At 59.9% G+C, this 59,655-nt stretch overlaps 2 protein-coding genes across 2 annotated transcripts; one reads left to right on the forward strand and one right to left on the reverse strand.

Moving 5' to 3' along the window:
* The first annotated feature begins 21,081 nt into the window (after nt 1-21,081).
* On the forward strand, nt 21,082-30,349 carry LOC147094622 (uncharacterized). Its single transcript, XM_085973942.1, has 3 exons — nt 21,082-21,163; nt 24,084-24,238; nt 29,212-30,349. The coding sequence occupies exons 1-3, from the start codon at nt 21,091-21,093 to the stop codon at nt 30,256-30,258; spliced, it is 1,275 nt and encodes a 424-aa protein (XP_085830068.1). The 5' UTR covers nt 21,082-21,090; the 3' UTR covers nt 30,259-30,349.
* A 9,082-nt stretch (nt 30,350-39,431) lies between these two features.
* Nucleotides 39,432-57,561, reverse strand: LOC147094623 (calcium-binding protein 5-like). Its single transcript, XM_085974453.1, has 6 exons — nt 56,066-57,561; nt 55,585-55,615; nt 53,315-53,458; nt 48,456-48,565; nt 43,116-43,263; nt 39,432-41,287 (listed from the first exon to the last, which is right to left on the reverse strand). The coding sequence occupies exons 1-6, from the start codon at nt 56,216-56,218 to the stop codon at nt 41,262-41,264; spliced, it is 612 nt and encodes a 203-aa protein (XP_085830579.1). The 5' UTR covers nt 56,219-57,561; the 3' UTR covers nt 39,432-41,261.
* Between the last annotated feature and the right edge of the window lie 2,094 nt (nt 57,562-59,655).

Below are 59,655 nucleotides of genomic sequence, written 5' to 3' on the forward strand. Positions count from 1 at the left end.
CCCAGTCACCCCGACTCCAGTCACCCCGACCCCAGTCACCCCGACTCCAGTCACCCCGACCCCAGTCACCCCGACCCCAGTCACCCCGACTCCAGTCACCCCGACTCCAGTCACCCCGACTCACCCTGACTCCAGTCACCCCGACCCCAGTCACCCCGACCCCAGTCACCCCGACCCCAGTCACCCCGACCCCAGTCACCCCGACCCCAGTCACCCCGACTCCAGTCACCCCGACTCCAGTCACCCCGACCCAGTCACCCCGACCCCAGTCACCCCGACCCCAGTCACCCCGACTCCAGTCACCCCGACCCCAGTCACCCCGACCCCAGTCACCCCGACCCAGTCACCCCGACCCCAGTCACCCCGACCCCGGTCACCCCGACCCGGTCACCCCGACCCCCGGTCACCCCGACCCCGGTCACCCCGACCCCGGTCACCCCGACCCCGGTCACCCCGACCCCGGTCACCCCGACCCCGGTCACCCCGACCCCGGTCACCCCGACCCCCGGTCACCCCGACTCCGGTCACCCCGACCCCAGTCACCCCGACCCCAGTCACCCGACCCAGTCACCCCGACTCCAGTCACCCCGACCCAGTCACCCCGACCCCAGTCACCCCGACCCCAGTCACCCCGACTCCCAGTCACCCCGACCCCAGTCACCCCGACCCCAGTCACCCCGACCCAGTCACCCCGACTCCAGTCACCCCGACCCCAGTCACCCCGACCCCAGTCACCCCGACTCCAGTCACCCCGACTCCAGTCACCCCGACTCCAGTCACCCCGACCCCAGTCACCCCGACTCCAGTCACCCCGACCCCAGTCACCCCGACTCCAGTCACCCCGACCCCAGTCACCCCGACACCAGTCACCCCGACCCCAGTCACCCCGACCCCAGTCACCCCGACCCCTGTCACCCCGACCCCAGTCACCCCGACCCGTCACCCCGACCCCAGTCACCCCGACCCCAGTCACCCCGACCCCAGTCACCCCGACCCCAGTCACCCCGACCCCAGTCACCCCGACCCCAGTCACCCCGACTCCAGTCACCCCGACTCCAGTCACCCCGACTCACCCCGACTCCAGTCACCCCGACCCCAGTCACCCCGACCCCAGTCACCCCGACTCCAGTCACCCCGACCCCAGTCACCCCGACCCCAGTCACCCCGACCCCAGTCACCCCGACCCCAGTCACCCCGACCCCAGTCACCCCGACTCCAGTCACCCCGACCCCAGTCACCCCGACTCCAGTCACCCCGACCCCAGTCACCCCGACCCCAGTCACCCCGACCCCAGTCACCCCGACCCCAGTCACCCACCCGACCCCAGTCACCCCGACCCCAGTCACCCCGACTCCAGTCACCCCGACTCCAGTCACCCCGACCCCAGTCACCCCGACCCCAGTCACCCCGACCCCAGTCACCCCCGACCCCCAGTCACCCCGACTCCAGTCACCCCGACTCCAGTCACCCCGGACCCCAGTCACCCCGACCCCAGTCACCCCGACCACAGTCACCCCGACCCCAGTCACCCCGACCCCAGTCACCCCGAACCCAGTCACCCCGACTCCAGTCTCCCCGACCCCAGTCACCCCGACCCCAGTCACCCCGACTCCAGTCACCCCGACCCCAGTCACCCCGACCCCAGTCACCCCGACCCCAGTCACCCCGACCCCAGTCACCCCGACCCCAGTCACCCCGACTCCAGTCACCCCGACCCCAGTCACCCCGACCCCAGTCACCCCGACCCCAGTCACCCCGACACCAGTCACCCCGACACCAGTCACCCCGACCCCCAGTCACCCCGACCCCAGTCACCCCGACCCCAGTCACCCCGACTCCAGTCACCCCGACCCCAGTCACCCCGACACCAGTCACCCCGACCCCACTCACCCCGACCCCAGTCACCCCGACTCCAGTCACCCCGACCCCAGTCACCCCGACTCCAGTCACCCCGACCCCAGTCACCCCGACCCCAGTCACCCCGACTCCAGTCACCCCGACTCCAGTCACCCCGACTCACCCTGACTCCAGTCACCCCGACCCCAGTCACCCCGACCCCAGTCACCCCGACCCCAGTCACCCCGACCCCAGTCACCCCGACCCCAGTCACCCCGACTCCAGTCACCCCGACTCCAGTCACCCCGACCCCAGTCACCCCGACCCCAGTCACCCCGACCCCAGTCACCCCGACTCCAGTCACCCCGACCCCAGTCACCCCGACCCCAGTCACCCCGACCCAGTCACCCCGACCCCAGTCACCCCGACCCCAGTCACCCCGACTCCAGTCACCCCGACCCCAGTCACCCCGACCCCAGTCACCCCGACCCCAGTCACCCCGACCCCAGTCACCCCGACCCCAGTCACCCCGACCCAGTCACACCGACTCCAGTCACCCCGACTCCAGTCACCCCGACCCCAGTCACCCCGACCCCAGTCACCCCGACCCCAGTCACCCCGACTCCAGTCACCCCGACCCCAGTCACCCCGACCCCAGTCACCCCGACTCCAGTCACCCCGACCCCAGTCACCCCGACCCCAGTCACCCCGACTCACCCCGACCCCAGTCACCCCGACCCCAGTCACCCCGACCCCAGTCACCCCGACCCCGTCACCCCGACTCCAGTCACCCCGACCCCAGGTCACCCCGACCCCGGTCACCCCGACCCCGGTCACCCCGACCCCAGTCACCCCGACCCCAGTCACCCCGACCCCAGTCACCCCGACCCCAGTCACCCCGACCCCAGTCACCCCGACCCAGTCACCCCGACCCCAGTCACCCCGACCCCAGTCACCCCGACTCCAGTCACCCCGACTCCAGTCACCCCCGACCCCAGTCACCCCGACTCCAGTCACCCCGACCCCAGTCACCCCGACCCCAGTCACCCCGACCCCAGTCACCCCGACCCCAGTCACCCCGACCCCAGTCACCCCGACTCCAGTCACCCCGACTCCAGTCACCCCGACCCCAGTCACCCCGACCCCAGTCACCCCGACCCCAGTCACCCCGACCCCAGTCACCCCGACCCCAGTCACCCCGACTCCAGTCACCCCGACCCCAGTCACCCCGACCCCAGTCACCCCGACCCCAGTCACCCCGACCCCAGTCACCCCGACTCCAGTCACCCCGACCCCAGTCACCCCGACCCCAGTCACCCCGACCCCAGTCACCCCGACTCCAGTCACCCCGACCCCAGTCACCCCGACTCCAGTCACCCCGACCCCAGTCACCCCGACCCCAGTCACCCCGACCCCAGTCACCCCGACTCCAGTCACCCCGACCCCAGTCACCCCGACCCCAGTCACCCCGACCCCAGTCACCCCGACCCCAGTCACCCCGACTCCAGTCACCCCGACCCCAGTCACCCCGACCCCAGTCACCCCGACTCACCCCGACCCCAGTCACCCCGACCCCAGTCACCCCGACCCCAGTCACCCCGACTCCAGTCACCCCGACCCCAGTCACCCCGACCCCAGTCACCCCGACCCCAGTCACCCCGACCCCAGTCACCCCCGACCCCAGTCACCCCGACCCCAGTCACCCCGACTCCAGTCACCCCGACCCCAGTCACCCCGACCCCAGTCACCCCGACCCCAGTCACCCCGACCCCAGTCACCCCGACTCCAGTCACCCCGACCCCAGTCACCCCGACCCCAGTCACCCCGACTCCAGTCACCCCGACCCCAGTCACCCCGACTCCAGTCACCCGACCCCAGTCACCCCGACCCCAGTCACCCGACCCCAGTCACCCCGACCCCAGTCACCCCGACCCCAGTCACCCCGACTCCAGTCACCCCGACCGCAGTCACCCCGACCGCAGTCACCCCGACACCAGTCACCCCGACCCCAGTCACCCCGACCCCAGTCACCCCGACTCACCCCCGACCCCGGTCACCCCGACCCCAGTCACCCCGACCCCAGTCACCCCGACCTCACCCCGACCCCAGTCACCCCGACCCCAGTCACCCCGACTCCAGTCACCCCGACTCACCCCGACCCCAGTCACCCCGACCCCGGTCACCCCGACCCCGGTCACCCCGACCCCGTCACCCCGACCCCGGTCACCCCGACCCCGGTCACCCCGACCCCAGTCACCCCGACTCCAGTCACCCCGACTCACCCCGAACCCGGTCACCCCGACCCCAGTCACCCCGACCCCAGTCACCCCGACCCCAGTCACCCCGACCCCGGTCACCCCGACCCCAGTCACCCCGACCCCAGTCACCCCGACCCCGGTCACCCCGACCCCCAGTCACCCCGACCCCAGTCACCCCGACCCCAGTCACCCCGACCCCGGTCACCCCGACCCCAGTCACCCCGACTCCAGTCACCCCGACTCACCCCGAACCCGGTCACCCCGACCCCAGTCACCCCGACCCCAGTCACCCCGACCCCTGTCACCCCGACCCCGGTCACCCCGACTCCAGTCACCCCGACCCCAGTCACCCCGACCCCAGTCACCCCGACCCCAGTCACCCCGACTCCAGTCACCCCGACCCCAGTCACCCCGACTCCAGTCACCCCGACCCCAGTCACCCCGACCCCAGTCACCCCGACCCCAGTCACCCCGACTCACCCCGACCCCAGTCACCCCGACCCCAGTCACCCCGACCCCAGTCACCCCGACTCCAGTCACCCCGACCCCAGTCACCCCGACCCCAGTCACCCCGACCCCAGTCACCCCGACCCCAGTCACCCCGACCCCAGTCACCCCGACCCCAGTCACCCCCGACTCCAGTCACCCCGACCCCAGTCACCCCGACCCCAGTCACCCCGACCCCAGTCACCCCCGACCCCAGTCACCCCGACTCCAGTCACCCCGACCCCAGTCACCCCGACCCAGTCACCCCGACCCCAGTCACCCCGACTCCAGTCACCCCGACCCCAGTCACCCCGACTCCAGTCACCCCGACCCCAGTCACCCCGACCCCAGTCACCCCGACCCCAGTCACCCCGACCCCAGTCACCCCGACCCCAGTCACCCCGACTCCAGTCACCCCGACCGCAGTCACCCCGACCGCAGTCACCCCGACACCAGTCACCCCGACCCCAGTCACCCCGACCCCAGTCACCCCCGACTCACCCCGACCCCCCGGTCACCCCCGACCCCAGTCACCCCGACCCCAGTCACCCCGACTCACCCCGACCCCAGTCACCCCGACCCCAGTCACCCCGACTCCAGTCACCCCGACTCACCCCGACCCCAGTCACCCCGACCCCAGTCACCCCGACCCCAGTCACCCCGACCCCGGTCACCCCGACCCCGGTCACCCCCGACCCCAGTCACCCCGACCCCAGTCACCCCGACTCCAGTCACCCCGACTCACCCCGACCCCAGTCACCCCCGACCCCAGTCACCCCGACCCCAGTCACCCACCGACCCCGGTCACCCCGACCCCGGTCACCCCGACCCCGGTCACCCCCGACCCCGGTCCCACCCCGACCCCGGTCACCCCGACCCCGGTCACCCCGACCCCAGTCACCCCGACTCCAGTCACCCCGACTCCGGTCACCCCGACCCCGGTCACCCCGACCCCAGTCACCCCGACCCCAGTCACCCCGACCCCGGTCACCCCGACCCCAGTCACCCCGACTCCAGTCACCCCGACTCACCCCGAACCCGGTCACCCCGACCCCAGTCACCCGACCCCAGTCACCCCGACCCCTGTCACCCCGACCCCCGGTCACCCCGACCCCGGTCACCCCGACTCCAGTCACCCCGACCCCAGTCACCCCGACCCCAGTCACCCCGACCCCAGTCACCCCGACTCCAGTCACCCCGACTCCAGTCAACCCGACCCCGGTCACCCCGACCCCGGTCACCCCCGACCCCGGTCACCCCGACCCCGGTCACCCCGACCCCAGTCACCCCGACTCCAGTAACCCCGACCCCAGTCACCCCCGACCCCAGTCACCCCCGACTCCAGTCACCCCGACCCCAGTCACCCCGACCCCAGTCACCCCGACCCCAGTCACCCCGACCCCAGTCACCCCGACCCCAGTCACCCCGACCCCAGTCAACCCGACTCCAGTCACCCCGACCCCAGTCAACCCGACCCCAGTCACCCCGACCCCAGTAACCCCGACCCCAGTCACTCCGACCCCAGTCACCCCCGACCCCAGTCACCCCGACCCCAGTCACCCCGACACCAGTCACCCCGACCCCAGTCACCCCCCGACCCCAGTCACCCCGACCCCAGTCACCCCGACCCCAGTCACCCCGACTCCAGTCACCCCGACTCCAGTCACCCCGACCCCAGTCACCCCGACCCCCAGTCACCCCGACTCCAGTCACCCCCGACCCCAGTCACCCCGACCCCAGTCACCCCGACTCCAGTCACCCCGACTCCAGTCACCCCGACTCCAGTCACCCCGACCCCAGTCACCCCGACCCCAGTCACCCCGACCCCAGTCACCCCGACCCCAGTCACCCCGACCCCCAGTCACCCCGACCCCAGTCACCCCGACTCCAGTCACCCCGACTCCAGTCACCCCGACCCCAGTCACCCCGACTCACCCCGACCCCAGTCACCCCGACCCCAGTCACCCCGACCCCAGTCACCCCGACTCCAGTCACCCCGACTCCAGTCACCCCGACCCCAGTCACCCCGACCGCAGTCACCCCGACCCCAGTCACCCCGACCCCAGTCACCCCCGACTCCAGTCACCCCGACCCCAGTCACCCCGACCCCAGTCACCCCGACCTCACCCCGACTCCAGTCACCCCAGTCACCCCGACTCCAGTCACCCCCGACCCCAGTCACCCCGACTCACCCCGACCCCAGTCACCCCGACCCCAGTCACCCCGACCCCACAGTCACCCCGACTCCAGTCACCCCGACCCCAGTCACCCCGACTCCAGTCACCCCGACCCCAGTCACCCCGACCCCAGTCACCCCGACCCCAGTCACCCCGACTCCAGTCACCCCGACCCCAGTCACCCCGACCCCAGTCACCCCGACTCCAGTCACCCCGACCCCAGTCACCCCGACTCCAGTCACCCCGACCCCAGTCACCCTGACCCCAGTCACCCCGACTCCAGTCACCCCGACCCCCAGTCACCCCGACTCCAGTCACCCCGACCCCAGTCACCCCCCCCGCACCCCGACCCAGTCACCCCGACTCCAGTCACCCCGACCCAGTCACCCCGACTCCAGTCACCCCGACCCCAGTCACCCCGACCCCAGTCACCCCGACTCCAGTCACCCGACCCCAGTCACCCCGACTCCAGTCACCCCGACCCCAGTCACCCCGACTCCAGTCACCCCGACCCCAGTCACCCCGACCCCAGTCACCCCGACTCACCCCGACCCCAGTCACCCCGACCCCAGTCACCCCGACCCCAGTCACCCCGACCCCAGTCACCCCGACTCCAGTCACCCCGACCCCAGTCACCCCGACCCCAGTCACCCCGACCCCAGTCACCCCGACCCCGGTCACCCCGACCCCGGTCACCCCGACTCCGGTCACCCCGACCCCAGTCACCCCGACCCCAGTCACCCCGACCCCAGTCACCCCGACCCCAGGTCACCCCGACTCCGGTCACCCCGACCCCGGTCACCCCGACCCCGTCACCCCGACTCCAGTCACCCCGACCCCAGTCACCCCCGACTCCAGTCACCCCGACCCCAGTCACCCCGACCCCAGTCACCCCGACCCCAGTCACCCCGACTCCAGTCACCCCGACTCCAGTCACCCCGACCCTCAGTCACCCCGACCCCAGTCACCCCGACCCCAGTCACCCCGACTCCAGTCACCCCGACCCCAGTCACCCCGACCCCAGTCACCCCGACCCCAGTCACCCCCGACCCCAGTCACCCCGACTCACCCGAACCGTCACCCCCGACCCAGTCACCCCGACCCCAGTCACCCCGACCCCAGTCACCCCGACCCAGTCACCCCGACCCCAGTCACCCCGACCCCAGTCACCCCGACCCCGGTCACCCCGACCCAGTCACCCCGACTCCAGTCACCCCGACCCCAGTCACCCCGACTCAGTCACCCCGACCCCAGTCACCCCGACCCCAGTCACCCCGACCCAGTCACCCCGACCCCAGTCACCCACGACCCCAGTCACCCCGACCCCAGTCAACCCCGACTCCCAGTCACCCCGACTCCAGTCACCCCGACCCCAGTCACCCCGACCCGTCACCCCGACCCCAGTCACCCCGACCCCAGTCACCCCGACTCCAGTCACCCCGACTCCAGTCACCCCCGACCCCAGTCACCCCTGACCCCAGTCACCCCCGACTCACCCCGACTCACCCCGACCCCAGTCACCCCGACCCCAGTCACCCCGACCCCAGTCACCCCGACCCCAGTCACCCCGACTCCAGTCACCCCGACCCCAGTCACCCCGACCCCAGTCACCCCGAACCCAGTCACCCCGACCCCAACCCCGACTCCAGTCACCCCGACTCCAGTCACCCCGACCCCGGTCACCCCGACCCCGGTCACCCCGACACCGGTCACCCCGACCCCGGTCACCCCGACACCGGTCACCCAGACCCCGGTCACCCCGACCCCGGTCACCCCGACCCCGGTCACCCCGACCCCGGTCACCCCGACCCCAGTCACCCCGACTCCAGTCGCCCCGACTCACCCTGACTCCGGTCACCCGGACCCCAGTCACCCCGACCCCAGTCACCCCGACTCCAGTCACCCCGACCCCAGTCACCCCGACCCCAGTCACCCCGACCCCAGTCACCCCGACCCCAGTCACCCCGACCCCAGTCACCCCGACTCCAGTCACCCCGACCCCAGTCACCCCGACTCCAGTCACCCCGACCCCAGTCACCCCGACTCCAGTCACCCCGACTCACCCCGACCCCAGTCACCCCGACCCCAGTCACCCCGACTCCAGTCACCCCGACTCACCCCGACCCCAGTCACCCCGACCCCAGTCACCCCGACTCCAGTCACCCCGACCCCAGTCACCCCGACCCCGGTCACCCCGACCCCGGTCACCCCGACCCCGGTCACCCCGACTCCGGTCACCCCGACTCCGGTCACCCCGACCCCGGTCACCCCGACCCCGGTCACCCCGACTCCAGTCACCCCGACTCCAGTCACCCCGACTCCAGTCACCCCGACCCCAGTCACCCCGACCCCAGTCACCCCGACCCCAGTCACCCCGACTCCAGTCACCCCGACCCCAGTCACCCCGACCCCAGTCACCCCGACCCCGGTCACCCCGACCCCGGTCACCCCGACCCCGGTCACCCCGACCCCGGTCACCCCGACCCCGGTCACCCCGACTCCGGTCACCCCGACTCCAGTCACCCCGACCCCAGTCACCCCGACCCCAGTCACCCCGACCCCAGTCACCCCGACCCCAGTCACCCCGACTCCAGTCAACCCCACTCCGGTCACCCCGACCCCGGTCACCCCGACCCCGGTCACCCCGACCCCGGTCACCCCGACCCCGGTCACCCCGACTCCGGTCACCCCGACTCCAGTCACCCCGACCCCAGTCACCCCGACCCCAGTCACCCCGACCCCAGTCACCCCGACCCCAGTCACCCCGACTCCAGTCACCCCGACCCCAGTCACCCCGACCCCAGTCACCCCGACCCCAGTCACCCCGACTCCAGTCACCCCGACTCCAGTCACCCCGACCCCAGTCACCCCGACTCACCCCGACCCCAGTCACCCCGACCCCAGTCACCCCGACTCACCCCGACCCCAGTCACCCCGACTCCAGTCACCCCGACCGCAGTCACCCCGACACCAGTCACCCCGACACCAGTCACCCCGACCCCAGTCACCCCGACCCCAGTCACCCCGACTCCAGTCACCCCGACCCAAGACACCCCGACCCCAGTCACCCCGACCCCAGTCACCCCGACCCCAGTCACCCCGACCCCAGTCACCCCGACTCACCCCGACCCCAGTCACCCCGACCCCAGTCACCCCGACCCCAGTCACCCCGACCCCAGTCACCCCGACTCCAGTCACCCCGACCCCAGTCACCCCGACCCCAGTCACCCCGACCCCAGTCACCCCGACCCCAGTCACCCCGACCCCAGTCACCCCGACTCACCCCGACCCCAGTCACCCCGACCCCAGTCACCCCGACCCCAGTCACCCCGACTCACCCCGACCCCGGTCACCCCGACCCCAGTCACCCCGACTCCAGTCACCCCGACTCCAGTCACCCCGACTCACCCCGACCCCAGTCACCCCAACCCCAGTCACCCCGACTCCAGTCACCCCGACCCCGGTCACCCCGACCCCAGTCACCCCGACCCCAGTCACCCCGACCCCAGTCACCCCGACCCCAGTCACCCCGACTCCAGTCACCCCGACCCCAGTCACCCCGACCCCAGTCACCCCGACCCCAGTCACCCCGACTCCAGTCACCCCGACCCCAGTCACCCCGACCCCAGTCACCCCGACCCCAATCACCCCGACCCCGGTCACCCCGACCCCGGTCACCCCGACCCCGGTCACCCCGACCCCGGTCACCCCGACCCCGGTCACCCCGACCCCGGTCACCCCGACTCCAGTCACCCCGACCCCGGTCACCCCGACCCCAGTCACCCCGACCCCGGTCACCCCGACCCCAGTCACCCCGACCCCAGTCACCCTGACTCCAGTCACCCCGACCCCAGTCACCCCGACTCCAGTCACCCCGACCGCAGTCACCCCGACACCAGTCACCCCGACTCCAGTCACCCCGACCCCAGTCACCCCGACCCCAGTCACCCCGACTCCAGTCACCCCGACCCCAGTCACCCCGACCCCAGTCACCCCGACTCACCCCGACTCCACTCACCCCGACTCCAGTCACCCCGACCCCAGTCACCCCGACTCCAGTCACCCCGACTCACCCCGAACCCGGTCACCCCGACCCCAGTCACCCCGACCCCAGTCACCCCGACTCCAGTCACCCCGACCCCAGTCACCCCGACCCCGGTCACCCCGACCCCGGTCACCCCGACTCCAGTCACCCCGACTCACCCCGAACCCGGTCACCCCGACCCCAGTCACCCCGACCCCGGTCACCCCGACCCCAGTCACCCCGACTCCAGTCACCCCGACTCACCCCGAAACCGGTCACCCCGACCCCAGTCACCCCGACCCCAGTCACCCCGACCCCTGTCACCCCGACCCCGGTCACCCCGACCCCAGTCACCCCGACTCCAGTCACCCCGACCCCAGTCACCCCGACTCCAGTCACCCCGACCCCAGTCACCCCGACCCCAGTCACCCCGACCCCAGTCACCCCGACCCCAGTCACCCCGACCCCAGTCACCCCGACTCCAGTCACCCCGACTCCAGTCACCCCGACCCCAGTCACCCCGACACCAGTCACCCCGACTCCAGTCACCCCGACCCCAGTCACCCCGACCCCAGTCACCCCGACCCCAGTCACCCCGACTCCAGTCACCCCGACTCCAGTCACCCCGACCCCAGTCACCCCGACCCCAGTCACCCCGACCCCAGTCACCCCGACCCCAGTCACCCCGACTCCAGTCACCCCGACTCCAGTCACCCCGACCCCAGTCACCCCGACCCCAGTCACCCCGACTCCGGTCACCCCGACCCCGGTCACCCCGACCCCGGTCACCCCGACCCCGGTCACCCCGACCCCGGTCACCCCGACCCCGGTCACCCCGACCCCGGTCACCCCGACCCCGGTCACCCCGACCCCGGTCACCCCGACCCCAGTCACCCCGACTCCAGTAACCCCGACCCCAGTCACCCCGACCCCAGTCACCCCGACTCACCCCGACCCCAGTCACCCCGACCCCAGTCACCCCGACTCCAGTAACCCCGACCCCAGTCACCCCGACCCCAGTCACCCCGACCCCAGTCACCCCGACCCCAGTCACCCCGACTCCAGTCACCCCGACTCCAGTCACCCCGACCCCAGTCACCCCGACTCCAGTCACCCCGACCCCAGTCACCCCGACCCCAGTCACCCCGACCCCAGTCACCCCGACCCCAGTCACCCCGACTCCAGTCACCCCGACCCCAGTCACCCCGACTCACCCCGACCCCAGTCACCCCGACCCCAGTCACCCCGACCCCAGTCACCCCGACTCCAGTCACCCCGACCGCAGTCACCCCGACTCCAGTCACCCCGACCCCAGTCACCCCGACCCCAGTCACCCCGACTCCAGTCACCCCGACCCCAGTCACCCCGACCCCAGTCACCCCGACTCCAGTCACCCCGACTCCAGTCACCCCGACCCCAGTCACCCCGACCCCAGTCACCCCGACTCCAGTCACCCCGACCCCAGTCACCCCGACTCCAGTCACCCCGACCCCAGTCACCCCGACTCCAGTCACCCCGACCCCAGTCACCCCGAACCCAGTCACCCCGACCCCAGTCACCCCGACTCCAGTCACCCCGACCCCAGTCACCCCGACCCCAGTCACCCCGACCCCAGTCACCCCGACCCCAGTCACCCCGACCCCAGTCACCCCAGTCACCCCGACCCCAGTCACCCCGACCCCAGTCACCCCGACTCCAGTCACCCCGACTCCAGTCACCCCGACCCCAGTCACCCCGACCCCAGTCACCCTGACCCCAGTCACCCCGACCCCAGTCACCCCGACCCCAGTCACCCCGACTCACCCCGACCCCAGTCACCCCGACCCCAGTCACCCCGACCCCAGTCACCCCGACCCCAGTCACCCCGACCCCAGTCACCCCGACTCCGGTCACCCCGACCCCGGTCACCCCGACTCCAGTCACCCCGACTCCAGTCACCCCGACCCCAGTCACCCCGACCCCAGTCACCCCGACCCCAGTCACCCCGACTCCGGTCACCCCGACCCCGGTCACCCCGACTCCAGTCACCCCGACCCCAGTCACCCCGACCCCAGTCACCCCGACTCCGGTCACCCCGACCCCGGTCACCCCGACCCCGGTCACCCCGACCCCGGTCACCCCGACCCCGGTCACCCCGACCCCGGTCATCCCGACCCCAGTCACCCCGACCCCAGTCACCCCGACTCACCCCGACCCCAGTCAACCCGACTCACCCCGACCCCAGTCACCCCGACCCCGGTCACCCCGACCCCAGTCACCCCGACTCCAGTCACCCCGACCCCAGTCACCCCGACCCCGGTCACCCCGACCCCAGTCACCCCGACTCCAGTCACCCCGACCCCAGTCACCCCGACTCCAGTCACCCCGACCCCAGTCACCCCGACTCCAGTCACCCCGACCCCAGTCACCCCGACCCCAGTCACCCCGACCCCAGTCACCCCGACCCCAGTCACCCCGACTCCAGTCACCCCGACCCCAGTCACCCCGACCCCAGTCACCCCGACCCCAGTCACCCCGACTCCAGTCACCCCGACCCCAGTCACCCCGACTCCAGTCACCCCGACCCCAGTCACCCCGACTCCAGTCACCCCGACTCACCCCGACTCCAGTCACCCCGACCCCAGTCACCCCGACCCCAGTCACCCCGACCCCAGTCACCCCGACTCCAGTCACCCCGACCCCAGTCACCCCGACCCCAGTCACCCCGACTCCAGTCACCCCGACCCCAGTCACCCCGACCCCAGTCACCCCGACTCCAGTCACCCCGACCCCAGTCACCCCGACCCCAGTCACCCCGACCCCAGTCACCCCGACCCCAGTCACCCCGACCCCAGTCACCCCGACCCCAGTCACCCCGACCCCAGTCACCCCGACTCCAGTCACCCCGACCCCAGTCACCCCGACCCCAGTCACCCCGACCCCAGTCACCCCGACTCCAGTCACCCCGACCCCAGTCACCCCGACCCCAGTCACCCCGACTCACCCCGACCCCAGTCACCCCGACCCCAGTCACCCCGACCCCAGTCACCCCGACCCCAGTCACCCCGACTCCAGTCACCCCGACTCCAGTCACCCCGACCCCAGTCACCCCGACCCCAGTCACCCCGACCCCAGTCACCCCGACTCCAGTCACCCCGACTCCAGTCACCCCGACCCCAGTCACCCCGACCCCAGTCACCCCGACACCAGTCACCCCGACCCCAGTCACCCCGACTCCAGTCACCCCGACCCCAGTCACCCCGACCCCAGTCACCCCGACCCCAGTCACCCCGACCCCAGTCACCCCGACTCCAGTCACCCCGACCCCAGTCACCCCGACTCCAGTCACCCCGACCCCAGTCACCCCGACTCCAGTCACCCCGACTCACCCCGACCCCAGTCACCCCGACTCCAGTCACCCCGACTCACCCCGACCCCAGTCACCCCGACCCCAGTCACCCCGACTCCGGTCACCCCGACCCCGGTCACCCCGACCCCGGTCACCCCGACCCCGGTCACCCCGACCCCGGTCACCCGGACCCCGGTCACCCCGACTCCAGTCACCCCGACCCCAGTCACCCCGACCCCAGTCACCCCGACTCCAGTCACCCCGACCCCAGTCACCCCGACTCCAGTCACCCCGACCCCAGTCACCCCGACCCCAGTCACCCCGACCCCAGTCACCCCGACTCCAGTCACCCCGACTCCAGTCACCCCGACTCCAGTCACCCCGACTCCAGTCACCCCGACCCCAGTCACCCCGACCCCAGTCACCCCGACCCCAGTCACCCCGACCCCAGTCACCCCGACCCCAGTCACCCCGACTCCAGTCACCCCGACCCCAGTCACCCCGACCCCAGTCACCCCGACTCCAGTCACCCCGACTCCAGTCACCCCGACTCCAGTCACCCCGACCCCAGTCACCCCGACCCCAGTCACCCCGACTCCAGTCACCCCGACCCCAGTCACCCCGACTCCAGTCACCCCGACCCCAGTCACCCCGACTCCAGTCACCCCGACCCCAGTCACCCCGACCCCAGTCACCCCGACTCCAGTCACCCCGACCCCAGTCACCCCGACTCCAGTCACCCCGACCCCAGTCACCCCGACGCCAGTCACCCCGACTCCAGTCACCCCGACCCCAGTCACCCCGACCCCAGTCACCCCGACTCCAGTCACCCCGACCCCAGTCACCCCGACTCCAGTCACCCCGACCCCAGTCACCCCGACTCCAGTCACCCCGACTCCAGTCACCCCGACCCCAGTCACCCCGACCCCAGTCACCCCGACTCCAGTCACCCCGACCCCGGTCACCCCGACCCCGGTCACCCCGACCCCGGTCACCCCGACCCCGGTCACCCGGACCCCGGTCACCCGGACCCCGGTCACCCCGACTCCGGTCACCCCGACCCCAGTCACCCCGACTCCAGTCACCCCGACCCCAGTCACCCCGACCCCACTCACCCCGACTCCAGTCACCCCGACCCCGGTCACCCCGACTCCGGTCACCCCGACTCCGGTCACCCCGACCCCAGTCACCCCGACCCCAGTCACCCCGACCCCAGTCACCCCGACCCCAGTCACCCCGACCCCAGTCACCCCGACCCCAGTCACCCCGACCCCAGTCACCCCGACTCCAGTCACCCCGACCCCAGTCACCCCGACTCCAGTCACCCCGACTCCAGTCACCCCGACCCCAGTCACCCCGACCCCAGTCACCCCGACCCCAGTCACCCCGACCCCAGTCACCCCGACTCACCCCGACCCCGGTCACCCCGACCCCAGTCACCCCGACTCCAGTCACCCCGACTCCAGTCACCCCGACCCCGGTCACCCCGACTCCAGTCACCCCGACCCCAGTCACCCCGACCCCAGTCACCCCGACTCACCCCGACCCCGGTCACCCCGACTCCAGTCACCCCGACCCCAGTCACCCCGACCCCGGTCACCCCGACCCCAGTCACCCCGACTCCAGTCAGCCCGACTCACCCCGAACCCGGTCACCCCGACCCCAGTCACCCCGACCCCAGTCACCCCGACCCCAGTCACCCCGACCCCAGTCACCCCGACTCCAGTCACCCCGACTCCAGTCACCCCGACCCCAGTCACCCCGACCCCAGTCACCCCGACGCCAGTCACCCCGACTCCAGTCACCCCGACCCCAGTCACCCCGACCCCAGTCACCCCGACCCCAGTCACCCCGACCCCAGTCACCCCGACTCCAGTCACCCCGACCCCAGTCACCCCGACCCCAGTCGCCCCGACTCCAGTCACCCCGACTCCAGTCACCCCGACTCCAGTCACCCCGACTCCAGTCACCCCGACTCCAGTCACCCCGACCCCAGTCACCCCGACCCCAGTCACCCCGACTCACCCCGACCCCAGTCACCCCGACCCCAGTCACCCCGACTCCAGTCACCCCGACCCCAGTCACCCCGACCCCAGTCACCCCGACCCCAGTCACCCCGACCCCAGTCACCCCGACTCCAGTCACCCCGACTCCAGTCACCCCGACCCCAGTCACCCCGACTCCAGTCACCCCGACCCCAGTCTCCCCGACTCCAGTCACCCCGACCCCAGTCACCCCGACCCCAGTCACCCCGACCCCAGTCACCCCGACTCCAGTCACCCCGACCCCAGTCACCCCGACCCCAGTCACCCCGACTCACCCCGACTCCAGTCACCCCGACTCCAGTCACCCCGACTCCAGTCACCACGACCCCAGTCACCCCGACCCCAGTCACCCCGACCCCAGTCACCCCGACCCCAGTCACCCCGACTCCAGTCACCCCGACTCCAGTCACCCCGACCCCAGTCACCCCGACCCCAGTCACCCCGACTCACCCCGACCCCAGTCACCCCGACCCCAGTCACCCCGACCCCAGTCACCCCGACCCCAGTCACCCCGACTCCAGTCACCCCGACCCCAGTCACCCCGACCCCAGTCACCCCGACTCCAGTCACCCCGACCCCAGTCACCCCGACCCCAGTCACCCCGACCCCAGTCACCCCGACCCCATTCACCCCGACTCCAGTCACCCCGACCCCAGTCACCCCGACCCCAGTCACCCCGACCCCAGTCACCCCGACCCCAGTCACCCCGACCCCAGTCACCCCGACTCACCCCGACCCCAGTCACCCCGACCCCAGTCACCCCGACCCCAGTCACCCGGACCCCAGTCACCCCGACTCCAGTCACCCCGACCCCAGTCACCCCGACCCCAGTCACCCCGACCCCGGTCACCCCGACCCCGGTCACCCCGACCCCAGTCACCCCGACTCCAGTCACCCCGACTCCAGTCACCCCGACCCCAGTCACCCCGACACGTCACCCCGACCCCAGTCACCCCGACTCCAGTCACCCCGACCCCAGTCACCCCGACCCCAGTCACCCCGACCCCAGTCACCCCGACCCCAGTCACCCCGACTCCAGTCACCCCGACTCCAGTCACCCCGACCCCAGTCACCCCGACCCCAGTCACCCCGACTCCAGTCACCCCGACCCCAGTCACCCCGACTCCAGTCACCCCGACCCCAGTCACCCCGACCCCAGTCACCCCGACCCCAGTCACCCCGACTCCATTCACCCCGACTCCAGTCACCCCGACCCCGGTCACCCCGACCCCGGTCACCCCGACCCCGGTCACCCCGACCCCGGTCACCCCGACCCCGGTCACCCCGACTCCGGTCACCCCGACCCCGGTCACCCCGACCCCAGTCACCCCGACTCCAGTCACCCCGACCCCAGTCACCCCGACCCCGGTCACCCCGACCCCGGTCACCCCGACCCCGGTCACCCCGACCCCAGTCACCCCGACCCCAGTCACCCCGACCCCAGTCACCCCGACCCCAGTCACCCCGACTCCAGTCACCCCGACCCCAGTCACCCCGACTCCAGTCACCCCGACCCCAGTCACCCCGACTCCAGTCACCCCGACTCCAGTCACCCCGACCCCAGTCACCCCGACCCCAATCACCCCGACTCACCCCGACCCCAGTCACCCCGACCCCAGTCACCCCGACCCCAGTCACCCCGACCCCAGTCACCCCGACTCCAGTCACCCCGACCCCAGTCACCCCGACCCCAGTCACCCCGACCCCAGTCACCCCGACCCCAGTCACCCCGACCCCAGTCACCCCGACTCCAGTCACCCCGACCCCAGTCACCCCGACCCCAGTCACCCCGACCCCGGTCACCCCGACCCCGGTGACCCCGACCCCGGTCACCCCGACCCCAGTCACCCCGACTCCAGTCACCCCGACTCCAGTCACCCCGACTCCAGTCACCCCGACTCACCCCGACCCCAGTCACCCCGACCCCAGTCACCCCGACTCCAGTCACCCCGACTCCAGTCACCCCGACTCCAGTCACCCCGACTCCAGTCACCCCGACTCACCCCGACCCCAGTCACCCCGACTCCAGTCACCCCGACCCCAGTCACCCCGACCCCAGTCACCCCGACTCCAGTCACCCCGACCCCAGTCACCCCGACCCCAGTCACCCCGACCCCAGTCACCCCGACCCCAGTCACCCCGACTCACCCCGACCCCAGTCACCCCGACTCCAGTCACCCCGACTCCAGTCACCCCGACCCCAGTCACCCCGACTCCAGTCACTCCGACCCCTGTCACCCCGACCCCAGTCACCCCGACCCCAGTCACCCCGACCCCAGTCACCCCGACCCCAGTCACCCCGACTCCAGTCACCCCGACTCCAGTCACCCCGACCCCAGTCACCCCGACCCCAGTCACCCCGACCCCAGTCACCCCGACCCCAGTCACCCCGACCCCAGTCACCCCGACTCCAGTCACCCCGACTCCAGTCACCCCGACCCCAGTCACCCCGACCCCAGTCACCCCGACCCCAGTCACCCCGACCCCAGTCACCCCGACTCACCCCGACCCCAGTCACCCCGACTCCAGTCACCCCGACTCCAGTCACCCCGACTCCAGTCACCCCGACCCCAGTCACCCCGACTCCAGTCACTCCGACCCCTGTCACCCCGACCCCAGTCACCCCGACCCCAGTCACCCCGACCCCAGTCACCCCGACCCCAGTCACCCCGACTCCAGTCACCCCGACTCCAGTCACCCCGACTCCAGTCACCCCGACCCCAGTCACCCCGACCCCAGTCACCCCGACCCCAGTCACCCCGACCCCAGTCACCCCGACTCCAGTCACCCCGACCCCAGTCACCCCGACCTCAGTCACCCCGACTCACGTTACCCCGACTCACGTTACCCCGAACCCAGTCACCCCGACCCCAGTCACCCCGACTCCAGTCACCCCGACTCCAGTCACCCCGACCCCAGTCACCCCGACCCCAGTCACCCCGACCCCAGTCACCCCGACCCCAGTCACCCCGACCCCAGTCACCCCGACTCCAGTCACCCCGACTCCAGTCACCCCGACCCCAGTCACCCCGACCCCAGTCACCCCGACCCCAGTCACCCCGACCCCAGTCACCCCGACCCCAGTCACCCCGACTCCAGTCACCCCGACTCCAGTCACCCCGACTCCAGTCACCCCGACTCACCCCGACTCCAGTCACCCCGACCCCAGTCACCCCGACTCCAGTCACCCCGACCCCAGTCACCCCGACCCCAGTCACCCCGACCCCAGTCACCCCGACCCCAGTCACCCCGACTCCAGTCACCCCGACCCCAGTCACCCCGACTCCACTCACCCCGACTCCAGTCACCCCGACTCCAGTCACCCCGACTCACCCCGACTCCAGTCACCCCGACCCCAGTCACCCCGACTCCAGTCACCCCGACTCCAGTCACCCCGACCCCAGTCACCCCGACTCCAGTCACCCCGACCCCAGTCACCCCGACCCCAGTCACCCCGACCCCAGTCACCCCGACTCACGTTACCCCGATTCCAGTCACCCCGACTCCAGTCACCCCCCGCACACTCTCCCCCCGCACACTCTCCCCCCGCACACACTCTCCCCACACACACTCTCCCCACACACACTTTCCCCACACACTCTCCTCCCCACACACACTCTGCCCACACACACTCTCCCCACACACACTCTCCTCCCCACACACTCTCCTCCCCACACACTCTCCTCCCCACACACTCTCCTCCCCACACACTCTCCTCCCCACACACTCTCCTCCCCACACACACTCTCCCCACACACACTCTCCCCACACACACTCTCCTCCCCACACACTCTCCTCCCCACACACTCTCCTCCTCACACACTCTCCTCCCCACACACACTCTCCTCCCCACACACACTCTCCTGCCCACACACAGTCTCCTCCCCAAACACTCTCCCCACGCACACTCTCCTCCCCACACACTCTCTCCTCCCCACACACTCTCTCCTCCCCACACACACTCTCCTCCCCACACACAGTCTCCTCCCCACACACTCTCCCCCCACACACTCTCCCCCCACACACTCTCCCCCCACACACTCTCCCCCCACACACTCTCCCCCCACACACTCTCCCCACACACACTCTCCCCACACACACTCTCCCCACACACACTCTCCCCACACACTCTCCCCCCCACACTCTCCCCACACACACTCTCCCCACACACACTCTCCCCCCACACACTCTCCCCCCACACACTCTCCCCCCACACACTCTCCCCACACACACTCTCCCCACACACACTCTCCCCACACACACTCTCCCCCCCACACTCTCCCCACACACACTCTCCCCACACACACTCTCCCCCCACACACTCTCCCCCCCACACACTCTCCCCCACACACTCTCCCCCCGCACTCTCCCCACGCACTCTCCCCCCGCACACTCTTCCCCCGCACACACTCCCCCCACACACACTCTCCCCACACACACTCCCCCCACACACTCTCCCCCCGCACACTCTCCCCCCGCACACTCTCCCCCCGCACACTCCCCCCCCGCACACTCTCCCCCGCACACACTCCCCCCGCACACTCTCCCCCCGCACACTCTCCCCCCGCACACTCTCCCCCCGCACACTCTCCCCCCGCACACTCTCCCCCCGCACACTCTCCCCCCGCACACTCTCCCCCCCGCACACTCTCCCCCCCGCACACTCTCCCCCCGCACACTCTCCCCCCGCACACTCTCCCCCCGCACACTCTACCCCCGCACACTTTCCCCCACACACTCTCCCCACACACACTCTCCCCACACACTCTCTCCCCACACACTCTCTCCCCCACACACTCTCTCCACTCCCCAGTTCCCTCTGACCCTCGCACTCTGCCCTCTAGCCGAGCTCGGGTTCTGGGACAGTCTTTCTTTTCTCTCTCTATCAGCCCACCATCGCCTCTCAAACGTTCTCTTTCCCCACAGATTCAATCTAATGCAAGAAATCATCGACGAGCTGAAAGGGGAGAAGAAACCCACGCCACAAGAGACCAGGAACGCTGGCGGAGGTACAGACCCATCCGCTCCACTCCCCTCCCTAACCTGACATGATCACCGACTCTCCCTGGGTACGGGACCCCACTGGCGCCGACTTTCCCCGGGTTCAGGTCCCCATGAGCACCAACCCTCCCCGGTCTATGAGGCAGTACTGAGGGAGCGCCGCACTGTCGGAGGGGCAGTACTGAGGGAGCGCTGCACTGTCGGAGGGGCAGTACTGAGGGAGAGCCGCACTGTCAGAGGGGCAGTACTGAGGGAGAGCCGCACTGTCGGACGGGCAGTACTGAGGGAGCGCCGCACTGTCGGAGGGGCAGTACTGAGGGAGAGCCGCACTGTCGGACGGGCAGTACTGAGGGAGTGCCGCACTGTCGGAGGGGCAGTACTGAGGGAGCGCCGCACTGTCGGAGGGGCAGTACTGTGGGAGCGTTGCACTGTTGGAGGGGCAGTACTGAGGGAGAGCGCACTGTTGGAGGGGCAGTACTGAGGTAGCGCCGCACTGTCGGAGGGGCAGTACTGAGAGAGCCCCGCACTGTCGGAGGGGCAGTACTGAGGGAGCGCCGCACTGTCGGAGGGGCAGTACTGAGAGAGCCCCGCACTGTCGGAGGGGCAGTACTGAGCGAGCGCCGCACTGTTGGAGATGCCGTCTTTTGGTTGAGATGTTAAACCGAGGCCCTGTCTGCCCTCTCATGTGGATGTAAAAGTTCCCACGGGCACTATTGGTGTAAGAGCAGGGGAGTTCTCCCTGGTGTCCTGGGACCAAAGCATATCCCACAATCAACATCACTAAATAAAAATCCCATGAGCCCTAATTTTGTTTAATAACCTTTTGTTTGGCACCTTATCGCATGCCTTCTGAAAATCTAAATACACCACATCCACTGGTTCCCCTTATCTATTCTGCTCGTTACAACCTCAAAAACTAACTAATTTGTCAAACATGATTTCCCTTTCATAATTCCGTGTTGACTCTGCCCAATCCTATTGCTGTATTATTTTCTAAATGCCCTGTTACCACATCCTTAATAACAGATTCTGTCATTTTCCCTACTACTGATGTCAGGCTAACTGGTCTGTAGTTCCCCGTTTTCTCTCTCCCTCCTTTCTTAAATAGTGGTGTTACACTTGCTACCTTCCAACCCACGGGAACTGTTCTAGAATCTATGGAATTTTGGAAAATGACAACCAATACATCCACTATCTCTATAGCCACCTCTTTCAAATCCCTAGGATGTAGGCCATCAGGCCCAGGGGATTTATCAGCTTTCAGTCCCATTCATTTCTCCAGTTCTATTTTTTTTTACTAACACTAATTTCTTTCAGTTCCTCATTCTCACTAGACCCTTGGTTCTCCACTATTTCCAGGAAGTTTTTTGCATCTTCTTCTGTAAAGACAGACACAAAGTATTTGTTTAATTCCTCTGCCATTTCCTTATTCCCCATTATAATTTCTCCTGTCTCAGCCTGTAAGGGACCCACATTTATTTTCGCCAATCTTTTCATTTTTACATACCTATAGAAGCTTTTACTGTCTGTTTTTATGTCTCTCACTGGTTTACTAGTTTACTTTCATATTCTATTTTCCCTTTCTTTATCAATTTCTTGGTCCTCCTTTGCTGAATTCTAAAATCCTCCCAATCCTCAAGCTTACTACTCTTGTTGGCAACATTATAAGCCTCTCCCTTTGATCTAACACTATCATTAACTTCTCTTGTTAGCCACGGTTGGATCACTTTTCCTGTGGGGTTTTTGTGCCTTAAAGGAATGTATATTTTTTTTTTTTTTTTTTAGAAACCCCACAGTGCAGATAGAGGCCATTTCGGCCCATCGAGCCTGCACCGACACATATCCCACCCGATCCCCGTAACCCCTACACCAACACATATCCCACCCTATCCCTGTAACCCCATGTATTTAATCCCCCTAACACTAAGGGTCAATTTATCATAGCCAATCAACCTAACCCGCACATCTTTGGACTGTGGGAGGAAACCGGAGCACCCGGAGAAAACCCACGCAAACACGGGGAGAATGTGCAAACTCCACACAGACAGTTTTGTTGTAAATTATGTATTAATTCTTTATATGCTAGCCATTGTTTCTCTACCATCATATCTTTTAATGTAGTTTCCCAATCTACCTTCGGCAACTCACCGCATACCTACGTAGTTTGCTTCGTTTAGATTTAAGACCCTAGTTTCGGATTTAACTAAATCACTTTCAAACTGAATATAAAATTCTATCATATTATGGTCACTCTTCCCTAAAGGCCCCTTTACTACAAGGTTATTAATTAACCCTTTCGCATTGCACAATACAGGAAACTTTGTGCTATCCGGCACCGACGGGACCGAGCTGCTGCCGTTCCCTCAAAACTGCCGGACACTCCAGCGCTAATGTTGAAACATACGGAGCTTTTCAGCTCCGTGTGAATCAACAAACCCTGTTGCTTAGCAACAGACCTTGCAGAGCTTGACTGTTGAGAAAAAAGCAACGAAAAGAAACAAAAAGAAAAAAAACGGCTCCTGATTTTTGCCGGTGGCTCGAGCTTGCCGGACATTTAGCCTCCGGATAACACAAAGTTTCCTGTACTAAATCTAAAATAGCCTGTTCCCTAGTTGGTTCCTCAACATAGTGATCTAGAAAATATCTTGCATACATTCCATGAATTCGTCCTCCACACTATTACTGCGAATTTGGTTTGCTCAGTCTATATGTGGATTAAAGTCCCCCATGATTACTGTAAAATGCTCACCTGGCCACAGTTGCCACGCTGGCGAGTGAAGGATTGCGTGACGCTCTAAGGGGGGAGGTAGCGGCTATGAAGCGTCGATTGACGTAAGGTTACGAAGTAACTCTTGTTCACCACACCGGGCGTTGCCTGTACCCTGTGATCGCTCACTGATTTCAATCATCTCTCTCTTTCCTCCTCAGATAAGGTGCCTTCCCTCACCACGGGCCTCAGCCACCAGTCCAAGGCGGACACGCAGCCTACTGCTGCCCCCGATCCCCCCCGTGTCGACCCCGAGGAGCCCGGCGGATCCAGCACCCTCACTGACCTCTCCGCTGGGTCAGAGGGCAGAGGGCAGGTGAGCTGTGGGCTGCGGCGAGGTGGGGGGTGGTGTTGCAGAGAGAGTTGGGGAGTTCCTGGGAATAAGCTGGGCGTCCGAGAAGCCCAGAGGCTGGGGAACGTTGGGGTGGGGGTTAGGGTTGGGGCATGAGTGGGGAGGACACTGCGGAACAGGACTGGGTAAGAAGGGGCCTAGTCAGAGGCTCAGCCCTCTCGTGGGAATCCCCACCAACAACTCCTTCTTTGTATAAACGAGAACATGAGAAATAAGAACAGGAGTCGGCCATTCGGCCCCTCGAGCCTGCTCCGCCATTCAATAAGATCACGGCTGATCATCGACCTGAACTCCACTTTCCCGCCTGATCTCCATATCCCTCGATTCCCCGAGAGTCCAAAAATCTATCGATCTCTGTCTTGAATACACTCAACGACTGAGCCTCCACAGCCCTCTGGGGTAGAGAATTCCAAAGATTCACCGCCCTCTGAGTGAAGAAATTTCTCCTCATCTCAGCCCTAAATGGCCGACCCCTTATCCTGAGACTGTGACCCCTGGTTCTAGACTCTCCAGCCAGGGGGAAACAACCTCTCGGCATCGACCCTGTCAATCCCCCTCAGAATCTTCTATGTTTCAATGAGATCACCTCTCATTCTTCTAAACTCCAGAGAGTATCGGCCCATTCTACACAATCTCTCCTCATAGGACAGTCCTCTCATCCCAGGGATCAATCGTGTGAACCTTCGTTGCACTGCCTCCAAGGCAGGTATATCTTTCCTTAGATAAGGCGACCAGAACTGTGCACAGTACTCCAGGTGTGGTCTCACCAAGGCCCTGTACAATTGTAGCAAGACTTCCTTACTCTTATACTCCAGGCCCCTTGCAATAAAGGGGCTGTAGTGACCATAATGTCATAAAACGTCCCAAGGTGCTTCACAGGAACGTAAATCAGACAAATTTCAACACCAAAAGCTGGGTCAAAGAGGTCGGTTTTAAGGAGCTTCTTAAAGCAGGAGAGAGGCGGAGAGGTTTAGGGAGGGAATTCCAGAGCTCAGGGCCCAGGCGGCTGAAGGCACGGCCGCCAATGGTGGAGCGATGGAAATCGGGGGGAACGCGCAAGAGGGCAGAATTGGAGGAACGCAGAGATGGTGGGGGGTGGTTGTATTGTGGGGTTGGAGGAGATTACAGAGATAGGGAGGGACGAGGGCCATGGAGGGATTTGAGAACAAGGATGAGAATTTTAAAATCGAAGCGTTGCCGGACCGGGAGTCAGTGTCGGTCAGTGAGCACAGGGGTGATGGGTGAACGGGACTTGGTGCGAGTTAGGTCACGGGGCAGCCGAGTTTTGGATGACCCCAAGTTTATGGAGGGTGGAAGTTGGAAGCCAGCCAGGTGTGCGTTGGAACATGGACCTGTACCCCGGGAGAGTCGGTGCCCGTGGGGACCCGTACCCCGGGGAGAGTCGGTGCCCGCGGGGACCCGTACCCCAGGGAGAGTCAGTGCCCGCGGGGACCCGTACCCCGGGGAGAGTCGGTGCCCAGGGGGACCCGTACCCCGGGGAGAGTCGGTGTCCACGGGGACCCGTACCCCGGGGAGAGTCGGTGCCCACGGGGACCCATACCCCAGGGAGAGTCGGTGCCCGCGGGGAGAGTCGTGCCGCGGGGACCCGTAGCCCGGTGAGAGTTGGTGCCCGCGGGGACCCGTACCCCATCTAATGAGAGGGAGGAACTGAATGAAATCAGTATTTGTAGGGAAATTGTGTTAGGGAAATTGATGGGATTGAAGGCCGATAAATCCCCAGGGCCTGATAATCTACATCCTACGGTACTTAAGGAAGTGGCACTAGAAATAGTAGATGCATTGCTGGTCATCTTCCAAAATTGTACAGACTCTGGAACAGTTCCCATGGATTGGAGGGTAGCTAATTCAAAAAAGGTGGTAGAGAGAAAACGGGGAATTATAGACCGGTAAGCCTTATATCGGTAGTGGAGAAAATGCTAGAGTCCATTATAAAAGATGTAATAGCAGAGCACTTGGAAAACAGTGACAGGATCGGACAAAGTCAACATGGATTTACAAAAGGTAAATCGTGCTTGACTAATCTACTGGAATGTTTTGAGGATATAACTGGTAAAATAGATAAGGGAGAAGCAGTGGATGTGGTGTATTTGGACTTTCAGAAGGCTTTCGATAAGGTCCCGCATAAGAGATTAGCGTGTAAAGATAAAGCACATGGGATTGGGAGTAAGGTATTGACTTGGATAGAGAACTGGCTGGCAGACAGGAAGCAAAGAGTTGGAATAAACGGGTCTTTTTCCGAGTGGCAGGCAGTGACTAGTGGGGTACCGCAGGGATCGGTCCTAGGACCCCAGCTATTCACAATATATATTAATGATCTAGACGAGGGAACTAGATGTAATATCTCCAAGTTTGCAGACGACACAAAGCTGGGTGGGCGTGTGTGCTGTGAGGAGGATGCCGAGAAACTCCAGTATGATTTGGACAAGTTGGGTGATTGGGCAGATGCATGGCAGATGCAGTATAATGTGGATAAATGCGAGGTTATCCACTTTGGTGGCAAAAACAGGAAGGCAGATTATTATCTGAACGGCAATAGATTGGGAGAAGGGGAAGTGCAACGAGACCTGGGTGTCCTTGTGCACCAGTCGCTGAAGGTAAGCATGCAGGTGCAGCAGGTGGTTAAGAAGGCAAATGGCATGTTGGCCTTCGTAGCGAGAGGATTCGAGTGCAGGAACAAGGATGTCTTGCTGCAGTTGTACAGGGCCTTGGTGAGACCGCACCTTGAGTATTGTGTGCAGTTTTGGTCACCTTATCTGAGGAAGGATGTTCTTGCCACGGAGGGAGTGCAGCGAAGATTCACCAGACTGATACCTGGGATGGCAGGAATGACGTATGAGGAGAGATTGGGTCGATTGGGCTTATATTCGCTGGAGTTTAGAAGAATGAGAGGGGATCTCATTGAAACTTATAAAATTCTAAGAGGACTAGACAGACTAGATGCAGGAAGGATGTTCCCGATGGTCGGGGAGTCCAGAACCAGGGGTCACAGTCTAAGGATAAGGGGTAAGCCATTTAGGACTGAGATGAGGAGGAATTTCTTCACCCAGAGAGTGGTGAACCTGTGGAATTCTCTACCACAGAGGGCAGTGGAGGCCAATTCATTAAATATATTCAAGAAGGAGTTAGATATATTTCTTAAGGCTAAAGGGATCAAGGGATATGGGTAGAAGGCAGGGACCGGGTACTGAATTTCGATGATAGCGAAATACTGCAGATGCTGGAAATCCGAAATAACAACAGAAAATGCTGGAAAAACTCAGCAGGCCAGGCAACATCCGTGGAGAGAAATTAGAGTCGACGTTTCGGGTCTAACCCTTTGTCAAGACTGGAAAAGCACAGGAAATGAAATAGATTAAGGGGCCGGGCTGGGAGAGAACAAAAGAGAAATGAAGAGACATTAAGAGGTATTCAAAACGAGACGAGATGGCGATAGGACTAGTGGAGACAAAAGACGGCTCTAGATTCGGTGTGAAATATTCTGGCAGAATGGGAGACAGCTGCCATGTGGGAGAGAGAAAAAAAAGGCGGGGTGGAAAAGGGCCAAAACAAAGATGTGGATAAAATATAAGCAAAAATGTAATAGGGGCCGAGGTTATGGTCTGAAATAGTTGAACTCGATATTGAGTCCGGAAGGCTGTAAAGTGCCTAATCGGAAGATGAGGTGCTGTTCCTCGAGTTTATGTTGAGCTTCCGCGGAACAATGCAAGAGCCCGAGTACGGTGAGGTCTGAGTGGGAATGGGGCGGTGAATTAAAGTGACAGGCGACCGGAAGCTCGGGGTCCCCCTTACGGACTGAACGGAGGTGTTCCGCAAAGCGGTCGCCCAATCTGTGTTTGGATGATCAGCCATGATCTCATTGAATGGCGTGGCAGGCTCGAGTTGGCCGAATTGCCTACTCCTGCTCCTATCTTCTATGTTTCTATGAAAGTCGGTGCCCAAGGGGACCCGTACCCCAGGGAGATTTGGTGCCCGCGGGGACCTGTACCCCGGGGAGAGTCGGTGCCCACGGGGACCCGTACCCTGGGGAGAGTCGGTGCCCGTGGGGGACCCGTACCCCGGGGAGAGTCGGTGCCCGTGGGGGACCCGTACCCCGGGGAGATTTGGTGCCCGCGGGGACCTGTACCCCGGGGAGAGTCGGTGCCCACGGGGACCCGTACCCTGGGGAGAGTCGGTGCCCGTGGGGGACCCGTACCCCGGGGAGAGTCGGTGCCCGTGGGGGACCCGTACCCCGGGGAGAGTCGGTGCCCGTGGGGACCCGTACCCCGGGAAGAGTTGGTGCCCGTGGGGACCCGTACCCCGGGGAGAGTCGGTGCCCATGGGGACCCGTACCCCGGGGACAGTCGGTGCCCATGGGGACCCGTACCCCGGGGAGAGTCGGTGCCCGCGGGGACCTGTACCCCGGGGAGAGTCGGTGCCCACGGGGACCCGTACCCTGGGGAGAGTCGGTGCCCGTGGGGGACCCGTACCCCGGGGAGAGTCGGTGCCCGTGGGGGACCCGTACCCCGGGGAGAGTCGGTGCCCGTGGGGGCCTGTACCCCGGGGAGAGTCGGTGCCCGTGGGGGACCCGTACCCCGGGGAGAGTCGGTGCCCGTGGGGACCCGTACCCCGGGAAGAGTTGGTGCCCATGGGGGACCCGTACCCTAGGGAGAGTCCGTACCCATGGGGGACCCGTACCCCGGGGAGAGTCGGAGCCCGTGGGGACAGGTAACCCGGGGAGAGTCGGTGCCCGTGGGGACCCGTACCCCTGGGAGAGTCGGTGCCCGCGGGGACCCGTACCCCGGGGAGAGTCGGAGCCCGTGGGGACCCTGGGGAGAGTCACATCCCGCGGGGACCGCTACTAACGGGCGGGGTACAGTTGGGCGAGGTCTCGAACAATGAATTGATTCCACCGACTGACTCTGTGCCTCTCGTTGCAGCCAGCGATCGGGACCCTGGCCGAGACCCTCCTCTCCAACATCGTTAACCTGAGACGGAGCGGGGAGATGGGGGGAGCTTCGAACCCACTCGAGCGGGCCCAGCCCGCAGGATCCTGCGCTGTGTGCGAGGGCAAGGCGGAGACGGAGCCAGTGCAAGTCCGCGATCGTTCGCCTGGGGAGAGTGTGAAGGGGCCGGAAATATCGGGAGCAAATCGGGCATCCCCGGGAGCGGAGCGGGAATCCCCGGGAGCAGAGCGGGAGTCCCCGGGAGCGGAGCGGGAATCACCAGGAGCGGAGCGGGAGACTCCGAGAGCGGAGCTGGAGTCAGGTGGAGGAGTGGAGCAGGAGACTCCGGGAGCGGTGCGGGAATCACTGGGAGCGGAGCGGGAATCACCGGGAGCGGAGCGGGAGACTCTGGGACTGGAGTGGGAGTCCCCGGGAGCGGAGCACGAGTCACCGAGAGCGGGGCGGGAGACTCCGGGAGCGGAGTGGGAGTCAGGTGGAGGAGTGGAGCGGGAGACTCTGGGAGTGGAGCGGGATTCACCGAGAGCGGAGCGGGAATCACCGGGACTGGAGCGGGAGACTCCAGGAGCGGAGCGGGAATCACTGAGAGCGGAGCGGGAGACTCCGGGAGCGGAGCGGGAATCACCGAGAGCGGAGTGGGAGTCAGGCAAGGAAGCGGAGGATCAGCACCCACAGGAAGAGGCGGGGGAACAGGAGACCCGGATTCCACACTCCGATGGAGCCACCCCGCCCCTGCTCTGCCCCCCAGGCGCCCGCACTGCTCTGACGGAGGGTCCCGGGTCGAGGGGATTGGCTGGCGCAGGGAGAGGGAGGGCAGACTCACACCCAGCCCCCTGCGCTGGAACTAAGGGACCGCGAAGCCGGGGGTCCGTCCAAGGCACAGTTGCCCCGTTCTATGTCTGGCCACCCCATGCCCACAGGCACCCCACAGCACGGCCCTCTCGAGATCAGCGCCACTCCACCCGCTCGGCCATCCACAGAGAGGGTGCACGACAGGGAGACGGCAGTGCAGGATCCAAATGAAGAATCCAGCCCACCAACACCGGCCTGTTTCGTGTTCGTGTTAATAATGCGAGGACACTGCAAAGCTCGTAATAAAAACCTCAGGAGCCCACTGATCTCTACTCTGCTTCTAACACCACATTCCACGTAGAATTATTATCTGGTTAGATACAGAGTAAAGCTCCCTCTACACTGTCCCATCAAACACTCCCAGACCGGGTACAGCACGGGTTAGATACAGAGTAAAGCTCCCTCTACACTGTCCCCATCAAACACTCCCAGGGCAAGTACAGCACGGGTTAGATACAGAGTAAAGCTTCCTCTACACTGTCCCCATCAAACACTCCCAGGGCAGGTACAGCACGGGTTAGATACAGAGTAAAGCTCCCTCTACACTGTCCCATCAAACACTCCCAGGGCAGGTACAGCACAGGTTAGATACAGAGTAAAGATCCCTCTACACTGTCCCATCAAATACTCCCAGGGCAGGTACAGCACGGGTTAGATACAGAGTAAAGCTCCCTCTACACTGTCCCATCAAATACTCCCAGGGCAGGGACAGCACGGGTTAGATACAGAGTAAAGCTCCCTCTACACTGTCCCATCAAACACTCCCAGGGTAGGTACAGCACGGGTTAGATGCAGAGTAAAGCTCCCTCTACACTGTCCCATCAAACACTCCCAGGGCAGGTACAGCATGGGTTAGATACAGAGTAAAGCTCCCTCTACACTGTCCCATCAAACACTCCCAGGGCAGGTACAGCACGGGTCAGATCCAGAGTAAAGCTCCCTCTACACTGTCCCATCAAACACTCCCAGGGCAGGTGCAGCACGGGTTAGATACAGAGTAAAGCACCCTCTACACTGTCCCATCAAACACACCCAGGGCAGGTACAGCACGGGTCAGATACAGAGTGAAGCTCCCTCTACACTGTCCCATCAAACACTCCCAGGGCAGGTACAGCACGGGTTAGATCCAGAGTAAAGCTCCCTCTACACTGTCCCATCAAACACTCCCAGGGCAGGTGCAGCACAGGTTAGATACAGAGTAAAGCTCACTCTACACTGTCCCATCAAACACTCCCAGGGCAGGTACAGCACGGGTTAGATACAAAGTAAAGCTCCCTCTACACTGTCCCATCAAACACTCCCAGGGCAGGTACAGCACAGGTTAGATACAGAGTAAAGCTCCCTCTACACTGTCCCATCAAACACTCCCAGGGCAGGTACAGCACGGGTTAGATACAGAGTAAACCTCCCTCTACACTGTCCCATCAAACACTCCCAGGGCAGGTGCAGCACGGGTTAGATACAGAGTAAAGCTCCCTCTACACTGTCCCATCAAACACTCCCAGGGCAGGTACAGCACAGGTTAGATACAGAGTAAAGCTCCCTCTACACTGTCCCATCAAACACTCCCAGGGCAGGTACAGCACAGGTTAGATACAGAGTAAAGCTCCCTCTACACTGTCCCATCAAACACTCCCAGGGCAGGTACAGCACAGGTTAGATACAGAGTAAAGCTCCCTCTACACTGTCCCATCAAACACTCCCAGGGGCAGGTACAGCACGGGTTAGATACAGAGTAAAGCTCCCTCTACACTGTCCCATCAAACACTCCCAGGGCAGGTACAGCACAGGTTAGATACAGAGTAAAGCTCCCTCTACACTGTCCCATCAAACACTCCCAGGGCAGGTACAGTGAGTGACCCTTACCCTGAATAAACAGTGACTCTGTACAGTTACTCAGTGAGTGACCCTTACCCTGAATGAACAGCGACTCTGTACAGTTACAGTGAGTGATACCCTGAATAAACAGCGACTCTGTACAGTTACAGTGGGTGAGCCTTACCCAGAATAAACAGTGACTCTGTGTGGTAAACCACTAATCTGCCTGTACAGAACATGTCTGGGCATGCCTCAGCTGGCTCCACCCCTAAGCCCAGGTATAAAGGTGATTGACCTCCAGTCCCCCTGGCTTTACGGATTGGTCTACCAGCAGAGGCATGCTCGTATTCTTTTGTTAATAAAATTGATGCGCCATCAATAACTCCAGAGGACTAAGACTAACTTATAACAAGTAGAGGGGCAAAATCAAAAACGACAAGATATTGCGGTGGAGGATCGAATTATCCACCTACAATTATGATATCTTATACCGGCCCGGGAAACTTAATGAGCCCCCGGACGCCCTATCCCATGGAACATGTGCCAACGCACAGGTCGATAGGCTATGGGCCCTCCACAACGATCTCTGCCACCCGGGGGTCACCAGGTTTTTCCACTTCATTAAGGCCCGCAACCTGCCTTACTCCATCGAGGAGGTCAGGACCATGACCAGGAACTGCCAAGTCTGTGCCGAATGCAAGCCGCACTTTTATAGGCCAGACAGGGCGCACCTGATAAAAGCCACCCGCCCCTTCGAGCGCCGAAGCGTAGATTTTAAAGGGCCCCTCCCCTCCTCTGACCGCAACACGTACTTCCTCAACATCATTGACGAGTACTCCCGTTTCCCGTTCGCTAGCCCCTGCCCGGACATGACCAGCGCCACAGTCATCAAATGTCTCAATGACCTCTTCGCCACATTTGGTTTTCCCAGCTACATCCATAGTGACAGGGGCTCGTCGTTCACGAGCGACGAGCTGCGCCAATACCTGCTCGAAAAAGGGATAGCCACGAGCAGGACCACCAGCTACAACCCCCGGGGTAACGGACAAGTAGAAAGGGAGAACGCGACAGTGTGGAAAACCGCCATGCTAGCCTTAAAGTCCAGAGGCCTCCCAACCTCCCGCTGGCAAGAAGTCCTCCCTGATGCGCTTCACTCCATACGGTCACTACTCTGTACCGCCACGAACGCCACCCCTCAAGAGAAAATGTTCGTCTTCCCTAGGAAATCCACCTCGGGGACATCGCTACCGCCATGGCTGACGTCTCCAGGGCCCGTCTTGCTCAGGAAGCACGTGAGGAGCCATAAAACAGACCCCCTGGTCGAAAGGGTCCACCTCCTCCACGCCAACCCACAATATGCATATGTGGCGTATCCTGACGGGCGGGAGGACACGGTCTCCATATGAGACCTCGCACCCTCAGGTGCCACCGAAAACACCATTACCCACTACCATTACCCACGAAACACCCCTAGAAGGGAATCCACATCTAACCCAAGTAGACGGCACGCCAGGGCCCTGTGACCCACCCTTATACACCCACCGACCCCGCACCCACGAAGACGACACGCCGGTGCTCCGGCCCACGCGGGAAACGGCCGCGGGAAAAGAACCGCCGCAGCCAGCACTACGACGATCACTACGGCAGACAAGACCCCCGGAGAGACTTGCCTATACGAACTTCTGAGACACTTCACCCCACCGGACTCATTTTAAACAAGGGGTGAATGTGGTAAACCACTAATCTGCCTGTACAGAACATGTCTGGGCATGCCTCAGCTGGCTCCGCCCCTGGCTCCACCCCTAAGCCCAGGTATAAAGGTGATTGACCTCCAGTCCCCCGGCTTTTAGGATCGGTCTACCAGCAGACGCATGCTCGTATTCTTTTGTTAATAAAAGCCTACTTGTTATAAGTTAGTCTTAGTCTTCTGGAGTTATTGATGGCGCATCACTCTGTACAGTTACACAGTGAGTGACCCTTACCCTGAATAAACAGTGACTCTGTACAGTTACACAGTGAGTGACCCTTACCCTGAATAAACAGTGACTCTGTACAGTTACAGTGAGTGACCCTTACCCTGAATAAACAGTGACTCTGTACAGTTACACAGTGAGTGACCCTTACCCTGAATAAACAGTGACTCTGTACAGTTACAGTGAGTGACCATTACCCTGAATAAACAGTGACTCTGTACAGTTACAGTGAGTGACCCTTACCCTGAATAAACAGCGACTCTGTACAGTTACACAGTGAGTGACCCTTACCCTGAATAAACAGTGACTCTGTACAGTTACACAGTGAGTGACCCTTACCCTGAATAAACAGTGACTCTGTACAGTTACAGTGAGTGACCTTACCCTGAATAAACAGTGACTCTGTACAGTTACACAGTGAGTGACCCTCACCCTGAATAAACAGTGACTCTGTACAGTTACAGTGAGTGACCCTTACCCTGAATAAACAGTGACTCTGTACAGTTACAGTGAGTGACCTTACCCTGAATAAACAGTGACTCTGTACAGTTACACAGTGAGTGACCCTTACCCTGAATAAACAGTGGCTCTGTGCAGTTACAGTGAGTGACCCTTACCCTGAATAAACAGTGACTCTGTACAGTTACACAGTGAGTGACCCTTACCCTGAATAAACAGTGACTCTGTACAGTTACAGTGAGTGACCCTTACCCTGAATAAACAGTGACTCTGTACAGTTACAGTGAGTGACCCTTACCCTGAATAAACAGTGACTCTGTACAGTTACAGTGAGTGACCCTTACCCTGAATAAACAGTGACTCTACAGTTACACAGTGAGTGACCCTTACCCTGAATAAACAGTGACTCTGTACAGTTACACAGTGAGTGACCCTTACCCTGAATAAACAGTGACTCTGTACAGTTACAGTGAGTGACCTTACCCTGAATAAACAGTGACTCTGTACAGTTACACAGTGAGTGACCCTTACCCTGAATAAACAGTGACTCTGTACAGTTACACAGTGAGTGATCCTTACCCTGAATAAACAGTGACTCTGTACAGTTACACAGTGAGTGACCCTTACCCTGAATAAACAGTGACTCTGTACAGTTACAGTGAGTGACCCTTACCCTGAATAAACAGTGACTCTGTACAGTTACAGTGAGTGACCCTTACCCTGAATAAACAGTGACTCTGTACAGTTACACAGTGAGTGACCCTTACCCTGAATAAACAGTGACTCTGTACAGTTACAGTGAGTGACCCTTACCCTGAATAAACAGTGACTCTGTACAGTTACACAGTGAGTGACCCTTACCCTGAATAAACAGTGACTCTGTACAGTTACACAGTGAGTGACCCTTACCCTGAATAAACAGTGACTCTGTACAGTTACACAGTGAGTGACCCTTACCCTGAATAAACAGTGACTCTGTACAGTTACACAGTGAGTGACCCTTACCCTGAATAAACAGTGACTCTGTACAGTTACAGTGAGTGACCCTTACCCTGAATAAACAGTGACTCTGTACAGTTACACAGTGAGTGACCCTTACCCTGAATAAACAGTGACTCTGTACAGTTACAGTGAGTGACCATTACCCTGAATAAACAGTGACTCTGTACAGTTACAGTGAGTGACCCTTACCCTGAATAAACAGTGACTCTGTACAGTTACAGTGAGTGACCCTTACCCTGAATAAACAGCGACTCTGTACAGTTACACAGTGAGTGACCCTTACCCTGAATAAACAGTGACTCTGTACAGTTACACAGTGAGTGACCCTTACCCTGAATAAACAGTGACTCTGTACAGTTACAGTGAGTGACCTTACCCTGAATAAACAGTGACTCTGTACAGTTACACAGTGAGTGACCCTCACCCTGAATAAACAGTGACTCTGTACAGTTACAGTGAGTGACCCTTACCCTGAATAAACAGTGACTCTGTACAGTTACAGTGAGTGACCTTACCCTGAATAAACAGTGACTCTGTACAGTTACACACTGAGTGACCCTTACCCTGAATAAACAGTGGCTCTGTGCAGTTACAGTGAGTGACCCTTACCCTGAATAAACAGTGACTCTGTACAGTTACACAGTGAGTGACCCTTACCCTGAATAAACAGTGACTCTGTACAGTTACAGTGAGTGACCCTTACCCTGAATAAACAGTGACTCTGTACAGTTACAGTGAGTGACCCTTACCCTGAATAAACAGTGACTCTGTACAGTTACAGTGAGTGACCCTTACCCTGAATAAACAGTGACTCTACAGTTACACAGTGAGTGACCCTTACCCTGAATAAACAGTGACTCTGTACAGTTACACAGTGAGTGACCCTTACCCTGAATAAACAGTGACTCTGTACAGTTACAGTGAGTGACCTTACCCTGAATAAACAGTGACTCTGTACAGTTACACAGTGAGTGACCCTTACCCTGAATAAACAGTGACTCTGTACAGTTACACAGTGAGTGATCCTTACCCTGAATAAACAGTGACTCTGTACAGTTACACAGTGAGTGATCCTTACCCTGAATAAACAGTGACTCTGTACAGTTACACAGTGAGTGACCCTTACCCTGAATAAACAGTGACTCTGTACAGTTACAGTGAGTGACCCTTACCCTGAATAAACAGTGACTCTGTACAGTTACAGTGAGTGACCCTTACCCTGAATAAACAGTGACTCTGTACAGTTACACAGTGAGTGACCCTTACCCTGAATAAACAGTGACTCTGTACAGTTACAGTGAGTGACCCTTACCCTGAATAAACAGTGACTCTGTACAGTTACACAGTGAGTGACCCTTACCCTGAATAAACAGTGACTCTGTACAGTTACACAGTGAGTGACCCTTACCCTGAATAAACAGTGACTCTGTACAGTTACACAGTGAGTGACCCTTACCCTGAATAAACAGTGACTCTGTACAGTTACAGTGAGTGACCCTTACCCTGAATAAACAGTGACTCTGTACAGTTACACAGTGAGTGACCCTTACCCTGAATAAACAGTGACTCTGTACAGTTACAGTGAGTGACCCTTACCCTGAATAAACAGTGACTCTGTACAGTTACAGTGAGTGACCCTTACCCTGAATAAACAGCGACTCTGTACAGTTACACAGTGAGTGACCCTTACCCTGAATAAACAGTGACTCTGTACAGTTACACAGTGAGTGACCCTTACCCTGAATAAACAGTGACTCTGTACAGTTACAGTGAGTGACCTTACCCTGAATAAACAGTGACTCTGTACAGTTACACAGTGAGTGACCCTCACCCTGAATAAACAGTGACTCTGTACAGTTACAGTGAGTGACCCTTACCCTGAATAAACAGTGACTCTGTACAGTTACAGTGAGTGACCTTACCCTGAATAAACAGTGACTCTGTACAGTTACACAGTGAGTGACCCTTACCCTGAATAAACAGTGACTCTGTGCAGTTACAGTGAGTGACCCTTACCCTGAATAAACAGTGACTCTGTACAGTTACACAGTGAGTGACCCTTACCCTGAATAAACAGTGACTCTGTACAGTTACAGTGAGTGACCCTTACCCTGAATAAACAGTGACTCTGTACAGTTACAGTGAGTGACCCTTACCCTGAATAAACAGTGACTCTGTACAGTTACAGTGAGTGACCCTTACCCTGAATAAACAGTGACTCTACAGTTACACAGTGAGTGACCCTTACCCTGAATAAACAGTGACTCTGTACAGTTACACAGTGAGTGACCCTTACCCTGAATAAACAGTGACTCTGTACAGTTACAGTGAGTGACCTTACCCTGAATAAACAGTGACTCTGTACAGTTACACAGTGAGTGACCCTTACCCTGAATAAACAGTGACTCTGTACAGTTACACAGTGAGTGATCCTTACCCTGAATAAACAGTGACTCTGTACAGTTACACAGTGAGTGACCCTTACCCTGAATAAACAGTGACTCTGTACAGTTACAGTGAGTGACCCTTACCCTGAATAAACAGTGACTCTGTACAGTTACAGTGAGTGACCCTTACCCTGAATAAACAGTGACTCTGTACAGTTACACAGTGAGTGACCCTTACCCTGAATAAACAGTGACTCTGTACAGTTACAGTGAGTGACCCTTACCCTGAATAAACAGTGACTCTGTACAGTTACACAGTGAGTGACCCTTACCCTGAATAAACAGTGACTCTGTACAGTTACACAGTGAGTGACCCTTACCCTGAATAAACAGTGACTCTGTACAGTTACAGTGAGTGACCCTTACCCTGAATAAACAGTGACTCTGTACAGTTACACAGTGAGTGACCCTTACCCTGAATAAACAGTGACTCTGTACAGTTACACAGTGAGTGACCCTTACCCTGAATAAACAGTGACTCTGTAGAGTTACAGTGAGTGACACTTACCCTGAATAAACAGTGACTCTGCAGTGACTCTGTACAGTTACACAGTGAGTGACCCTTACCCTGAATAAACAGCGACTCTGTACAGTTACACAGAAAGCAGTGCATTAAGGGTTAAGAATGATATGATTTAATGTTTTCATGCAGTTCCAATCCATGGATCATTCTCTAATTCCCCTGATCCGAGCTGGAATGAGGATTGTGCGCATCCGGTGACAGCTTTTGTGAGGAGCACAGCCTGACATACCAGCTTTAGAGGATTAACACTCTCTTGCTCTCTGTCCCCCTCTCTTTGTCTTTCAGCCTCTCTCTCTCTGTCTCTCTGTCTCTGTCTGTCTCTCTCTCTCTCTCTCTCTCTCTCGGTCTCCCTCTCTCCCTGTCTCTCTCTCCCAGTTTTGCTTCCAAACCTGTCCCATTCCCCTCAGTGCCTGGATGATGGGAGGGGATAGATTTTCCGCTGTTCCTCCCTGGATGGAGGCAGTCAGCTCAGGCTGGTGGACAGTGATGCATCAACGTGAATATTACGGAAATTCTTAGCAGGATTCAGAGAGATCGAGGCAGGTCACAGGAAGAGAAGGAGAGGAGCTTAATCGCCTGGATAATCCCGTCTCAATCAGCAGCTCCCAGCAGTTTAATATTCTTCCTCAGTGTACTAACACATCCTCTCCTCTCCCCAGAGTACGGGTCCCCATGGGCGGTGACTCTCCCCGGGGTACAGGTCCCCGCGGGCACGGACTCTCCCCAGGGTACGGGTCCCCACGGGCACCGACTCTCCCCGGGGTACAGGTCCCCGCGGGCACCGACTCTCCCCAGGGTACGGGTCCCCACGGGCACCGACTCTCCCCGGGGTACAGGTCCCCGCGGGCACCGACTCTCCCCAGGGTACGGGTCCCCACGGGCACCGACTCTCCCCGGGGTATGGGTGCCCACGGGCTCCGACTCTCCCCGGGGTACGGGTCCCCACGGGCACCGACTCTCCCCGGGGTACGGGTCCCCACGGGCACCGACTCTCCCCGGGGTACGGGTCCCCACGGGCACCGACTCTCCCCGGGGTACGGGTCCCCACGGGCACCGACTCTCCCCAGAGTACGGGTCCCCATGGGCACCGACTCTCCCCAGAGTACGGGTCCCCATGGGCACCGACTCTCCCCGGGGTACGGGTCCCCGCGGGCACCGACTCTCCCCGGGGTACGGGTCCCCGCGGGCTCCGACTCTCCCCGGGGTACGGGTCCCCACGGGCACCGACTCTCCCCGGGGTACAGGTCCCCACGGGCACCGACTCTCCCCGGGGTACGGGTCCCCGCGGGCACCGACTCTCCCCGGGGTACGGGTCCCCACGGGCACCGACTCTCCCTGGGGTATGGTTCCTCATGGGCACCGACTCTCCCCGGGGTACGGGTCCCCACGGGCACCGACTCTCCCGGGGTACGGGTCCCCACGGGCACCGACTCTCCCCGGGGTACGAAGTCAGATAATGTTTGGTGATGGACAGATCTCTGAATTTAAATAAATGCATAAATGCAGGCTATATTGTTACAGAACCAAATATTTATTTTATTGAACATATCTTTCACACATTAACTACCTTTACCATCAGTTTGGAAATAATTGCTGTACATTGTACTGAGAGACACCAGTCAGTGTACAGATATCGCCCTGAGGGAGAGGGACTGAGAGACACTAGTCAGTGTACAGATATCTCCCTGAGAGAGAGGGACTGAGAGACACTAGTCAGTGTACAGATATCTCCCTGAGAGAGAGGGACTGAGAGACACCAGTCAGTGTACAGATATCTCCCTGAGAAACACCAGTCAGTGTACAGATAGCTCCCTGAGAGAGAGGGACTGAGAGACACCAGTCAGTGTACGGATATCTCCCTGAGGGAGAGGGGACTGAGACAGCAGTTTGTGTACAGATATCTACCTGAGGGAGAAGGACTGATTTCCCCTCACTCTAACCCAGGGGTCACTGGACAGTGATCAGGAGCCGGAACCCTGGCTGATTTCCCCTCTCTCTAACCCAGGGATCACTGGACAGTGATCAGGAGCAGGAACCCTGGCTGATTTCCCCTCTCTCTAACCCAGGGGTCACTGGGCAGTGATCAGGAGCAGGAACCCTGGCTGATTTCCCCTCTCTCTAACCCAGGGGTCACTGGGCAGTGATCAGGAGCAGGAACCCAGGCTGATTTCCCCTCTCTCTAACCCAGGCGTCACTGGGCAGTGACCAGGAGCAGGAACCCTGGCTGATTTCCCCTCTCTCTAACCCAGGGGTCACTGGGCGGTGATCAGGAGCAGGAACCCAGGCTGATTTCCCCTCTCTCTAACCCAGGGGTCACTGGGCAGTGATCAGGAGCAGGAACCCAGGCTGATTTCCCCTCTCTCTAACCCAGGAATCACTGGGCTGTGATCAGGAGCAGGAACCCAGGCTGATTTCCCCTCTCTCTAACCCAGGGGTCACTGGACAGTGATCAGGAGCAGGAACCCAGGCTGATTTCCCCTCTCTCTAACCCTGGGGTCACTGGACAGTGATCAGGAGCAGGAACCCTGGCTGATTTCCCCTCTCTCTAACCCAGGGGTCACTGGGCAGTGATCAGGAGCAGGAACCCAGGCTGATTTCCCCTCTCTCTAACCCAGGGGTCACTGGACAGTGATCAGGAGCAGGAACCCAGGCTGATTTCCCCTCTCTCTCTAACCCAGGGGTCACTGGGCAGTGATCAGGAGCAGGAACCCTGGCTGATTTCCCCCTCTCTCTAACCCAGGGGTCACTGGGCAGTGATCAGGAGCAGGAACCCTGGCTTATTTCCCTTCTCTCTAACTCAGGGGTCACTGGACAGTGATCAGGAGCAGGAACCCTGGCTTATTTCCCTCTCTCTAACCCAGCGGGTCACAACCTGACCCCACCCTGAATTCAAATGGCACAGCTGACCCCTCGATCATGGCCTTTGACCTTCTGCTCTTGTCCTCGGTGAGCTCAGCTCGACATCATACGAACAAATTCTGCCGGAGGAAAGAGAAAAAGAATGTTCAGAATTTCAATCCCTCTCCTATTCCTGACTCAAAGTTCCGGCGCTGCTGTGATGGGCTGAAAGAACTCGCACGGCAGGTACAGCACGGGTTAGATACAGAGTAAAGCTCCCTCTACACTGTCCCATCAAGCATTCCCAGGGCAGGTACAGCACGGGTTAGATACAGAGTAAAGTTCCCTCTACACTGTCCCATCAAACACTCCCAGGGCAGGTACAGCACGGGTTAGATACAGAGTAAAGCTCCCTCTACACAGTCCCATCAAACACTCCCAGGGCGGGTACAGCACGGGTTAGATACAGAGTAAAGCTCCCTCTACACTGTCTCATCAAACACTCCCAGGACAGGTACAGCACAGGGTTAGATACAGAGTAAAGCTCCCTCTACACTGTCTCATCAAACACTCCCAGGGCAGGTACAGCACGGGTTAGATACAGAGTAAAGCTCCCTCTACACTGTCCCATCAAACACTCCCAGGGCAGGTACAGCACGGGTTAGATACAGAGTAAAGCTCCCTCTACACTGTCCCATCAAACACTCCCAGGGCAGATACAGCACAGGGTTAGATACAGAGTAAAGCTCCCTCTACACTGTCCCATCAAACACTCCCAGGGCAGGTACAGCACGGGTTAGATACAGAGTAAAGCTCCCTCTACACTGTCCCATCAAACACTCCCAGGGCAGGGACAGCACGGGTTAGATACAGAGTAAAGCTCCCTCTACACTGTCCCATCAAACACTCCCAGGGCAGGTACAGCACGGGTTAGATACAGAGTAAACCTCCCTCTACAATGTCCCATCAAACACTCCCAGGGCAGGTACAGCACGGGTTAGATACAGAGTAAAGCTCCCTCTACACTGTCCCATCAAACACTCCTAGGGCAGGTACAGCACGGGTTAGATACAGAGTAAAGCTTCCTCTACACTGTCCCATCAAACACTACCAGGGCAGGTACAGCAGGGGTTAGATACAGAGTAAAGCTCCCTCTACACTGTCCCATCAAACACTCCCAGGGCAGGTACAGCACGGGGTTAGATACAGAGTAAAGCTCCCTCTACACTGTCCCCATGAAACACTCCCAGGGCAGGTACAGCACGGGTTCGATACAGAGTAAAGCTCCCTCTACATTGTCCCATCAAACACTCCCAGGGCAGGTACAGCACGGGTTAGATACAGAGTAAAGCTCCGTCTACACTGACCCATCAAACACTCCCAGGGCAGGTACAGCACGGGTTAGATACAGAGTAATGCTCCCTCTACACTGTCCCATCAAACACTCCCAGGGCAGGTACAGCGCGGGTTAGATACAGAGTAAAGCTCCCTCTACACTGTCCCATCAAACACTCCCAGGGCAGGTGCAGCACGGGTTAGATACAGAGTAAAGCTCCCTCTACATTGTCCCATCAAACACTCCCAGGGCAGGTACAGCACGGGTTACATACAGAGTAAAGCTCCCTCTACACTGTCTCATCAAACACTCCTAGGGCAGGTACAGCACGGGTTAGATACAGAGTAAAGCTCCCTCTACACTGTCCCCATCAAACACTCCCAGGGCAGGTACAGCACGGGTTAGATACAGAGTAAAGCTCCCTCTACGCTGTCCCATCAAACACTCCCAGGGCAGGTACAGCACGGGTTAGATACAGAGTAAAGCTCCCTCTACACTGTCCCATCAAACACTCCCAGGGCAGATACAGCACGGGTTAGATACAGAGTAAAGCTCCCTCTACACTGCCCCATCAAACACTCCCAGACACACCATTTACGTTCGCTTGCGTGTTGTTGGCCAGTCTGACTGACCTTCAAAGTCCACCGTCCCATCTCCATTGATGTCCGCCTCCTTCACCACATCTTCAAACTCCACAGCAGAGAGCTGCTCACTCATCAGTTTTTGAATGGCGTGTCGGAGTTCGCTGACCGTGATCGCACCGTCCCCATTCGCATCGAACTGAAAGAGGGAGAGAAGAAAGTTAACCTGAAGACAATATACCACCCACAGTGTAACATCAACTGCATGCGCCTGTACACTCTCCCCTATCGTGGACTCTACCCACCCATTTAATCTCCTCCCACAGCCCGTGTACACTCTCCCCTATCGCGGGCTCTACCCACCCATTTAATCTCCTCCCACAGCCCATGTACACTCTCCCCTATCGCGGACTCTACCCACCCATTTAATCTCCTCCCACAGCCCGTGTACACTCTCCCCTATCGCGGGCTCTACCCACCCATTTAATCTCCTCCCACAGCCAATGTACACTCTCCTCTATCGCGGACTCTACCCACCCATTTAATCTCCTCCCACAGCCCATGTACACTCTCCCCTATCGCAGACTCTACCCACCCATTTAATCTCCTCCCACAGCCCATGTACACTCTCCCCTATCGCGGACTCTACCCACCCATTTAATCTCCTCCCACAGCCCATGTACACTCTCCCCTATCGCGGACTCTACCCACCCATTTAATCTCCTCCCACAGCCCATGTACACTCTCCCCTATCATGGACTCTACCCACCCATTTAATCTACTCCCACAGCCCATGTACACTCTCCCCTATCATGGACTCTACCCACCCATTTAATCTCCTCCCACAGCCCATGTACACTCTCCCCTATCATGGACTCTACCCACCCATTTAATCTCCTCCCACAGCCCGTGTACACTCTCCCCTACCATGGACTCTACCCACCCATTTAATCTCCTCCCACAGCCCATGTACACTCTCCCCTATCACTGACTCTACCCACCCATTTAATCTCCGCCCACAGCCCATGTACACTCTCCCCTATCACGGACTCTACCCACCCATTAATCTCCGCCCACAGCCCATGTACACTCTCCCCTATCATGGATTCTACCCACCCATTTAATCTCCTCCCACAGCCCATGTACACTCTCCCCTATCACGGACTCTACCCACCCATTTAATCTCCTCCCACAGCCCATGTACACTCTCTCCTATCACAGACTCTACCCACCCATTTAATCTCCTCCCACAGCCCATGTACACTCTCTCCTATCACAGACTCTACCCACCCATTTCATCTCCTCCCACAGCCCATGTACACTCTCACCTATCACGGACTCTCCCCACCCATTTAATCTCCTCCCACAGCTGATGTACACTCTCCCCTATCACAGACTCTCCCCACCCATTTAATCTCCTCCCACAGGCCATGTACACTCTCCCCTATCACGGACTCTCCCCACCCATTTAATCCCCTCCCAGAGCCCATGTCCACTCTCCCCTATCATGGACACTACCCACCCATTTAATCTGCTCCCACAGCCCATGTACACTCTCCCCTATCATGGACTCTACCCACCCATTTAATCTCCTCCCACAGCTGATGTACACTCTCCCCTATCACAGACTCTCCCCACCCATTTAATCCCCTCCCACAGCCCATGTACACTCTCCCCTATCACAGACTCTCCCCACCCATTTAATCTCCTCCCACAGCCCATGTACACTCTCCCCTATCGCGGACTCTACCCACCCATTGAATCTACTCCCACAGCCCATGTACACTCTCCCCTATCACAGACTCTACCCACCCATTTATTCTCCTCCCACAGCCCGCGTACACTCTCCCCTATCACTGACTCTACCCACCCATTTAATCTCCTCCCACAGCCCATGTACACTCTCCCCTATCATGGACTCTACCCATTCATTTAATCTCCTCCCACAGCCCATGTACACTCTCCCCTATCACGGACTCTACCCACCCATTTAATCTCCTCCCACAGCCCATGTACACTCTCCCCTATCACAGACTCTACCCACCCATTTATTCTCCTCCCACAGCCCGCGTACACTCTCCCCTATCACTGACTCTACCCACCCATTTAATCTCCTCCCACAGCCCATGTACACTCTCCCCTATCATGGACTCTACCCATTCATTTAATCTCCTCCCACAGCCCATGTACACTCTCCCCTATCACAGACTCTCCCCACCCATTTAATCTCCTCCCACAGCCCATGTACACTCTCCCCTATCACGGACTCTACCCACCCATTTAATCTCCTGCCACAGCCCATGTACACTCTCCCCTATCACTGACTCTGCCCACCCATTTAATCTCCTCCCACAGCCCATGGACACTCTCCCCTATCACAGACTCTCCCCACCCATTTAATCTCCTCCCACAGCCCATGTACACTCTCCCCTATCACGGACTCTACCCACCCATTTAATCTCCTGCCACAGCCCATGTACACTCTCCCCTATCACTGACTCTGCCCACCCATTTAATCTCCTCCCACAGCCCATGGACACTCTCCCCTATCACAGACTCTCCCCACCCATTTAATCTCCTCCCACAGCCCATGGACACTCTCCCCTATCACAGACTCTCCCCACCCATTTAATCTCCTCCCACAGCCCATGTACATTCTCCCCTATCATGGACTCTACCCATTCATTTAATCTCCTCCCACAGCCCATGTACACTCTCCCCTATCACAGACTCTCCCCACCCATTTAATCTCCTCCCACAGCCCATGTACACTCTCCCCTATCATGGACTCTACCCATTCATTTAATCTCCTCCCACAGCCCATGTACACTCTCCCCTATCACGGACTCTACCCACCCATTTAATCTCCTCCCACAGCCCGTGTACACTCTCCCCTATCGCGGACTCTCCCCACCCATTTAATCTCCTCCCACAGCCCATGTACACTCTCCCCTATCACAGATTCTACCCACCCATTTAATCTCCTCCCACAGCCCATGTCCACTCTCCCCTATCGTGGACTCTACCCACCCATTCAATCTCCTCCCACAGCCCATGTACACTCTCCCCTATCACGGACTCTACCCACCCATTTAATCTCCTCACACAGCCTGTGTACACTCTCCCCTATCGCGGACTCTACCCACCCATTCAATCTCCTCCCACAGCCCATGTCCACTCTCCCCTATCGTGGACTCTACCCACCCATTTAATCTCCTCCCACAGCCCATGTACACTCTCCCCTATCATGGACTCTACCCATCCATTTAATCTCCTCCCACAGCACATGTACACTCTCCCCTATCACTGACTCTACCCACCCATTGAATCTCCTCCCACAGCCCATGTACACTCTCCCCTATCATGGACTCCACCTGCCCATTGAATCTCTCTGGGTCACTGTGACATGATTCAATATCATAGAATCATAGAATGGTTACAGCACAGAAGGAGGCCATTCGGCCCATCGAGCCCGTGCCGGCTCTCTGCAAGAGCGCTTCAGCTAGTCCCACTCTCCCGCCCTTTCCCCGTAGCCCTGCAATTTTTTTGCCTTCAGATACTTATCCAACTCCCTTTTGAAAGCCGTGATTGAATCTGCCTCCACCACCCTCTCAGGCAGCGCATCCAAGATCCCAACCACTCGCTGCGTAAAAAAGTTTTTCCTCATGTCGCCTTTGGTTCTTCTCCAATCACCTTAAACCTGTGTCCTCTGGTTCTCGACCCTTCCGCCAATGGGAACAGTTTCTCTCTATCTACCCTGTCCAGACCCCGCATGATTTTGAACACCTCTATCAAATCTCCTCTCAACCTTCTCTGCTCCAAGGAGAACAACCCCAGCTTCTCAAGTCTATCCACATAACTGAAGTCCCTCATCCCTGGGACCATTCTGGTCAATCTCCCCTTAACCTTCTCTGCTCTAAGGAGAACAATCCCAGCTTCTCCAGTCTCTCCACATCACTGAAGTCCCTCATCCCTGGTACCATTCTGGTCAATCTCCCCTTAACCTTCTCTGCTCTAAGGAGAACAATCCCAGCTTCTCCAGTCTCTCCACATCACTGAAGTCCCTCATCCCTGGGACCATTCTGGTCAATCTCCCCTTAACCTTCTCTGCTCCAAGGAGAACAATCCCAGCTTCTCCAGTCTCTCCACATCACTGAAGTCCCTCATCCCTGGTACCATTCTGGCCAATCTCCCCTTAACATTCTCTGCTCTAAGGAGAACAACCCCAGCTTCTCCAGTCTCTCCACATCACTGAAGTCCCTCATCCCCGGTACCATTCTGGTCAATCTCACCTTAACCTTCTCTGCTCCAAGGAGAACAACCCCAGCTTCTCCAGTCTCTCCACATCACTGAAGTCCCTCATCCCTGGAATCATTCTCGTAAATCTTTTCTGCACCCTCTCTAAGGCCTTCACATCCTTCCTAAAGTGCGGCGCCCAGAATTGGACAGATTACGCCAGTTGGGGCCGAACCAGTGTTTTACACAGGTTCATCAGAATCTCCACACTTTTGTACTCTATACCTCTGTTTGTGAAGCCCAGGATCCCGTAAACTTTTTAAACTGCTTTTTCAAACTCCCCTGCCACCTTCAACAATTTATGCACACATAACCCCAGGTCTCTCTGTTTGTGCACTCCCTTTAGGATTGTACCCTTTAGTTTATGTGATGAAATATTCCATTCATCACTGCCTGTGACTGTGGTTGGTTTCAGTTTCATTCCCCTTACCTCTGTTCTGTTTCCTCACCATTGTATTGTACTATGTGTAGGGCTCCGCCCATACCTGGCCCATTGTATTGTACTGTGTGTAGGGCTCCGCCCATACCTGGCCCCTATGCAAGCTGGCCCAGCCTGCAGTACATCCAGTACGGCAGACCTCTGGATGGAAGATACCTCTCTCCTGTGTGTTACCTTCTAAGTCAATAAAAGCCTTGTTTTGTTTCGCTAACATCGCGTCTCGGATTTATTGAGGCACATCAGTTTATATTTCCTCTCCTCGTTCTTTCTACCAGAATGTATCACTTTGCACTTTTCTGTGTTAAATTTCATCTGCCACGTGTCTGCCCATTCCACCAGCCTGTCTGTCTCCCTGAAGTCTATCACTCTCCTCCTCACTGTTCACTGTACTTCCAAGTTTTGTGTTCTTAATATATATCAAGAAAAGCAGTGGTCCTAGAACCGACCCCTGGGGAACACCACTGTGTACCTTCCTCCAGTCCGATACACAACCATTCACCACTACTCTCTGTTTCCTGTCACTTAGCCAATTCCGTATCCATGCTGCCACTGTCCCTCTTATTCCATGGGCTTCAACTTTGCTGGCAAGCCTATTATGTGGCACTTTGTCGAACGCCTTTTGGAAATCCATGTACACCACGTCAACCTCATGCTACCTCTCGAAAGGCATCTCGTAGTTCCTTCATGCCGATCATCCCCGCTGTTTCGGCCAGGAGTTTAGGAGCCATGATTTCCACGAAATCCTCAAAATCCACTCGTCCTCCAACTACAACAACAACAACCGGCATTTATATAGCGTCCTTAACATAGTAAAACGTCCCAGGGTGCTTCACGGGAGCGTAAATCAGACAAAATTTGACACCGAGCCACATAAGGAGACATTAGGGACAGGAGACCCAAAGCTGGGTCACGTGAGTAGGTTTTAAGGAGCATCTTAAAGGAGGAGAGAGAGGCGGAGACGTTTAGAGAGGGAATGCCGGAGCTTGGGGCCCAGGCAGCTGAAGGCACGGCCGCCAATGGTGGAGCGATGGAAATTGGGGGGGGGGGGGGCACGCAAGTGGCCAGAATTGGAGGGGCGCAGAGATCTGGGAGGGGTGTATGGCTGGAGGAGGTTACAGAGATAGGGAGGGTGGTAGGGGCTGGAGGAGGTTACAGAGATAGGGAGGGTGGTAGGGGCTGGAGGAGGTTACAGAGATAGGGAGGGTTGTAGGGGCTGGAGGAGGTTACAGAGATAGGGAGGGTTGTAGGGGCTGGAGGAGGTTACAGAGATAGGGTTTTAGAGGCTGGAGGAGGTTACAAAGATAGGGAGGGTGGTAGGGGCTGGAGGAGGTTACAGAGATAGGGAGGGTTGTAGGGGGCTGGAGGAGGTTACAGAGATAGGGAGGGTTGTAGGGGCTGGAGGAGGTTACAGAGATAGGGAGGGTTGTAGGGGCTGGAGGAGGTTACAGAGATAGGGAGGGTTGTAGCGGCTGGAGGAGGTTACAGAGATAGGGAGGGTTGTAGGGGCTGGAGGAGGTTACAGAGATAGGGAGGGTGGTAGGGGCTGGAGGAGGTTACAGAGATAGGGAGGGTGGTAGGGGCTGGAGGAGGTTACAGAGATAGGGAGGGTTGTAGGGGCTGGAGGAGGTTACAGAGATAGGGAGGGTTGTAGGGGCTGGAGGAGGTTACAGAGATAGGGTTTTAGAGGCTGGAGGAGGTTACAAAGATAGGGAGGGTGGTAGGGGCTGGAGGAGGTTACAGAGATAGGGAGGGTTGTAGGGGGCTGGAGGAGGTTACAGAGATAGGGAGGGTTGTAGGGGCTGGAGGAGGTTACAGAGATAGGGTTGTAGAGGCTGGAGGAGGTTACAGAGATAGGGAGGGTTGTAGGGGCTGGAGGAGGTTACAGAGATAGGGAGGGTTGTAGGGGCTGGAGGAGGTTACAGAGATAGGGAGGGTTGTAGCGGCTGGAGGAGGTTACAGAGATAGGGAGGGTTGTAGGGGCTGGAGGAGGTTACAGAGATAGGGAGGGTTGTAGGGGCTGGAGGAGGTTACAGAGATAGGGAGGGTTGTAGAGGCTGGAGGAGGTTACAGAGATAGGGAGGGTTGTAGGGGGCTGGAGGAGGTTACAGAGATAGGGAGGGGTGTAGGGGCTGGAGGAGGTTACAGAGATAGGGTTTTAGAGGCTGGAGGAGGTTACAAAGATAGGGAGGGTGGTAGGGGCTGGAGGAGGTTACAGAGATAGGGAGGGTTGTAGGGGGCTGGAGGAGGTTACAGAGATAGGGAGGGTTGTAGGGGCTGGAGGAGGTTACAGAGATAGGGAGGGTTGTAGAGGCTGGAGGAGGTTACAGAGATAGGGAGGGTTGTAGAGGCTGGAGGAGGTTACAGAGATAGGGAGGGGTGTAGGGGCTGGAGGAGGTTACAGAGATAGGGTTTTAGAGGCTGGAGGAGGTTACAAAGATAGGGAGGGTTGTAGGGGCTGGAGGAGGTTACAGAGATAGGGAGGGTTGTAGGGGCTGGAGGAGGTTACAGAGATAGGGAGGGTTGTAGAGGCTGGAGGAGGTTACAGAGATAGGGAGGGTTGTAGGGGGCTGGAGGAGGTTACAGAGATAGGGAGGTTGGTAGAGGCTGGAGGAGGTTACAGAGATAGGGAGGGTTGTAGGGCTGGAGGAGGTTACAGCGATAGGGAGGGTTGTAGGGGCTGGAGGAGGTTACAGAGATAGGGAGGGGTGTAGGGGCTGGAGGAGGTTACAGAGATAGGGAGGGTTGTAGGGGCTGGAGGAGGTTACAGAGATAGGGAGGGTTGTAGGGGCTGGAGGAGGTTACAGAGATAGGGAGGGTTGTAGGGGGCTGGAGGAGGTTACAGAGATAGGGAGGGTTGTAGGGGCTGGAGGAGGTTACAGAGATAGGGAGGGTTGTAGAGGCTGGAGGAGGTTACAGAGATAGGGAGGGTTGTAGAGGCTGGAGGAGGTTACAGAGATAGGGAGGGGTGTAGGGGCTGGAGGAGGTTACAGAGATAGGGTTTTAGAGGCTGGAGGAGGTTACAAAGATAGGGAGGGTTGTAGGGGCTGGAGGAGGTTACAGAGATAGGGAGGGTTGTAGGGGCTGGAGGAGGTTACAGAGATAGGGAGGGTTGTAGAGGCTGGAGGAGGTTACAGAGATAGGGAGGGTTGTAGGGGGCTGGAGGAGGTTACAGAGATAGGGAGGTTGGTAGAGGCTGGAGGAGGTTACAGAGATAGGGAGGGTTGTAGGGCTGGAGGAGGTTACAGCGATAGGGAGGGTTGTAGGGGCTGGAGGAGGTTACAGAGATAGGGAGGGGTGTAGGGGCTGGAGGAGGTTACAGAGATAGGGAGGGTTGTAGGGGCTGGAGGAGGTTACAGAGATAGGGAGGGTTGTAGGGGCTGGAGGAGGTTACAGAGATAGGGAGGGTTGCAGGGACTGGAGGAGGTTACAGCGATAGGGAGGGTTGTAGGGGGCTGGAGGAGGTTACAGAGATAGGGAGGGTTGTAGGGGCTGGAGGAGGTTACAGAGATAGGGAGTGTAGTAGGGGGCTGGAGGAGGTTACAGAGATAGGGAGGGGCGAGGGCCTCGGAAGGATTTGAACACCAGGATGAGAGTTTTAAAATGCAGAGAATTTGTTGCTGGGCGGAGATGGGATGAGGGGCGATAGGGTCAGAATCACCGTCACAAGTTGGACTGGAAGTCTGTGATGACATCATCAGGGGAACGCGGGCTGGGCGGGGCATACTGAAACCCACCCACTTCATGCTCCCCTCCCTCTTCTGCCCCGCACCCCGGGGAGAGTCGGTGCCTGTGGTGCCCCGTACCCCGGGGAGAGTCGGCGCCCGCGGGGTCCCGTACCCCGGGGACAGTCGGTGCCTGCAGGGACCCGTATCCCGGGGGGAACCGTACCCCGGGTAGAGTCGGTGCCCGTGGGGAACCGTACCCCGGGGAGAGTCGGTGCCCGTGGGGACCCGTACCCCGGGGAGAGTCATGCCCGTGGGGACCCGTACCCCGGGGAGAGTCGGTGCCCGTGGGGACCCGTACCCCGGGGAGAGTCGGTGCCCTCGGGGACCCGTACCCCGGGGAGAGTCGGTGCCCGCGGGGACCGTACCCCGGGGAGAGTCGGTGCCCGTGAGGACCCGTACCCCGGGGAGAGTCGGTGCCCGCGGGGACCCGTACCCCGGGGAGAGTCGGTGCCCATGGGGACCCGTGCCCCGGGGAGAGTCGGTGCCCGTGGGGACCCGTACCCCGGGGAGAGTCGGCGCCCGCGGGGTCCCGTACCCCGGGGAGAGTCGGTGCCCGCGGGGACCCGTACCCCGGGGAGAGTCGGAGCCCGTGGGGACCCGTACCCCGGGGAGAGTCGGAGCCCGTGGGGACCTGTACCCTGGGTAGAGTCGGTGCCCGTGGGGAACCGTACCCCGGGGAGAGTCGGTACCCGTGGGGACCCGTACCCCGGGGAGAGTCCGAGCCCGCGGGGACCCGTACTCCGGGGAGAGTCGGAGCTCGCGGGGACCCGTACCCCGGGGAGAGTCGGTGCCCGCGGGGACCCAGAGAGAGTCGGTGCCCGTGTGGACCCGTACCCCGGGGAGAGTCGGTGCCCGTGGGGACCCGTACCCCGGGGAGAGTCGGTGCCTGTGGGGACTCGTACCCCGGGGAGAGTCGGTGCCCGTGGGTACCCGTACCCCGGGGAGAGTCTGCGCCGGCGGGGACCCGTACCCCGGGGAGAGTCGGTGCCCATGGGGACCCGTACCCCGGGGAGAGTCTGCGCCCGAGGGGACCCGTACCCCGGGGAGAGCCGGTGCTTGTGGGGACCCGTACCCCGGGGAGAGTCGGTGCCCACGGGGACCTGTACCCCGGGGAGTGTCAGAGCCCACGGGGACCTGTACCCCGGGGAGAGTCGGTGCCCGCGGGGACCGTACCCCGGGGAGAGTCGGTGCCCGTGAGGACCCGTACCCCGGGGAGAGTCGGTGCCCGCGGGGACCCGTACCCCGGGGAGAGTCGGTGCCCATGGGGACCCGTGCCCCGGGGAGAGTCGGTGCCCGTGGGGACCCGTACCCCGGGTTGAGTCGGTGCCCGTGGGGACGCGTCCCCCGGGGAGGGTTGGCGCCCGCGGGGACCTGTACCCCGGAGAGAGTCGGTGCCCATGGGGACCCGTACCCTGGGGAGAGTTGGTGCCCGTGGGGACCTGTACCCTGGGGAGAGTCGTTGCCCGTGGGGACCTGTACCCCGGGGAGGGTCGGTGCCCGTGGGGACACGTACCCCGGGGAGAGCCGGAGCCCGCGGGGACCCGTACCCCGGGGAGCGTCGGTGCCCACGGGGACCCGTACCCTGGGGAGAGTCGGTGCCCGCGGGGACCCGTACCCTGGGGAGAGTCAGTGCCCGCAGGGACCCGCACCCCGGGGAGAGTCGGTGCCCGCGGGGACCCGTACCCTGGGGAGAGTCAGTGCCCTTGGGGACCCGTACCCTGGGGAGAATCAGTGCCCACGGGAACATGGGGTTTGGGGAGTGAGGGAGCAGTCTCCAGTGGGCCACTCACAGTTCATGTTGATTTGCTGGGACAGTTCGATCAGCTCCATCTCAGTTGGCATATAGCCCATGGTCCTCATCAGATTGCCCAGGTCCTTGCAGCTAATGTGTCCGTCCTTATCCTTATCGAACTCCGTGAAGGCGTCTCTCAACTCTACAATCATCAATAAATACAGACCATTAAAAGCTTACAGCTCCACTCTCTCCTCCCTCGCCCACTGTCCCTCCCTCTCTCTCCCAAGCTCCCATCCTCCCTCTCTCTCCATTCCTCTCCGACCTCCCCCAGTCCGGGGTTACCATCAGTCTCCAACCTCCCCATTCCAGGGTTACGATCGGTCTCGAACCTCGCACAGTCTGGGGTTACCATCAGTCTCCGACCTCCCCTAGTCCGGGGTTACCATCAGTCTCCAACCTCCCCTAGTCCAAGGTTACGATCAGTCTCCAACCTCCCCTAGTCCAGGGTTACAATCAGTCTCCGATCTCCCCAGTCGAAGGTTACGATCAGTCTCCAACCTCCCCTAGTCCAAGGTTACGATCAGTCTCCGATCTCCCCAGTCCAAGGTTACGATCAGTCTCCGACCTCCCCTAGTCCGGGGTTACGATCAGTCTCCAACCTTCCCTAGTCCAAGGTTACGATCAGTCTCCGACCTCCACTAGTCCAGGGTTGCGATCAGTCTCCGACCTCCCGAGTCCAAGGTTACGATCAGTCTCCGACCTCCCCTAGTCCGGGGTTATGATCCGTCTCCGACCTCCTCTAGTCCAAGGTTACGATCAGTATCCGACCTCCCCTAGTCCAGGGTTACGATCAGTCTCTGACCTCCCCTAGTCCAAGGTTACGATCAGTCTCTGACCTCCTCTAGTCCGGGGTTACGATCAGTCTCCGACCTCCACTAGTCCAAGGTTACGATCAGTCTCCGATCTCCCCAGTCCAAGGTTACGATCAGTCTCCGACCTCCCCTAGTCCGGGGTTACGATCAGTCTCCAACCTCCCCTAGTCCAAGGTTACGATCAGTCTCCGACCTCCACTAGTCCAAGGTTATGATCAGTCTCCGATCTCCCCAGTCCAGGGTTACCATCAGTCTCCGACCTCCCCTAGTCCGGGGTTACGATCAGTCTCCAACCTCCCCTAGTCCAAGGTTACGATCAGTCTCCGACCTCCACTAGTCCAGGGTTACGATCAGTCTCCGACCTCCCGAGTCCAAGGTTACGATCAGTCTCCGACCTCCCCTAGTCCGGGGTTATGATCCGTCTCCAACCTCCTCTAGTCCAAGGTTACGATCAGTCTCCGACCTCCCCTAGTCCAAGGTTACGATCAGTCTCTGACCTCCTCTAGTCCAGGGTTATGATCAGTCTCCGACCTCCCCTAGTCCAAGGCTACGATCAGTCTCCGACCTCCCCTAGTCCAGGGTTATGATCAGTCTCCGACCTCCCCTAGTCCAAGGTTATGATCAGTCTCCGACCTCCCCTAGTCCAAGGCTACGATCAGTCTCCGACCTCCCCTATTCTGGGGTTACAATCAGTCACCGACCTCCCCTATTCTGGGGTTACGATCAGTCTCTGACCTCCCCTAGTCCAGGGTTATGACCAGTCTCCGACCTCCCCTAGTCCAAGGTTACGATCAGTCTCCGACCTCCCCTAGTCCAGGGTTATGATCAGTCTCCGACCTCCCCTAGTCCAAGGTTACGATCAGTCTCTGACCTCCCCTAGTCCAGGGTTATGATCAGTCTCCGACCTCCCCTAGTCCAAGGTTACGATCAGTCTCCGACCTCCCCTAGTCCAGGGTTATGATCAGTCTCCGACCTCCCCTAGTCCAAGGTTATGATCAGTCTCCGACCTCCCCTAGTCCAAGGCTACGATCAGTCTCCGACCTCCCCTAGTCCAGGGTTATGATCAGTCTCCGACCTCCCCTAGTCCAAGGTTATGATCAGTCTCCGACCTCCCCTAGTCCAAGGCTACGATCAGTCTCCGACCTCCCCTATTCTGGGGTTACAATCAGTCACCGACCTCCCCTATTCTGGGGCTACGATCAGTCTCTGACCTCCCCTAGTCCAGGGTTATGACCAGTCTCTGACCTCCCCAGTCCAAGGTTACGATCAGTCTCCGACCTCCCCTAGTCCAGGGTTATGATCAGTCTCCGACCTCCCCTAGTCCAAGGTTACGATCAGTCTCCGACCTCCCCTAGTCCAGGGTTACGATCAGTCTCCGACCTCGCCCTGTCTGGGGTTACGATCAGTCTCCGACCTCCCCTAGTCCAGGGTTACGATCAGTCTCCGACCTCACCTTGCATCTCCCGAGTTCCAAGGTGACGCTCCTGAAATTGAATCAAAAGGAAATCATTAAATGAGTGAAACAGAAAATGAACATTGACTCTCCCCGGGGTACTGGTCCCCGCGGGCACCGACTCTCTCCGGGGTACGGGTCCCCACGGGCGCCGACTCTCCCCGGGGTACGGGTCCTCGCGGGCACCGACTCTCCCCAGGGTACGGGTCCCCACGGGCACCGACTCTCCCCGGGGTACGGGTCCCCACGGGCGCCGACTCTCCCCGGGGTACGGGTCCCCGCGGGCACCGACTCTCCCCGGGGTACGGGTCACCATGGGCACCGACACTCCCCGGGGTACGAGTCCCCGCGGGCACCGACTCTCCCCGGTGTAGGGGTCGCAGAGGGTGAAAGCTCAGGGGGCTAGTAGAGGGTGGGTTTGTGGGAAACAGTGCAGGGGAGCTCGGGACGGAGTGGGGACTAGTTTAAAATTCCACGTTACCGTGTGTTTTTCAGCTATGCCCTTCTTCAGGAAGATACAGGCGGGGCCGAGGACGTTCTGCATTTTGACGCACTGCTGGGCAAGCATGAATAACGGCTCCCGGTACTCGTCCGCTCCTTCCTCACCGTCCGGCTCCCTTTTCCCCCTCCGCATCGGACTCCGTCTCGAGCTCGACTGGGGGGGGAGAGAGTGTTGGGCTTAAGGAGCAGCAGGCGAAAGAGAGAGAGACAAGGCAGGCCTTTTTATTGACGGACGGCCCCGCGGTTATTCTGCACCCCCAGTCCCAATCTCCACACATCAGCCCCAAAGCCGGATTAATCTCCGGTCAGGCTCCAACATCTGTTTCTCGGGAGCTTTACTCCAAATCTCACACAGAACATCTGGAAAATTCGCCAAGAGAATCTCCCATCTCCGGAGAGCAACGATTAATCAACTTTGATCAGGTCCCAACATTCTCTCACCTCCAGACATTCTCTCACCTCCAGACATTCTCACCTCCAGACATCCTCTCACCTCCAGACATTCTCTCACCTCCAGACATTCCCTCACCTCCAGACATTCTCTCACCTCCAGACATTCTCTCACCTCCAGACATTCTCTCACCTCCAGACATTCTCTCACCTCCAGACATTCTCACCTCCAGACATTCTCTCACCTCCAGACATTCTCTCACCTCCAGACATTCTCTCACCTCCAGACATTCTCACCTCCAGACATTCTCTCACCTCCAGACATTCTCTCACCTCCAGACATTCTCTCACCTCCAGACATTCTCTCACCTCCAGACATTCTCTCACCTCCAGACATTCTCTCACCTCCAGACATTCTCTCACCTCCAGACATTCTCTCACCTCCAGACATTCTCTCACCTCCAGACATTCTCACCTCCAGACATTCTCTCACCTCCAGACATTCTCTCACCTCCAGACATTCTCTCACCTCCAGACATTCTCTCACCTCCAGACATTCTCTCACCTCCAGACATTCTCACCTCCAGACATTCTCTCACCTCCAGACATTCTCTCACCTCCAGACATTCTCTCACCTCCAGACATTCTCTCACCTCCAGACATTCTCTCACCTCCAGACATTCTCTCACCTCCAGACATTCCCTCACCTCCAGACATTCTCTCACCTCCAGACATTCTCTCACCTCCAGACATTCTCTCACCTCCAGACATTCTCTCACCTCCAGACATTCTCACCTCCAGACAGTCTCTCACCTCCAGACATTCTCACCTCCAGACATTCTCTCACCTCCAGACATTCTCTCACCTCCAGACATTCTCACCTCCAGACATTCTCTCACCTCCAGACATTCTCTCACCTCCAGACATTCTCTCACCTCCAGACATTCTCTCACCTCCAGACATTCTCTCACCTCCAGACATTCTCACCTCCAGACATTCTCTCACCTCCAGACATTCTCTCACCTCCAGACATTCTCTCACCTCCAGACATTCTCTCACCTCCAGACATTCTCTCACCTCCAGACATTCTCTCACCTCCAGACATTCCTCACCTCCAGACATTCTCTCACCTCCAGACATTCTCTCACCTCCAGACATTCTCTCACCTCCAGACATTCTCTCACCTCCAGACATTCTCTCACCTCCAGACATTCTCTCACCTCCAGACATTCTCTCACCTCCAGACATTCTCTCACCTCCAGACATTCTCTCACCTCCAGACATTCTCTCACCTCCAGACATTCTCTCACCTCCAGACATTCTCTCACCTCCAGACATTCTCTCACCTCCAGACATTCTCTCACCTCCAGACATTCTCTCACCTCCAGACATTCTCTCACCTCCAGACATTCTCTCACCTCCAGACATTCTCTCACCTCCAGACATTCTCTCACCTCCAGACAGTCTCTCACCTCCAGACATTCTCACCTCCAGACATTCTCTCACCTCCAGACATTCTCTCACCTCCAGACAGTCTCTCACCTCCAGACATTCTCTCACCTCCAGACATTCTCTCACCTCCAGACAGTCTCTCACCTCCAGAAATTCTCACCTCCAGACATTCTCTCACCTCCAGACATTCTCTCACCTCCAGACATTCTCTCACCTCCAGACATTCTCACCTCCAGACATTCTCTCACCTCCAGACATTCTCTCACCTCCAGACATTCTCTCACCTCCAGACATTCTCTCACCTCCAGACATTCTCTCACCTCCAGACATTCTCTCACCTCCAGACATTCTCTCACCTCCAGACATTCTCTCACCTCCAGACATTCTCTCACCTCCAGACATTCTCTCACCTCCAGACATTCTCACCTCCAGACATTCTCTCACCTCCAGACATTCTCTCACCTCCAGACATTCTCTCACCTCCAGACATTCTCTCACCTCCAGACATTCTCTCACCTCCAGACATTCTCTCACCTCCAGACATTCCTCTCACCTCCAGACATTCTCACCTCCAGACATTCTCTCACCTCCAGACATTCTCTCACCTCCAGACATTCTCTCACCTCCAGACATTCTCTCACCTCCAGACATTCTCTCACCTCCAGACATTCTCTCACCTCCAGACATTCTCTCACCTCCAGACATTCTCTCACCTCCAGACATTCCTCACCTCCAGACATTCTCACCTCCAGACATTCTCTCACCTCCAGACATTCTCACCTCCAGACATTCTCACCTCCAGACATTCTCTCACCTCCAGACATTCTCTCACCTCCAGACATTCTCTCACCTCCAGACATTCTCTCACCTCCAGACAGTCTCTCACCTCCAGACATTCTCTCACCTCCAGACATTCTCTCACCTCCAGACATTCTCTCACCTCCAGACATTCTCTCACCTCCAGACATCCTCTCACCTCCAGACATTCTCTCACCTCCAGACATTCTCTCACCTCCAGACATTCTCTCACCTCCAGACATTCTCTCACCTCCAGACATTCTCTCACCTCCAGACATTCTCTCACCTCCAGACATTCTCACCTCCAGACATTCTCTCACCTCCAGACATTCTCTCACCTCCAGACATTCTCTCACCTCCAGACATTCTCTCACCTCCAGACATTCTCTCACCTCCAGACATTCTCTCACCTCCAGACATTCTCTCACCTCCAGACATTCTCTCACCTCCAGACATTCTCTCACCTCCAGACATTCTCACCTCCAGACATTCTCTCACCTCCAGACATTCTCTCACCTCCAGACATTCTCTCACCTCCAGACATTCTCTCACCTCCAGACATTCTCTCACCTCCAGACATTCTCTCACCTCCAGACATTCTCACCTCCAGACATTCTCTCAACTCCAGACATTCTCTCACCTCCAGACATTCTCTCACCTCCAGACATTCTCTCACCCTCCAGACATTCTCTCACCTCCAGACATTCTCTCACCTCCAGACATTCTCTCACCTCCAGACATTCTCTCACCTCCAGACATTCTCTCACCTCCAGACATTCTCTCACCTCCAGACATTCTCTCCACCTCCAGACATTCTCTCACCTCCAGACATTCTCTCACCTCCAGACATTCTCTCACCTCCAGACATTCTCTCACCTCCAGACATTCTCTCACCTCCAGACATTCTCTCACCTCCAGACATTCTCTCAC

Source organism: Somniosus microcephalus, unplaced genomic scaffold (assembly GCF_052327205.1).
Source record: "Somniosus microcephalus isolate GS21.2 unplaced genomic scaffold, FLI_Smic_1.0 unresolved_chr1, whole genome shotgun sequence".
Classification (NCBI taxonomy): domain Eukaryota; kingdom Metazoa; phylum Chordata; class Chondrichthyes; order Squaliformes; family Somniosidae; genus Somniosus; species Somniosus microcephalus.

Excerpts from the sequence above, each read along its gene's own strand:
- LOC147094622 (XM_085973942.1), top strand. The coding sequence starts at position 21,091 with ATGCAAGAAATCATCGACGAGCTGAAAGGGGAGAAGAAACCCACGCCA. Across the intron at positions 21,164-24,083 it reads GACCAGGAACGCTGGCGGAG|ATAAGGTGCCTTCCCTCACC; the intron begins GTACAGACCCAT and ends TTTCCTCCTCAG. Across the intron at positions 24,239-29,211 it reads GGTCAGAGGGCAGAGGGCAG|CCAGCGATCGGGACCCTGGC; the intron begins GTGAGCTGTGGG and ends CTCTCGTTGCAG.
- LOC147094623 (XM_085974453.1), bottom strand. The coding sequence starts at position 56,218 with ATGCGGAGGGGGAAAAGGGAGCCGGACGGTGAGGAAGGAGCGGACGAG. Across the intron at positions 53,459-55,584 it reads TGGAACTCGGGAGATGCAAG|AGTTGAGAGACGCCTTCACG; the intron begins GTGAGGTCGGAG and ends TGATGATTGTAG. Across the intron at positions 41,288-43,115 it reads TGGGACGGTGGACTTTGAAG|AATTTGTTCGTATGATGTCG; the intron begins GTCAGTCAGACT and ends TTCCTCCGGCAG.